This window comes from Rhododendron vialii, chromosome 2a (assembly GCF_030253575.1).
Source record: "Rhododendron vialii isolate Sample 1 chromosome 2a, ASM3025357v1".
NCBI lineage: Eukaryota > Viridiplantae > Streptophyta > Magnoliopsida > Ericales > Ericaceae > Rhododendron > Rhododendron vialii.
In genome coordinates, this window is record NC_080558.1 from 28,460,988 (window position 1) to 28,533,076 (window position 72,089).

Here is a 72,089-nt window from a genome sequence, read left to right on the forward strand (position 1 = left end):
GTTCACAGTCCATTCCTTACTCTTATATTGACGACTTCAGAACTTACCCATGGACTTGCTCTGACTCCTGGTTCGTCTTCCCAACAGTTCATCATGGCGACATTAACATCTTTAGGGAAAGTGACCAATGGTTCTGATTCAACTTCATCCACAATATAATCCATCGGATTAAATTCATTACTGGCTATTTCTTCTTCAGGTTCTGGGGGCTCCGGATTTTGGTGCCATGGGTCGAGTTCCACATTGCCATAGAGATTGAAATGAAAGAAGTCTGGGCGAAGTGGTCCAAGTTCTGGCCATTCATGAATGATCTCTTTCGGTTGATACCCTTCGATAGGTACGATTGGCGGGAGAAATGCATTGATGGGATCGTCTCTTGCTAGAAGCTGATATGTATCTGGGGTTCGGTCCCATTCCCATTCAGGAGCTTCTTGAGGGATCTGATAGTTCTCGTTCTGGACTTCAAACATCATGTATAGGGAAAGTCGATCGAGAATGTTAGCATGAATGTTTTGCCAATCAACCTCCCATCCTGGTTGAAACAGTGGTTCTGCATTCCTCTGAAAATTGGCTGCTTCAAACTCTTCCCAATCAGAAATGAGGTCTCCCCATTTATTTTTCCACTTTCGTAGAAAGCAAAGAGCTGTTTCCTCAGGAATTTCCACAACTGGTTTAGGTTTAGTATCAGAGGTAATGAAAAGGGTTGGATCAAAATCTTGGGTGGTTTGATTTGGGGTTAAGGTGATTTGGTTGATACGAAAGGGGGTGTTATGTTGTGGTAAAGAGTTTAAAATGGTATTTGGTTTATCTCGAGGAGGGGTGTCAATAACCTTATTGTCAATGAGGTTTTGGATCTCATGACGAAGGTGAATGCAATTGTTGGTGGTATGGCCAGGCATCTGGTGGAATTCACATTAAACACTTTGGTTTAGGTTTGGTGGAATGGTTTGTGGTGGTTAAAGAGGTTTCAACACCCCGATTTCGGTGAGCTTGTTCAGTAATGCAAATCTGTGGGTGCTGAATTTGGTGAAGGTTCGGTTTTGGGATTTTGGTTTTTCAGAAATTTGGTTAACTTCTACGAGCTTGGCGGATGAGGTTCTAGCCTGATTGGTATTCCCAGAAAGAACGTTACTGTTACCAGAATATGCTCTTTTGGACTTTGACCCCGTTTCCTTTTTCTCTAGGGCGCCGTCCCGCAAAGCTTCCTCTACAACCAATCCAGAGTCATAGAAAGTTTCAAAATTTAGGGTGGCTTGGGAAAGAACCATGTATGGGGCAAAAGAGCTTGGCAAGTTCTTTGTAATGATTCGTATTTGCTCCTTAAGGTCTGGCTTGTTTTGCATTTGGGCGGCCTTGGCCCTCTAACATTTTACAAAATCAGCGAAGCTCTCTTTCTCACTCATCTTAGTACTTTCTAGTTCTCTAGTGTTCATTTTCAGATCGACATTAAAGTCATATTGGGCTACAAAGGCTGTCCCAATGTCTTCCCAAGTCCTTTTCCTGGATGGTTCAAGAGTAAGGAACCATTGCAAGGCGGGACCGGACAGAGACTCATGAAATAGTTGCGCCATGGCTTCCTTTTCAATTCCTCGCATGGTGAGAGAGCCAACATATCCCTGAAGGTGTGCCTTTGGATCACCAGTGTCGTCAAACTTCGCAAAGTCCACACCTTTGAACTTTTCCGGCAGTTTGGCGTACGGAAATAAGCACAGTTTGTTCATATCGACCTCCCCCTTCCTAAGTTGTTTAGTTTCTTGAACAGACTCCTCTAGTTTGCTAATCTTGGCAATAAGAGTAGCCAGCTTAGGATCTGTAGCTAGTGCTTCTTCTTTGGGCTACTCATACTCGGGAGGAGGTTTGGTTTGAAGCTTATCACTGATTTCTTGCATGGTCTCCATCACCATAATCATGTCATTCTTCATGGATGCAACAAAAGCCTTGAATTGCGCATCAACATTGGCAATGGACTGTTTGAGTTGGGTATCCAAAGCAGCCATGTCTTGCCTAAACTCTTCTACCCCATTTTCTTGATCAGCCATTGGTAAGGGATTATCGGGAAGCACCTCTGCTAAGGGTTCTTGTAATGTTTCTATTGATGGTTGCTCTTCCCGTGCTATTAGAACTTCAAATAACTAAGTGCCTTCCAAGGTGTCTATGCGAACTAGTCTTTGGAGTGGACGAAACCAATTGGGTACAGCCTCTTATCATGGACGACCAATGTTTCAAGACTGGCAACAAAGCAAAAAGGGAAACTCTCAACTCACCTTGTCCTACCTTTCTTCGTGCCTCCTAGAAACTAAGCCTAGGACCTACCATGATTCGAATCTCACTTAAGGTTTTTGTACATAAGATTTTCGACAATCTGGGTAGGTGCTATCAGGCAAGTTAAATTCCGAATGCTTTGGAGCCAGAGCTAATCTCCTTACCTTGACCATCTAAGGTAGAGCAATATAACTGCCGGAATCTAGATACGCACACCCTTAAGGTTAGTCCTAGATCAAGGGAGCCGTTCGGGCACAGCAAACACCGGAGGTATCTTAAACTCCATGGATTTAGAGTCTCCAAGACTGACTGAATCCCAAGGGAGTCCTATTCTCTAGCCTGCAGGATGCAATGATGCATGAATGATATGTATGTATAGAAAATGGGTGCACATAAGCAGGATATATCACATAAGTCCTAACCACGGGTTCCTGTCTTAGTTGGGATGGTTCTATGGTTATGTACAAGTGCAAAGGCTGGTTTGGGTCTCAACAGGGTTCCCCAGACTAGAGCCAAGATGTACTTCCCATCGTCAAGTGTATTGCAAGACAATGGTCAAGCAATACGATGGCCCATCATAGTCGAGGGTTGCTAGGCATCCCGGGAGAGCTTGTCACCGATAAACCGAGCAAGATTACTGAGACACACTAGCGAGGTTTGTGCAGTGCAAAGTATACAAGATAAAAGGGTTTTATTTTCCAAAAGATATTTAAAATTCCCCTTCGAAAATGTCTTTCAAGCTTGGCTCTCAAAAATTATTCAATTCTTTGAAAAAAAAAGTTCCAAAGTTTCGAATAATAAAATTTCCCCAGCGGAGTCGCCACTGTGGGGAGCCCATCACGCCCTCAAAGAGCCGCCACCTGGATTTTTGAGTTGGAGGATCCGAGAAACCGAGAGTTTGTTTTGAATAGAAAGGCTTTTGGTCTAGCGAAAAACGTTGAGATTTTAGGTTCGGGAGCCACGTTACAAACGGGGAAGGTTTTGTTAGAAAGAGAACAAAAGCACCCTGCTCACCCGGCAAAGCCGATCTCTATTAAACATTTTCAAAGGGGAAAGATTTCGTATATCTTTCGGAGAATAAAACTCTTTAATAAACAAGCAAAGGGGGAAGGGTCATGGGAGAATATATCACATTGGCGTGCACGTGGTGTTGCTTGTACAGAAATGATAGGAATATGATGTTATGAGACAAAATAACTATCCAACAAACTGTCTAGATCAGAACCATCCACACACGACTTACCATAATACCGCGCACGGTCTTATGGTATGCCGTGCGATCTACCTATTTTGCTGTTAGACTATCATCAATACCCCAGAACAGCGCGCGACGGGTTATATATTTCGTGCGTTATTCCCTAAAGATATCAGGAGAGGCACAACCACTGATCCGTCTTGAAACAGTACCATCTCTTCAGGCCATGAACATAAAAATGATTTTCAGTGTATTTGATCCCGTGGGATGATCAAGAAAACCTCTTTTGGACATAAAACATGGCTTGTAGATATGGTCTAATTCCAAACAGGCTTGATGAAGGACAGCGATGATCTAGACTGTTTAAACAAACAAACAACAACTAATAAAAGATCGTGCACCTGAACATACTACATCGTGCGATGCATCGGAATGCCGTACGGCGTGGTATGTCCAGCACAGTGACTATTTTTGTTTTTGAAAATAGTTTTTTTAAGTCATTCTTTAACCAAAAAGGGTTAAACCTGACTACAAGAAAGTTCCCTCGGGGATCAGGACAGGGCCTATCCCAAGGAAAATTGGTTTTTACCTTTGGTCTTGAGTTTGAATGAGGGCGGATGATGATGGATGAATGTGGACAAGATCGGATGAGAAAAGATGAGTGTGGGTATGAATGGTTGTTGGGTGTTTTGGTAGGTAAGATCTCAAAGTGAGCAAATGAAGAGACCCAAAAATTTCGTTAATTACTGAAATGTTTGTAAAAAGGGCAAATTTGGAAAGTATGGTTTATTGGGTGGATATTTGATTTGAGGACCAAAGTGAAAGAAGTGAGATTTGAGGGTGAGTTGATGTAATATAAAGATATAGGGGTATAAATATGTGGGTGTGTGTGTAGAGAATCATTTTCATTCCCTCATTTCTCTCTCTCCCTCACATCTCTCTCGCTCTCTCTCTCCACCGTTCTCTCTCTCTCTCTTGCTCCTTCACTCAATCACTCAAGAAATCCAAGAATCAACCTCCCTCCAGCCTTGCAATCTCGTTCCTAAGCTTGAAAATCCTTGGGTTTCGCTGGTAAGGCTCGAATCAAAGTTTTTAGGTTCGAAGAAGCTAGGGCTTGCTCAAATCTTGTAGATCTTGGTTATCGTCGCGAGGTAGGGATTTCTTTACCTCTTTTATGTGTTTATATGTTAATTTGATGCAAGAATCGATCATTGATTGTCTCCCTTAGTTCATTTGAAAGCTGTCAGAAATTTGTAGAAAATCGCCCAAATCGCGTAGGGATCGATCCCTAAACTTGGGGGATCGATCCCCCTTTTCATTTCTGGTCCAGCAAGCCCAGGGATCGATCCCTAGTGATGGGGGGATTGATCCCTCCCCTCTCTGGAGTTTTTGCTCGTCTTTGGAGTTTCTGCTCGTCTTTCGGGTTTCAGCCCAACTTCAAACGGCCATAACTTCTTCGTCCGATGTCTGTTTCATGCAAACTTTATATCAATTCGAAGGTCTTGAAGTTAGTTTTTCATTTCAACCAAAATCACCTAAATAATCTAAGTACACAAAAAGTTATGACTGTTAGAGTGAGGGTGTGTCGGTCTCCCAACGTCCATTGGCTACTCCTATGATCCTTGTTTTGTCATTATGACTTTCTATGATTAGTAGATGTTATTTTTGACTCGTTGGCCTTCCCTTAGCAAGGAATGAATAATAGTTTACTTGGTTAAAATGTCAATAAGATGCAACTTGCGAATGAGTGATTGTTTGTGAACGTTTGTGGCATATTGTGATATTGTTGGCATGTCGTGACATATGTCATGAATGAATGTGGACTTTGAAAAGCTTTAACTTGTATGTTGAGTGAGGAAATAGTTGTTTGGGCCGGTGATCGATTTAGGAAGTCTCGTAACACAGGCGGTGGTAATACGAAGACTTAGATGGTCTCGTAACACATGGGGTGGTAATACGGAGATCCTAGATGTTGGTGCACACCGTAACACTAAGGGTGGTAATACGGTGACTCTTGTAGTGCTATACGGTAATGCAAGGGGTGGAAATACCGATGGTGGAGATTAGTGATAGAGAGTCGTGTCGAACCATAGAGTTGCTCGAGTCTTATGAACAATGTGGTTAATTGGTGATAATGGCTAGTCTTAAAATGGTTGTTATGAATGATTGGCATCCCTTTGAAATGATTCCTATCTATCGATTGAGTTATACCTTTATGTCTTCATCTCTCTGCACTCGTCTTCATGTTTGCACATAGAATTGGTAAAGATTTTCCTACTGGGCTTGTAGCTCAACCTAATCTTTCTTTTCAGGTTCAAATACTGGTTAATAGCTCCCATACATTGTATGCTTGGAAGTGAAAGACTTTTTGGAAGCTATTTGTATTGAGTTACTTAATCATCTTTGTAATTGACTTTCTTTTGATAAAGATGGGTTCGTCACTATTCATTCAAGAATTTCCTTTGACTAAACAGTTTATAACTTAACAACTTGTTCGTACTTGTTTTAAGCTTATTTGGGCCGGAGTGCCAATGTTGTATTTCCTTAGAATTGGGGACTTGTTTGTAAAATTAAACAGGTGGGGACTCTTTTGGGATATTACTAATGATATGCGATGACCTTTTATTGAAACGGAATATTTATTTACGTTGAAAATCGAGGGCGTGACAAATTGGTATCAGAACATCTAGGTTTGAATACTTTGAGACCATGGAGAGACTTCTAGTCTCATGGGTTCAAAATGTCACGCCTTTTACATAACATATTTGTGCTTGTGTGCATTGACATTACTTGGCTTATGTGGCATTGCATTTCAATATAGTAGAGTGGCGTGGAGTTGTTTGACCCGTGTTGGGATAGTAGGAGATTTCGACCTTATGAGATAATGTTGTTGTTAATGAACCTTTTCTTTCTTATAACTTGTAGTAATATGCCACCGAGAACGCGTGCTAGAGCAGGTGAGGTCGAAAGTCAGGGTGGCCGTGACCGTGGTCGTGGTCGAGGGGCGCTGGTTGAGGATGAGGTTAGCCATCATGGGGAAAATCCGAATGGGAATCCGGGGGAAAGAGCCGGACGTGATCAAGGTGAGGAAATACCGGCCGTTCAGAATCCGTTCACTAGGGATTTCGTTGCGGCTCTTGCGGCTGCAAATCTTTTGAACCCAACTCCTAGAGAAAGTGTAGATAGTCATGCAATGTTAGCAATAAGGGAGTTTAGTCGTAGAAACCCACCAACTTTCGATGGGTTGAGCAGTGACCCTGTTCTGGCCGATCATTGGCTAGCCCAAATTCGGAAACTCTTCAGGGCTCTTCAGACTACGGAGGATGACTTACGAGTCAATATTGTAGCTGTTCAGCTCACCGGGGAAGCGAATTAATGCTAGGAGTCTGTGTTGGAACCGAGAAAGGACGCGAGGAGAGCGGCAAGGACCGCGGCTCAAGCAAATGAGCCAGATGCCGAGAACGTAACTTGGGCCGAATTTGAGGTGCTCTTCGAGGAGCAGTATTTTTCGGAAATGAGTCATGACCAATTGAGAGAGGAGTTTGGGAAGTTAGAGCAATGGAATATGACTGTGTCGGAGTACACTTTGAAGTTCCAATCTTTATCCCGTTTCGCGCCGGAGTTGGTCGCTATCGAGGAAAGGAAGTGTAGGCGGTTTGAAAGAGGCTTGCATGACACCGTGAAGAAGTTTGTTATGGCACAATGCAAAGGAAAGTTTTTCGAAGTCGTTGAGTGTGCAAGGAGCATCGAGACACCGAAGGAGGCACCCAAAAATCCTAAGGTTTGGGAACCAAGACAACCAATGAGGGGTATGAGTTCCTCGTCGGGAAGTTTTGGTAGTCAAGGGAGGAAGAGACAAAGAGATCAAATGTCGACTTCGCAGGGTCCGTCAAATTTTAGACCCCCACCTTCTTCTTCGTTTGGAACTCAGGGAGTTTCTAATAGACCTTCGATCTTGTGTCATGAGTGTGGTCAAGTGGGACACATTCGCGCCTAGTGTCCGTGACTTTTGAACAAATGCTTCACTTGTGGAAAGGGTGGCCATTTTGCAAGGAATTGTCCACGTGGGGACGGGGCTCGTAGTGAATCCGGTTTGGTGCAGCAGCTAAGGGGTGGTCAGAGTTCTAGTCGGCAATCGTTTCGAGGTATTCAGAGGCAGTAGCAGTCTCACTTCCGTCAGACCACTTCAGCACAGGGATCTCAAGCTGAGAGAGGAGCTAGGTCGTCTACACCTACTCAGGGTTCTGGCCATCGTGGTGGACATGTTTAGAGTCAGATGACTCAGCGTAGGGCTTTCGCTATCACTTCGGCTATTCCACCTCCACCACCTCCTGTTACTTCTCAGGCCCCGGAGACTTCGGTTGTGAGGGGTACATTTCTCTTGTTTAACTCCTTTGCTAAAGTACTTTTTGATTCTGGAGCTTCTCATTCATTTATTGCTGCATCATTTACTTGTTCATTGGAATTGGAAGTCGAAAGTATCAGTCCTCCGTTGTTTGTTGACACACCTATAGGAGGTAGGTCGCTGTTAGATCGCATTTGCCGGGATTGTGAACTTTTTATCCGAGATTGTTGTTTTACCTTTGACTTCATTGTTTTGAATATGTCTGGGTTCGATCTTATATTGGGAATGGATTGGTTGTCCATGTTTCACGCTACCATAGATTGCTTCAAACGTCGGGTCCATATTTGTCCGCCTGGGGGTGCTTGTTTTGAATTCTTCGGGGACCGTTGGGAACCAATAGAACCGTATTTGTGTGAGTCTAGGGAACAAGAGTCGATGTATGCCTTATTAGTGAGCTTGGCCTTAGATGAAGACGTATCCACGCGTGAGGAGCTACCTCTTGTCGTTTGTGATTTTTCGGATGTGTTTCCAAAGGAGTTACCTGGTTTACCACCCGAAAGAGAAATCGAATTTTCTATTGATTTACTTCCTAGTACCGCTCCTATTTCCATACCTCTTTACCGCTTCGCGCCCGCCGAGTTGAAAGAGTTGAAGACTCAATTACAAGAATTAGAGAATTTGGGGTTTATCCGTCTGAGTACGTCACCGTGGGGAGCACCAGCCTTGTTTGCTCAAAAGAAGGATGAGTCGCTTCGTCTATGTATCGATTATCGTAAGTTGAACCGTGTCACCATTAAGAATAAGTATCCTTAGTATCCTATGCCGAGAATCGATGACTTGTTTGACCAACTTCGAGGCGCAACTTGTTTCTCCAAAATTGATTTAAGGTCTGGTTACCACCAGCTGAGAGTTCGGAGAGAAGACATTCCTAAGACCGCTTTTCATACTCGATATGGCCACTATGAATTTGTTGTTATGCTCTTCGGATTGACGAATGCACCAGCGACCTTCATGGATTTGATGAACCGTATCTTTCGTGCTTATCTTGATCGTTTCGTGGTTGTATTCGTGGATGATATCCTTATCTACTCGCCTTCGGAGGAGGAGCACCAATCTCACCTTTCTATTGTTCTTGAACTCTTGAGAGAACACCAATTGTATGCTATAAGCTTGGCAAATGCAAGTTTTGGTTATCCGAAGTTAAGTTTTTGGGTCACGTTGTGTCGAAGGATGGGGTGTCTGTTGATCCGAGAAAGATAGAGTCCGTAATGAGTTGGCAGCGACCGAAAAATGTATTCAAGATTCGTAGTTTCTTGGGCTTGGCCGGGTACTATCGTCGTTTTGTACTTGATTTCTCTCGCATAGCGACTCCAATGACTAGATTGACTAGTAAGGGGACTCGTTTTGTATGGAATGACGCGTGTGAGAAGGCCTTTGAGGAATTGAAAAGGAGATTGACTACCGCACCAGTTTTGGTTGTGCTTGAACGAGGAGTCGGTTACTCCGTATATTGTGATGCTTCAAAAGAGGGGTTGGGGTACGTTTTGATGTAGTTGGGACGAGTGGTGGCATATGGATCGCGGCAATTGAAAACTCACGAGCGAAACTACCCTACCCATGACTTAGAACTTGCGGCCGTCGATTTTGTTTTGAAGAGTTGGCGTGATTACCTTTACGGTGAGAGGTTCGAAGTCTTTTCTTATCACAAGAGTCTAAAGTACTTGTTTTCACAAAAAGAACTCAATCTACGTCAACGCCGCTGGATGGAACATTTAGAAGATTATGATTTTGAGTTGCAATATCATCCAGGGAAAGCGAATGTGGTAGCGGATGCATTGAGTAGAAAATCGACACACCTAGCGAGTTTAGCTATTCACGATTGGAAAGCGATGAACGACTTAGGTTCGTATTCGTTGCATTTTGAGGAGGTCCAAGATGGAGTCACCTTGTGTAACTTAACCGTTCAATCGACCTTATCGACTCGAGTGATTGAGGCCCAACAACAGGATGAAGAAGTGGGAGAATTTCGCATCAAGTTTCTTAGCGAAAATGCTCGAGAGGGGTGGATGATTCATGTTGATCAAGGTTTGCGATACCAAGGAAAATTGTTCATACCCATTTCGTGTCAGGAGGAAATATTGAGAGAATTTCACCAGTCACCGCTAGCCGTGCATCCGGGGGGAATGAAGATGTATCATGACCTGCGTAGACAGTTTTGGTGGCCGGGGATGAAGAGAGATGCTATTATTTTCGTGTCCAAATGCCTTACGTGCCAACAAGTCAAAGCCGAACATCAACGACCCGCGGGGGAGTTGCAACCGTTGCCAGTGGCCGAATGGAAGTGGAAAAACGTGACTATGGATTTTGTTACCGATTTACTGAGTTCGCCGAGGGGGCATGATGCCATTTGGGTGATAGTGGATCGATTGACCAAGTCAGCTCACTTCTTACCTATTCAGGTTACGGATTCGATTGATACGCTTAGTCGCTTATACATCCGCAAGATTATCCGTCTTCATGGAATAACCGTTTCTATCATGTCGGATCGAGATCCAAGGTTTACCGCGCATTTTTGGCAGAGTTTGCAAGCCGCTCTTGGCACCAACCTCTTATTTAGTACTGCGTATCACCCTCAAACGGATGGGCAATCCGAGAGAACGATCCAAATTTTAGAAGATATGCTTCGAGCTTGCGTTATGGATTTTCGGGGTAGTTGGGAGGACCATCTACCGTTAGTCGAATTCGCGTACAACAATAGCTATCAATCTAGTATCGAGATGGTGCCATATGAAGCTTTGTATGGGAAACTGTGTCGATCACCCGTTTGTTGGACCGAGTTGGGCGAGGCTGCGTTGATTGGACCGGAATTGATCCAAGAAACCTCCGAGAGTATGAAAGCAATTCGTCAACGTCTTCTTGAAGCACAAAGGAGAACCACCGAGCAAGTCAAAGTGATTCGTCAACGATTGTTAACCGCTCAAAGTAGGCAAAAGAGTTATGCCGACCGTCGTCGCCGACCGTTATCGTTTGAAGTAGGGGATCACGTGTTTCTTAAGGTATCGCCGCGTCGGGGATTATCTCATTTTGGGCAAAAGGGTAAGCTTTCACCGCATTCTATCGGGCCGTTTGATATTATCGAGAAGATCGGGGAAGTGGCATATCGATTGGCTTTACCACCAAGGCTATCGGGCATTCATGATGTATTCCATGTTTCGATGTTGCAAAAGTATGAACTGGATCCGTCACACGTTTTAGAGTGGTCCGAACTTGAGTTGGAAGTCGATGCATCCTATGGGGAGGAGCCGATACATATCCTAGATTCGTGCGAGCAAGTTTTGAGGGGTAAAACCATTTCGTTAGTGTGAGTTCTTTGGAGTACTCTCGGAAAGGAAGAGTCGAAGTGGGAAAGGGAAGACGAAGTAAGGGAGAAGTATCCTCAATTGTTTCTGAATTAACCAATGTGAGTTCTAAGTTTTAACTTTATGATTATTAGCTTGTTATTTGATTATATGAGTTATCGTATGAGCACGATTATTTGATGCACCATCTTGATTGGCTTGAGTTGTAAATTTCGGGATGAAATTTCTTTAAGGAGGATAGACTGTAGAGATCCGAAAATTTTGTTAATTATTGAAATATTTGTAAAAAGGGCAAATTTGGAAAGTATGGTTTATTGGGTGGATATTTGATTTGAGGACCAAAGTGAAAGAAGTGAGATTTGAGGATGTGCTGATGTAATATAAAGATATAGGGGTATAAATATGTGGGTGTGTGTGTAGAGAATCATTTTCATTCCCTCATTTCTCTCTCTCCCTCACGTCTCTCTCTCTCTCTCTCTCCCTCACGTCTCTCTCTCTCTCTCCACCAATCTCTCTTGCTCTCTTGCTCCTTGTAGTGGGCCGAAATATCCACAATTTTGGAACGTCCAGGGGGGTCGCTGACCAATTCACTTTTTGCTATGGACACGTCACTCTGTGGAACCATTCGCATTTGAAGCTGCAGGAAGCACCGGGTTCAGAGGCAACCTCCCCAGGCTCGGCAACCAAGCTCGTTGGCAGCCTCCCCGAGCTCGGTGGCTAGGCTCGGCAAGCTCCTCTCCATGGCTCGGCAAGCTCGGTGGAGACCTCCCCAAGCTCGATGGCAACCTCTTCGGGCTCGGTAGAACCCTTCCCTAGCGTTCGGCGACGTTTTCCTAACGTTCGGAGGTCATTTGCCTAACGTTCGGATGTCTTTTCCCTATCGTTCGGAGGTCATTTCCCTAACGTTCCTAACGTTCGGAGGTCATTTCCCTAACGTTCCTAACACTCTGCTGACATTTCCCTAGCGTTCGGATGTCTTTTCCCTAATGTTCCTAACCTTCGGAGGTCATTTCCCTAATGTTCTTAACGTTCAGAGGTCATTTCCCTAACGTTCGGAAGTCATTTCCCTAACGTTAGGCGATCATTTCCCTAACGTTCGGCTCAATTCTGCTCCCTAAAGATCTAACAAATATCCAAAGGTCGGTTTAGAAGCTTCTGGAAGCTTCTGTGAACAGGTGGAGGACAGGTGTGATAAAGCAAAACTCTTGACATGTGATGTCATCCGAACAGTACAATACACGTGGGTGTACCGCCTACCGGTTCAGCACTCCAAGCCTTACCTATAAATACAAGACCACCCCCTCATGTGAAAGGGTCTGAAAAAATAGAGGAGGAACACGCTTCTCTCTCTCTCTCTCTCTCTCTCTCTCTCTCTCTCTCTCTCTCCATACTTTCTTACTAAACTTCTCCTTTCTCCACTTACTGACTAGTTCGTCGGAGCTTCTTCCCGGAGGAACACCCCCCTCCGGTTTGCAGGTACCAGGTTCGGTGGCCAAGCTTGGCAGTCACCTCTCTAAGCTCAGCAAGCACCTCCTCAAGCTCGGTGGCAACCTTCCTAAGCTCAGTGGCAACCTTCCTAAGCTCGGCGGCCACCTCCCTAAGCTCGGTGGGAACTTCCCTGGGCTCGATAGAAACCTTTCCAGATTCGGCAAGCACCCTCACCAGTCAACAAGGGGAAGAAGGGTCAATGGTGAAAATCAGCCCCCCACACTCCTTCACTTAAAACTTCACTCAATCACTCAAGAAATCCAAGAATCAACCTCCCTCCAGCCTTGCAATCTCGTTCCTAAGCTTGAAAATCCTTGGGTTTCACTGGGTAAGGCTCAAATCGAAGTTTTGAGGTTCGAAGAAGCTAGGGCTTTCTCAAATCTTGTAGATCTTGGTTATCGTCGCGAGGTAGGGATTTCTTTACCTCTTTTATGTGTTTATATGTTGATTTGATGCAAGAATCGATCATTGATTGTCTCCCTTGGTTCATTCTAAAGCTGTCAGAAATGTGTAGAAAATTGCCCAAATCGCGTAGGGATCGATCCCTAAACTTGGGGGATCAATCCCCCCTTTCATTTCTGGTCCAGCAAGCCCAGGGATCGATCCCTGGTGATGGGGGGATCGATCCCTCCCCTCTTTGGAGTTTCTGCTCGTCTTTCAGGTTTCATCCCAACTTCAAATGGCCATAACTTCTTCATCCGATGTCCGTTTCATGCAAAATTTATATCAATTCGAAGGTCTTGAAGTTAGCTTTTCATTGCCACAAAAATTACCTAAAGACTCAAGTACACAAAAAATTATGACTGTTAGAATGAGGGTGTGTCGGTCTCCCAACGTCCATTGGCTACTCCTATGATCCTTGTTTTGTCATTATGACTTTCTATGATTAGTAAATGTTATTTTTGACTTTTTGGCCTTCCGTTAGTAAGGAATGAATAATAGTTTACTTGGTTAAAATGTCAATAAGATGTAACTTGCGAATGAATGATTGTTTGTGAACGTTTGTGGCATATTGTGATATTGTTGGCATGTCGTCACATACGTCATGAATGAATGTGGATTTTGAAAAGCTTTAACTTGTATGTTGAGTGAGGAAATAGTTGTTTGGGTCGGTGATCGATTTAGTAAATCTCGTAACACAATGGGTGGTAATACGAAGACTTAGATGGTCTCGTAACGCATGGGGTGGTAATACGGAGATCCTAGATGTTGGTGCACACCGTAATGCTAGGGGTGGTAATACAGTGACTCTTGTAGTGCTATACGGTAACGCAAGGGGTGGAAATACCGATGGTGGAGATTAGTGATAGAGAGTCGTGTCGAACCGTAGAGTTGCTCGAGTCTTATGAACAATGTGGTTAATTGGTGATAGTGGCTAGTCTTAAAATGGTTGTTATGAATGATTAGCATCCCTTTGAAATGATTCCTATCTATCGATTGAGTTATACCTTTATGTTTTCATCTCTCTGCACTCGTCTTCATGTTTGCACATAGAATTGGTAAAGATTTTCCTACTGGGCTTGTAGCTCAACTTAATCTTTCTTTTCAGGTTCAAATACTGGTTAATAGCTCGCATGCATTGTATGCTTGGAAGTGAAAGACTTTTTGGAAGCTATTTGTATTGAGTTACTTAATCATCTTTGTAATTGACTTTCTTTTGATAAAGATGGGTTCGTCACTATTCATTCAAGAATTTCCTTTGACTAAACAGTTTATAACTTAACAACTTGTTCAAACTTGTTTTAAGCTTATTTGGGCCAGAGTGCAAATGTTGTATTTCCTTAGAATTGGGGACTTGTTTGTAAAATTAAACAGGTGGGGACTCTTTTGGGATATTACTAATGATATGCGATGACCTTTTATTGAAACGGAATATTTATTTATGTTGAAAATCAAGGGCGTGATAGTAAAAGACTCACTTTATTGGTGAGGAGAAAAATAGGGCATTTTGAGAAAGAAAGTGCCTAGAGAATGTCTTTAGAGCAACTTTCTTAAGACTTGGAAGTAAGGAATGGCTGTAAAAGCATGATGAGAGAGAAAGAAAATATGGGAGCGCGGGGGAAGACCCCTTTCTCTTGAGTGGAGCAGTGTATTTATAGGCAAAAGGCCATGGATTTTGAATTCAAATGAGGGAGTTATTTTCTGGGTGGGCTAGAAGTGCTTTTTCAGCTAAGCCATTTTGCAGCTATGGCTCAATACAGGCGTGGCCGACAGCTTACTAAGCCAGTCAGATCTTTTCCACAAAATGCCGTGCGGTTAACTTCAAGACTGCGTGCGGCGTTATAAGTTTTATTACGCCGGTCGGTGTAGAAGTGTTCCATGTGGTATTCTAGGTTCAGTCCAGGGCTTCTTGGGCTTATCTGGGTTTTTAGGCTAAGGAAGTCATTTATTCAAGCTCTCAAAGGTATTGTTTTCTTTATTTCATCATCGGGATGTTCAAAGAACCTCCGAGGTCCGGATTGGAGTGTCTACAGAATGTACAGCTTACAAGGGGCATACCCCTGGAGGAAAAGAAAAGGAAAAAATAGAAGATTGAAAAAAATGAGATAACCCATGCACAACCCGCATGGAGAGTAGGGTAGAGTAAGTAAAATAACAAAAGTGGCCTGTGTGTAGAGATCATAACCCCATTGCACTATCCATCTAAGAGGAAGGATAGTACCACGGGGTATGATATTTAGTGATACAAGCAGTAGAAACATGAAAGTGAACTACTGCCTGGCACATCCCACCAGGCTAGGAAATAAAATCAATAGTCGCAGTCCGAAATGACCAAATGATAACCATCACTGAGGACTAGCAGCAACAAAGCAATTTGGCAACAAGAAAGGCTGAGCAGCTACTACAGAGGAACAAGGCATGAAGAAGAGTCTCGAACCAGAGATGACGGCATCCGACAAAGGGCCCCACCTTGCACACCATGTCCATTCCATCTAGCCTAACACTCCTTCATCCAAGCCCAAGGCTCACCAAAACAAACCACTCTCAGCCAACTACCAACGACCACATACTCCAGAGATGGGATAAGCAATCCAAGACACAATTACTCCAACCAAACCCAGAAAACCAGCATAATACCCACTTCTAAAGAACAACTACTACAAAGGGAAAGGCACCGAGAAGAGGCTCGAACCAGAGATGACAACATCCGACAAGGCTACCCTCCCAAGCACCCTGAACACCACGCTCATTCCATCCGGAAACCTACACCCTAAACCTAATCCCCTAGGCTCGCTAAAACAAGAAGCGGAACAGCTCAAGGACCAAAATCAGCGCATAACCACCGAAAAGGCCACTCGAACCACAAATGAGACCAAGCTGCGCTTTTCAATCAAGCAATACCCCAATCTAATCATTGACAGCTCGCCAAGCAGCCCCTTTCAACCAGAGCATTACCCCAATCTAATCAATGACAACTCGCGAAATAACCTCTTTTAATCAGCGCTTAACCACCAATCTAGTCGAAGATTACCTCAGACCCGCCATACTACACTAAAGAACTAGGCTAGCGAAGCATAGAAACTTGGAATATGAACAAGCCAGCATAGAAACTTGGAATATGAACAAGCCAGCATAGATGCTAAAGCCTTAGTCCTAAAAATGGACAATGCCAACCTACTATCATTCGAATTGTGCCCCAAAAATGGGCAACTAATATGCTGAGTCAACTGCCCAAAGCCAGCATTAGGATTTGTAAAACCACCACTCAAAAATTCAATAGAGTACACTTGAATACAGAGGAAATTTTACCGAATGCGGAGGTAATTCCTGCTCTGTAGTCATCTACCAATTCCTATCCTATTTCTATTTCACCCGATCGGTATGCATGATGGGCTAGTGATTCTTCGATCTGTCGCCATCAAGCTTTCAAGCAGCGGGCTCTTTAACTTTCAGTCAAATGAGTTCGATCTTGGAGGGAATGAACTCGTCGGTCTGAGAAATCCACTAATGGAGGTCTCCGGTACTGGTTCACCTCCGACGTCGGGCGATCTCCTATGGTGTTCCTACCGCCGTTCAGCTCACCGCTCATCTCTACGGCTGAGGGCAGTGGAGATGTCAAATATGGAATTACAGAGCTCCAGTTTCTGCATCTCTCAACTGGGTTTCGTTACCCATCATCAAAATACCCAATCTGGGCTGTCGATGAGGAGGTGGGTTGCCGCTCAATCTTACTCCATAACCACCATTGGAGTCAAAGCCCAAATGGTTCTCAACCATGGGTATTAAAGCTCCGCTAATTTCAACACCTAATCTCGGTATGATGCAACAGTGGCACGGCGGTGGGATTCGCTCATGGGCAGATTTCTGCTCCTCACTTTGGTTCGGCATGAGTAAGGTATTCCAAAGAGGGTTATTGTTCTTGCAGTATTCGATCAAATTTCTGCACTGTTTACTTTCGGATTGAGTAAGTTGGATTTGAGAATGGGCAATTTGATAATCAGATTTGGGAGAAACCATATCTATTGTTGTTGGGTTAAGATAATAGAATTGGTACCATAATTGGGAATTTCAAGCAACTTGCAATTAGGCATTGGAAGTCCTATTTGAGGTTTTCCAGATGTTTTAGTTCTATTTTAATGTATTTTAGTAGTATGTAATACTATCCTTTTGTCATTTGTTTCGTACCCCTCTGTTAGATGAGTAGGAAACATATGTTCCATTTTCACCTAGTCCTTTATAGCCATTTGGTGTAGGCTATCTTTGTTTTTGTTTTATTTTCTTTCTTTTCCTCCTGAGATATGCCCCTTGTAGGCTGTATATTCGGTTAGCTTCTCTATTTTTTAATTTCAAGCTGATTTACCCCAAAAAAAGCTGATGGATAGGTATGTAAAATACATTAATTGTGACTCAATGGTCTTCATTAATTTTTCTCTATCTGATGATGCTTTTTGTTTACAATGTCTGAAAAAAGCTCCTTAGTATTGCTAACAAGAGACATAGGAAGGAGAAAAACAATCGTCGTACAACTGGATCGAAAACTTATGCACAACATGCCCATGAACTGGTACTTCGTATTAATTGCTTATACGATTTTTTTGCACTTCCTTAATTGTTTGGATGATATGGTCAATGAAATGGTTGTAATATAGGAGAAAAAAAATGAAGTTGGAGTTAGTAGAACAATGTTGTATGAGCCAACTCACACAAAGAAAGATAGAAAGACCCCTGTGAGTGATAAGGCAGCTGAAAATATGGTATGATAGCTTAATTTTTGCATTCAAACTGCATTACAATGTAGAGAAGTATGTATTTACAGCCAAATGGTACTTGTAAAAGCATGAGTGTTGTTATATTTATATGAATTGCAGAGAAAAATGAAGGATTTGATGGCGTCGCAACAAAGTACCCCTAAAGAGAACACGAAGGGGAAAATAAACTGGTCAAAGAATGACATGTACTCTCAAGTGATAGACGAGAACAAGCATAGTGGTCGTTTTCGAGGTTTGAGATTTGGGTACACTTCTAAAACTTGTGGCTCAACTTCCAATAGTGATGCAAGGTTGAGAGTGGCTTCAAACGAAGAAAGAATGAGAGAGAAAGATAATTATATAGTGGTGTTAGAAGATAAGTTGCTGCTTTTCTGACCCCTATGAGCTGTAATGGATCTTTGCATAAATGTTCAATTCAGGTTCTGCTGGTATGCTATTAAAGGATGCAGATTCTGTGGGGCTGCTGTATTTGGCTCCAAAGCTTAATTCTCCGTGCTGCTCCCATTGAGCATTTGAAATGTTTTACTACTGCTATTGCTGCTGTTGTAGTGTATCTCGCTGCTATTGGAAGCTGGCAGCTTGTTGTTCCCGTTATTGTTGCTGCTCCTTGAGGCTTGTTTTGCTGTTTTTTTTGGGTTGTTAATTTATAACAGGTCTCAATTGATGGATTGGTACTGCTGCTGTCCTTGACTTCGTTTTCTACTGCTGTTGGTACTCAGAAGTTGCCCAGGACAGCAATAGTATGTAGTCCTATTTATAGTTCAGTTGTTTTGTTGTGATGTAGACCTTTTTTCATTTAGTATTGGCCTATCCTTGGGGGGTTGTCCCTTGGAATGTTTAGGCTTTTCTAGGGGGCTGTCCCTAGCTGTCCTTTGTGGCAGACTGTCATTTGTTTTGTTCCTTCGGCTACTATTTTATGGTGTTATGCATGCTGCTGCTGTTTGGTGATCAACAGTCAAGAAGCTGTTGTTTTGCTGCTGTTCTATACGCTGCTAATGGTTAGGGTGGTTGGGCAACTCCTTGAGGTTGGCTCTTGGCCCTTCAAGATCATTCCATCATTTTCCTGTGGACTTCACTTTGAGGCATTCAAAAGCCCAACTTGTTGGTTAATTAGTTCCCATGTTCTAGCATATTATGGTTGTCATCCTAGTATGTAAGATATTCTCATATTGTCTCTTTCTTAGTAGTTAGGATACATTAAGTGTATTCCTTTTGCCATCTGTTTCATATCCCTCTTTTAGATGGATGGGAAACAGATGTTCCATTTTTTTCATATAGTCCTATGTAGCCGTTTGGCGTAGGCATTCTCTATTTTCTCTATTTTCTTTTCTTTTTCCTCTTGGGGTATGCCCCTTGTAGGCTGTATATTCGGTTAGCCTCTTTTTAATTTCAAGCTGATTTACCAAAAAAAAAAAACACTGTAAAATCAGTTGTTGACTTCTAGGCTAGGCAGTCTGGTTTTTAGGTTTTGACTATAACTTTATGTCTACTTGTGATGTAAAGATAAGTTTAATTTATATGTGCTTGAATTGTTTATGTCTCATATCAATTCTTTCTTCAATGACTTAGGTTCAAGATATTGCTAGTGGATTCTTAAATCAAGTTTCTCCTCGAGCAAATCAAGGGTCATATTTTGCAAGTCATGAAATAGAAGCTTCTTTAGGTAACAACCTCCTCCTCCTCCTCCTCCTCCTCCTCCTCTCTCTCTCTCTCTCTCTCTCTCTCTCTCTCTCTCTCTCTCTCAGTATATATGGATTGCATAGAGATTTTAGCTGTTATAGGAAGAATTGCATAGAGATTTCATGTACTTGAACGTTTAATTATTTACGATCAAAAATGATATGTTTGGAGATGATGTTAGGATATTTGCTCATAAGACAGCTTAGATGAACTGAAACATATATATCGATAGCTTCATCTCATAGCCCTCCAAGATGTAGGAGTTGACAGAGATACGGTAGTAAGCAAAGAGAGTAGTAGAAACAGTCCCCAAACAAAAAACATAACTTTGTTGAGAAGATAGGACACCACACACAACAGTCAACAACCACAACCCTTAGCCCTCCAAAAAAATTTGAGTTGAAAAGTGAAAAAACAAAAAATGAAGCTCTTACCTAGCTTGTAGTTCAACCCATGTAAGAGGGACTGACCAACACAACATAGCACAAAACACTGCTAATGATATATGAAATGATATGTCATTCTAAAGAAAAAATCGAATATATTATTTATCTCTTGTCAATAACTTAGGACTTGCTTTTCTTTAATTGTTTTTTCTAGTAGTGAGACTGTCAAGAAGTTAATTCCAGTGATTTGTAGTTGTGGTGTATGAGAAAAGTGATGGCTAGGTTGGTAGAGAATCTCCAGATATAGTGCGGACATGTAGATGTGTGCTTTGTTTATGCTTGTCTTCTCAAGGCGTAGTTGGTGTTATGTGACACTGATGGCTAGAAGGAAATAAATGCCTTCATTTTTGCTGAAAAATGCCTTCATTTTTCATTTTCCAAATGGACCACATTGACTGCAAGTGAGATAGCATCCTTAATCAACTTTTCCTATTTTTGAGCTGATTAGTGCATTCAGCCCTCTTTGCATCCAGAACTTCCATCTCATACAGTTTGCTTACTACCTCATCTTCATTTCCATCAACATCCTAGACCCATTAACTTGTTACAATCCAGACTTTTTGTATAATCTTGCCTGAAATTGACTGTGCAGTCTGCTCTCATCTATTTCTCTTTGGTTGCACGTACCATTTCTTCCGTTTTATGCTCATAGTTGGATCTAACTCCTATGATATTTCAAGTTTCCTTGTTTGGCATGTTTGTTTACTTATGATTCTTATGGGAGACTTTAGTGTACATTCACTTGAAGTCTGCAATTTGTTGAAGGTTAAAGATTATATTTAATTTGTTCTATTGCCATTTTTATTACAAGTAATTGGACTATCTAGACACATTTTTGTGTTGTATATATATTTTCATGGAGGTTTTGTAAAGATGACAGCCTATGATATTTTTGTGATTTTTGTTGGACAAGTTTAGGCGATGATTTTTGTGGATTATTTTGTTATGTGTTATGGGAGATTTGCTAAAGTACAAACAATGTTGATGGATTTTTTTTGAACAAGTTTTATTTTTGGGTAAATCAGCTTGAAATAAAAAAGAGGCTAACCAAATATACAGCCTACAAGGACATACCTTAGGAGGAAAACAAAACAAAACAAAGATTGAGAAAATTGGAGACCTAAGCCAAGTGGCTACATGAAGGACAATAATAATGAGATGAAGACAAAACAAATAACATCCCGAGATACATTTGTTTGCAAGCCATCTACAATGAGATAGAACATCAATCCAAAACTGAAATGAGATTTGGATCACCAATGGGAGCAGCCCAAAGATTTAACAGCATCCATTGGACTAAGTGAGGTAAATGAGGATGGAGGAACCACCGACTCCTGGAACATCAACAAAACAACAGTAGTAGAGTAATAAAATAGCAGCAGCAAACAACAAGGCAAAATAGCCACTGGACAATAGCAAGGGCTGAGTTGAACAGCAGCTGGACAGTAGCTAGACAGTAGCGGCTTACACAATTGGGAATCGAAGCGAAATAGCAGCAGCTTATATGGACTGGCATCCACAACAGTAGGAACAAAATAGTAGCCGAAAGGACCAGCAGAATAGCAGCAGTAGCTTGTTGCTTTATCACAGGTAGCATGGTTTGCCAGAAGCAGCAACAGCAAAAGGTACTAAACAAGTAGCCAAGGATTGGCATCTACACAGCTAGGGACAAGCCCCCTAGCAAAAGCATAAACTCTCTAATGGACAACCCCCCAAGGATAGGTAAATAGCAGCAAAAGCAATAGTTTGATTTTAATGGAAAGAATCTTGCCTTCAAATTTAGTGTTATGTTAGCTTGGAGCGGGGTCGCATACAACTTTGACGAGTATGTGTACATAGAAATTTGACGAGTATGTGTACATATATATATATATATATGTGTGTGTGTGTGTGTGTGTGTGTGTGTGTGTGTATATATATATATATATATGTGTGTGTGTGTGTGTGTGTGTGTGTGTGTGTATATACGTGTGTGTGTATATATGTGTGTGTGTGTGTATATATATTAGCGACAATGGAAGTGTTACTAAAAAAATGGGCTATGGCGACGGTTATGCCAACATATAGTGACGTTTCATTAGGCAATCAAAAATTACCCTCTCCCAATGGTTATAGGTGTCGCTAAACCAACCGTCACTAAAAAAAAAAAGTACCAACGCTCGACGAAACCGTTGCTATACCTCTACAGTGACAGATATATTGCAACGGTTTGGCTGACGGTTCTCCAACCGTTGGTATAGCCTAAACGATTATACCTAAACGGGGTCTATATCGACGGTTTTTGGGTTCTTTGGCTACGCTTTCGACCGTTGCTATAGAACGATTTTCTTGTAGTGGCCTAACTAGTTAGAGAACCAAAAGGAAGTACTAAGAACACTCTTGATGAGGATTTTGGAGCCTTGAAAACGGAGGTCACCACTTTGAGCATGCTTCCCCAAGTGGTGGAGGGTTTGTGATGGTGTGATCTCACAGCTCCATATGTGTTACCAAGAACAGATGCCCACAAAGGCTTTTTGGGGTTGGTGTATCTCTAATTGAGGTTGGCCATCGCGACTTGATTGACGTGAAAGTTACGCCAGGTGCCAAGTTCCCCTAGATTCTTCGGTTTGGTCACTTTGTCCCAATTGACAGCATAAGGTTTTCTATGTCCCTGGTCGAGCTCTAAAGAAAGTCACGGTTATTTTTGTCAAGGAGTTTGGTGACACTTGGGGGAAGGAAGTTGCAGTGCATAACGTGACTAGGAATTGAGGCATTGACACAAGGGTGGTACCGGACACAAAGGAACGGTCTTTACCTTTAGAACCCGCGAGTTTGTTATGCATTGTATCAATGACAAGTTGGTAAGAATGCAAGTTGGGTCTGCCGTGGTGAGTTGGACAACCCACGTAGGTCCCAAGAGATAATATTTTGGGAATATTGATGTGGTGGGCCGAACCGAAATTGGGCCTACGGTTGGCCTACGAAAGGGAAGTGGGCGGAGCCAGAGTTTAGGCTCTCCTGGTTGGCCCTGCACAAGTAGCCTGGGCTGAGACCTAGCATGGCAAATAGCACAGCCAAGCGGATGTGGGCCAGATCGAAGGGTCCGACTCACTGGTTTACAGTCTGATTTGCTGGTCCAACGTTCGAGTCTTTGGGTTAGGTCTATTGGCCGGGTTGGTCGGTCGACTCGGTTTGACCCATGTAGAGGCCACGTGGAGGTTCCTCTTGTTGTTTCCGGAGAAGCCTGGAATGTCTAAGAAAGAAGGCAGTTACCTGTGACGTCACGGGCATGTGTCGTGCGTCACGGTTGTTCCTTGCTTGGAGAGCAAGTACAATGGCCTATATAAGTGGAGGGATAAACCCTAAAGAAGGTACGCACCCCTGCATCACTCTAAAGTACTCTCTCTCTCTCTCTCTCTCTCTCTCTCTCTCTCTCTCTCTCTCTCCTGTATTCTAACTTGCTCGTCAAAGGGGCGAGAGGTGACCAACCACCTCACGCCTTGGTGCAGGTTCGCAACGGAGCAGAGGAGGGGTGATCCGGAGAAGGTTTGAAGAGAATCCAACACCCACAATTGGTGCCGTTGTCGGGGAATAATTTCCCTATACATTGGTTTCTTGCAAATTTCGGTGTTTCTTCTTTCAAAACGGTGGAAATCCACGACGGCAAGAGGCCATCTGAAGCCATGGGCGGTGGTGGCATCAAAGGACTCGATGGTGCCACCCTCTAGGCCCAAATCTAGGCGTCTAGTAGAACGTGACTATAGTTCTGGGGCTACTCTCTCGGATGAGATTCCAGTGGTCTTGAGAAGTGACCCTTAAGTCCGAGAATATCTTCTCCAACTTAACAACTGAATGTCCAAGAAGGACCGGATGATCAACGCTTTGCGGAAGGATGTTCAAATGGCGGCCATGGTAATCTGTCTCCATTCTCCATCGCCGAGTCGGGACCGTTATCGGTCGCCTTCTCTGCGACAGGCTGAGGGGAGGAATGGTCAGGTGAAGGATCGCCTTGGCAAGCGGGTGGCCCCGTATGATGAGAAGATCCCGAATATCTCTCCGGACCGATCCCAGCCGCGAGGAGACTTCTGAGATCGCCTTGCCCGGCCTAATGAAAATTGCCAACACGAGGTCCCGGAGGAGAGCTCTAGCTCGTTCTACAACTTGGCCTATACATCAAGTCACAAAACTGCTGTCGACCGGCAGCGCGAATGATGGGATCGCGTACAAGAGGAGTGCGCGTGGCGTCATGACCAAGATCGATATTACAGTCACGAGCGATCTCCTTCCCGTGGTCATCGAAAACATTGCCACCAGGAGGACGTTTATGAGAGGCGCCCCGCTTGGGCTGCAATCCTCTGGTAGTGGTTCCTACAAAGGTTCCCCCGACTATATTGGAAATGGTGTTAGAGCAGCTGGTTTTGTACCTGTTCATCGACGCGATCAAAAACGCTTGTTCGCCAAAAAAATTTACGGCACCAAAGTTTAATCAATACGACCCGAAGACAGAGGACGCGGTTGGCCATCTGATTCATTATCAACAGATGATGTCTCTCCACCATGTCGACAACCCGTTAATGTGCAAGACGTTTTTTTTTTTTTTTGGTAAAATAGTTTGAAATTGAAAAAGAGGCTAACCAAATATACAGCCTACAAGGGGCATACCCAGGAGGAAAAAGAAAAAAGAAAACAAAACAAGAGTAAATAAAATTGTCTACGCCAAATGGCTACATGGGCTAAATGATATGCGATGTTTCCAATCCATCTAATAAGAGGGAAGGAAAACAATGCCATAGTGACTATAACAAAATAGGATAGAGTGAACTTGGAAGACCAAAAGGTCCAAGGTACAATCCCCCATGGATTTCTGGATCTGCACCTCACGAAACAAGGTCTAAACCCAGATAGCTGTGAGAAACCACGGCTTAAACTCTCTTTGACAGTAGCCTTGTATTCTGCTATATAACGCAACCTGCTAGGCAGCAATCTGCTGGACTGCACACAAGCTGCAACAGTGAAACAGTAGCAACAAAAGAACAACCACAACACTTGGAGCTATCTGGGTTTAGAAACTGAATAGAACAACAGCACACAAAACAATCTGCTGTAGTTGGGCTGACAAAACAGTAGTAGTCCTTGGTACCTCAAAGATTAAGCCAAATCTTTTGTATCCAACAGTCCTTAGTTCTATATGACCATCTCCAGTTATGGGTATCTGTAAACTCATCCACATGATGAACCTAACAAATTAGGCTCCTAAAGATCAGCTCACGCCAGGTGCATCTACAAGCCGAAGAGTAAAGTAGGGAATGAAGAGTAATCCAGGGGCAAGCTCCCTAGTAAGGCTTAAACATCTCAAGGGACAACCCCCTTAGGTAACTGCTCCACTCAACCAATGCATTACCACTCATCCAATAAGAACAGACACAGTCACTCATGCCACACAAAGAAACAAACGGGACTTAGAGCAACAAGATCTCTTGGGTTGTGAAGATGCAGTGCAACAAGTTGCTCAGCAGTGAGCCCTTAAGGCTTGAGTGCCCAGTAACTAAACTAGGCCAGAGGTGATGTCGAAGCCCATTTAGCCCAAATGATCTTGAAATGAATTGGGCTGACGCACAGAAACTTGAGTTCGGCCCAAATAAGCATTTTATATTTTTCAGCCTAATACATGTGTTGTTTTTGTTTTTCTAGGTGCATGCTTGCTAGCATTGGTTTCGATCCCCACGTGCTGCATATAGGAGTCCCCCATGTGCTGCATCAGGATGCCCATAATATTTTCCCAAAAAAGGATAAAGAAGCTTTCACACTTTTTTGGTAATGAACATTAATAAAACCCAACTTTTAATTCCTTAAGACATATGAGCCAGCCACATGCTCTTTAATTTTCCATGCAAAGCCCACTAAGGACCACACATCAATATATTAGTAATTGAAAATCCCAACAGCACCGTAAAATGATAAATGATATAGCTGACTATGGCCCCGTTCCGGAACTAAAAATAAGTATTTATTTTATAAAAAAGCAATTTCAAGCTAAGAAATAATGTATTTACGCAAATAATTTTCTTAGCAATATGGATCTTGTTTGATAAATTTCATCGAGATCTTTTATACGGTGCAAAAATAATAATAAAAATAATTTTTTATTTAAATTACTTTTAAGTTTGAAAATGTAAAATAAATACTTATTTTTTAAGAAGGTGTTCTGAAACGGAACCTAAGCTCATACACACTTATCCCAATGCCATATTCTCCCATGGGTCATAAACCACTGGTTTGGCAGCCATGGTTTTCAAAAACCGGCTTTGAGATGCCCAGGCTCACACAATACGTGAGCTACTCTCTGTTCTTCCCCAAACGAGAGATGGAACCAAAACCAACCACCAGTTTGAGTAGTCCATGGTATACATAGTCGGTTTTGAGATGCCTAGTCTCAACAAGAGTGTGATATCCAGTGCAAATCCGACGGATTGAAGAACTCAAAACCCATAGAACACACCAGTAAATCTTCCCTTTGTCGTGCCTAGTCAAGGCTGGAATAGTAGCGGACGCCACCATTTCCGGCGAGCTAGGATATATCAGCGCCGACGTGGTCCTCCGCCGTGTAAATTGCCCACAACCAGGTAAGCTCTGGAGCAACCTGCTAATCCCTCTACTGGCCGAGCACAATTCCGGCGAACAGATCGAACACGTAGAACTCTTGAGCTCCGTCCAGAAAACCCCTAAATAGGGCTGATTAAAACCTAAACCCCAAAACAGAGGGGTCCAAACACTGCAGATCAATAGGAATGGAAACCCACCTAGCAATTTCCCCTTTGCTTGTTGCCATCCGACCCTTCGGCAAGATGTGGTGGCTAATATGAGACCCTTGATTTGCTGATATTCTCTCTGTAAATTCGTGGATCTGCTCCTAGCGGAGAAAGTATGGTGTATTGTTCAAATGATGAACAAATAGCAAGTAGTGATCTGATTAGAGCTTGAAAATTACCTCTAAATCAGATTGAACGATAGAGATTTGCTGGGGGAGTGCATTCTCTCTCTAGGGTGTAGAGAGAGAAGCTCTCGACCCTCTTGACAAAGTACAATTTTGCATTGAGAATCCTGCAATTTGTTCCCTTAGGAAAGGATATCCCATATATATGCGAAGTATTACAGTACATGAATAAACTAAGGGCTTAAGTCATCGAGCAAAAACTCAGGTGAGAGTCGGCTCCTGCAATCAAATTTTGGGAGTTATTCATACGTATAAACTGAAACAGTATGGGTGATGCCCACTGACCACTCGGAACCGACGGACTCGTTCATTCATTAGCAGTTGTAGCCAGCACTTGTATGCTTGCAAGAAATAGTAGAATCTGGGCCAAAGGTATAAGCATATGTAAAAAGATCTCTTGAAAGAGCTTTACTCTTCAAACAGATTCCTTAAAATATGGCAATTCGATGGAGATAAATAAATAAATCATGGGAGGACTTATTTTATGGTTGGATTACCAACTCCACCGCCGAAGACAATTTTTAATAAAGGAACGCCCATGTTTGGCTCTGAATTACCGTGACAATATGCGCACCTTGCTTGCTTCGGTGATCTTTTTGGGGATTTGGCATGAGTTCTTCTCGAAGTTTGCACCCACAATTTAGGTCCCTGAATTCACTCGTGGGAGCCAATGCAGCCGAACAAAATCACCAGAGGTCATGGTTTGTGCTTTTTGTCGAGCACATTGAGTGCGAGTTTTCTAATGCTTCAATTCTCATGTTTGACATTAGGAGCAATTTAAATAAATTTGCAGTTATTTCTTTCTTAGAATCAGTTATTACAATAACTAAATCATATGAGATATGTGTCAAAAACATTTATCAAAAGAAGCTTATGATCGCTACTGGCCATTAGGCAACGCAGTCTAGCTAGTCGCATAAAATTTGGATCCTCCGAAATCTTGGTGGGCATAATTATTCTTCTTCTTATAGTAATCCACAAGATTATGTGACTAATTCCAACGTGGGACATGCTTGCAACAAGCGGTAATTAATTAAAATAAAGAGGTAAACGAGGAACAAGACTTATCTTGTAGTAGGATAATTTTCGTTACCAACTCCACTGTTGTTCAAGCGCGAGAAAAGTCGATGCTCGGGCTTGAAAGGCGACATGCGTGCTTGAAATTTAATCCACTCCGAACTTATATTCGGGAATCATGGTAATGGAACAAAATTGTCGAGAGCCGTGGCTCTCTTCTTCTTTTTTCTTCTTTTGTTGAACAGGCGGCTTTCCGTTGACAAACTGAAATAAAATGGGGTCGGCCATTGGCCGCACCACACACTGACAGAGATTCCATTCATCTTAAACTAGCAAGTCCACCATTAGTATGTATACGCGTGAATGGGCTTTGTAAAGCATCAATGTGCTTAATTTGTTTTATGAGAGCAAAGCATATCGAGGTGGTTGAAACGTATTTCTAGGGAGTTGAGACTTGTCTTTTTGGCAGGCTTGTCCATTGCATCTGTGTTGATGAATGCATAAGAACTTCTTCGTTCTAGATCAACTTCGAATCATTCAGTCCGTGTGCATGCCGATTCGTATGGGATCTTGCTGGAAACCATCTAGTTTGGAGAAGATCATTGAGAGAACAAATCGTTCCCACAGACGGCGCCAACTGATGAAGTTGTTTTGGATCACCTCCAGAGGTGGGGTTCCTCAACCGTCCATCTGACCCTCCAATTGATGAAGTGGCTTTCGGCGAGCTCGATCAGCGACCTGCAAAACAAAACAAAACAAAAAGCTATGGGCACCGACGTGGCTGTCGCCATCACCCCTTCGATGCCTAAGTCAATCGATCTGTTTTAGAAAAGAGTATGGACTGAGTATGAGTTTTTTTTTTTGGGTAAATTAGCTTGAAATTAAAAGAGGTTAACCGAATGTGCAGTCTACAAGGGGCATACCCTAGGAGGAAAATAAAAGGAAAAAAAAGAAAAATGAAGAAAGTGCGATAAACCATGCACAACCCGCATGGAGAGTAAGGTAGATTAAAGTAAATAACAAAGTGCAATGTAATTTGTTATCATACTCCATTGTACTATCCATACTGAGTATGAATTGTGTAGTATTGCATACCTTTCTCTCTCTTATCGAGGTGGTGTCTTTATATAGGCATCTTGGAGGAGTCTCATTAGGACTGGGACCTTTAGGTCTAATCCGTTTATGACGGACTTGGATGAGCTTAGGAGTGTCCTCTCTAGCTTAGGACTCTTTGATTCTTATCTAGACCAAGAGTCCTTATGACATATGGGTTCTTCAAGATTATCCCTTGGGATCTGTAGGCCTTATTCCTTCGTGTGGGATAAGGCATTGGTTGTTTTGGGAGCCCTTTTGACTGTATGAGTTTCCCCCGTAGAGTAATTCATAATAATTGGTTTCGGGTAGTTAGTTTGTCATTCCCTTGGTGATCCAGCCCTTAGGCTGAGCTGGTTGTCACGTTTGCTGAGCTCACCTCATGGGTTGAGCTCGATGTTCATATGAGCTGCGCTCATGAGCTTACCTCTCCCTTGGGCCAATTAGTTGACGCTAACCCTTATGGGCTACCAATAGGATATGGGGAGAATTGTTGGGTTGAGGATGGAGGCTGCAGCACTAGTATCAAAGAAGGCGATAACTGGTATGGGTTTTTCATATTTCCCAAGTAAGATTTTGACCTTGGCTAGGGGTTGAGCCATCATGATGTTTGAGAATTCAAATGTTTGGATTTCATAGGGGAATGAGTCAGAATCATCAGAAGAATCATTTGATTCTGACGAATCATCTGAATCATCAAAGGTAAATGCTAGGACTGCTTAAGCTATTGCTTCATCATCAATAGAAAATAGGGATTCAACATCAGCATCTTCAAGATCATCGTTAATGAGAGCCAAAGAACTCACCATTTTGTCTCTTGCTGCTTTATTTGGACACTGTTTGGCATAGTGCCCATTCTTTCTGCATATGTAGCAGTGATCAAACTTTCGTTGCCCTCTGAACTTTTTCTTGAAAAATTTCCATTTTTTCTGGCGTGAAAACATGCCAGATTTAGAAAACTTTGGAAACTTGCCAGGAGATTAGAACTTCCATTTCTGAAAGTGTTTGGATTTTCGATATGAAGGATTGCAAGTGCACTTCTTGTCTTTGCACTTTATAGATAAGTCTGGCCGGTCACATGCTTTGCCAAGAAGTTTTCCCTGTTCTTCAAGAGTTCTGAGGAATTTTTGGTGATTGCACAGCTTTTCCAAGGCAATCAAAGAGTGCTGGTAAATGCTACCAAGAGATGTTGCATTCAACATCAATCCTTTTGTTTGAAGTAACCTTGTTGTCTCATTTTCCAATGGTTCAAGAAGGGAATTGAGAAAGGCTTGCTTGAGGTTGACATCATCCATTCCGTTAAGAAGATAAAATCTCTAAGACATACGGTCATAATGGATCTCCAAATCTTTTCTTTTGAATGAACAACACTTCATGCTAAGATATTCCTCTCGAACAAACTCCTTTGTGTTGTTATGATCTCCAAGAAACTCAGTATGTAAGCTTGAGATGAATTGATCAAGTGTTGGCAGTTGTTTAAACTGTAGTTGTCGGTACTCACCAAGAGCCATGTACCATTGACGAAGACGGCCAATGAATTTTGCTGTACACTTAGTAATGACATACTTAGTGTAGCGTTTGGGGAGAGCATAACAGCAGTGCAACAAGCATGAATTTCATAAAGCTTATCCAACCATTTTGATGGGGAAATATTATCAAAAGAGAAACCTTGGGTAGGAATATTAGAATGTAAAAAGGAATCAAAGGTTGAAATTTCAGGAGGTGTGTCAAACTCAGGGCCTTCTTCAATGATTGGATCTTCGACATGTTCCTCGGGAGAAAATTTTCTCGGTTTTCTGGGTTCATCATGAAAACAAAATTGGCATAGAATCAGTGGATTTAGTATCCGAATTGAACTCAATTGTTGGTTCAGGAGATGGGGTTTTAGGTATAGTGGCTAAGGTATGTAGGAGCGTGGAGAGATTTTTGAAAGGGCTAGAAGTTAGCTGAACCGTTAACTGGGGTGACTTTGAATTCGAATCAGATGGTTTAGAAGGAGTAGAGGTAGTTGGAATAGAAGTAGAGGTAGATGGTGGAGAAGCAAATGTTGGAGGTCGGATAGGTTTTATCTGGGGCTTTGGGAATGGAAGCTTTGGTGGAGATGGTCTTTTTGGTGGAGGGAGGAAAGTTGATGAGCTTCCAAAGATATTGGAGCTTGACTCACCAAATTATGAGGTAGGGTTTATGGGTAAGGGTTGAGACATTTGAGGATACCCAAAAAAACTTTGTTGGGTGTAAGATGCGAACATGTCAAATAGGCTTTTTTGCTGAGAATACTGCTGAGCTTGACATGATTGAAGTTGGTTCTTTAGATGCTTCATTTCAGCATCCTTTTGGTAAAAGGCTGCTGAAAATGCTTGGTTGGCATATGCCATTTGGAGAAGTTCTTAGTGAACATTTTGAATCTTCTGCTGCAAATCTCTGATAAGAAGTTCCAAAGATGATAACTTCTTATGGACGACATTCTCCAAATTTTGTTGAGAGTAAGCAATTTGGAGAATTTTGTTTTGAGCCAGAGAATTAGCTGACTGCCAATTTATTACTGCTTCTACTGCTGACATTGCTTTGGTGCTACCATCAGGGAGAATGGCAGTAGAATCTAGAATTTTATGATGGTGAGTCGTCCTTTCTTGAGAATTATGGAATTCCAAAGGGGGAAAATCTACTTCAGTCCAAGAAGAAAATGGGGTGAACATAAAACACCCACTGGATTGAGTTAAAGGACCATCATTAGAAGGAGGTTGAGGAGGAGGTGGAGATTTACAAGGAGTGAGAGGTAAAGGAGAGAATAGTGGACATTGATCTTTAGAATCTTCCTCATCTTCTAGAAGACTGTCTTCTAGACACTCATCACTGTCACAGGCATCAAAATAACAATGGCCTGTTTCTGGATTTTTGAAATAGAAAACTGGAAGGCCACTGGGTCCAAAATATTTAATTGGAAGGCCAGATCCAGAGCCATCTACAAACATATCAATCCTTGAGGGAAAAATGACAGGATGGGGGGAGGATGAGGTAGAGGCTTCTTCTGGGAATGAAATCTTTACTGTACCATCAAGTTTTGGGATGAAAAGTGGATTTGAAGATTGAAGAGGTATGGGCTTTTGTTGGTTTTTCTCATAAGCTGTAACCCAAGATTCTAGGAGAAGCTTGAGAAGCTCAGATCGAGAAATTTGTCGTGGAAAATGGGCACAGGAAGCTTGGTGAGGTGCGTTGACAGTTAGGAAAAGTGCTTCATCTGTGGAGGAAGGTAATGACATGTCTAAGGCATGGTTTTGAAGGCGATAGGCCATTTGGTAGTGGCGGGTTGTTGCGTATGTAGTGGAAATTTGGGAGGCACCACCAATTTGAACTTACACCTTTAAAGCTGTTAGTAAAGGGTTGAGAACTTCTCTCTCTAGGAATAGAGAGAATGCACTCCCCTGTGTTATTCATCTGATTTTGCACAAATCATCCCCAAATCTGATATAGAGGTAATGTAAGCTCGGATCGGAACTTCTCAACTTCTGGATTTTGTTCTTCAACAACCAATTTCCACGCCAGGTGAATGGAAATCATCACTCTAATCCAACAATCTAGCCGTGGGTCTATGCAATCTCAAAACGGAGAGATCTAGAGCTAACATCCGATTTCTTCACCTGGAGTAATCACTCTATCAAGCTAGAGCATGGGTTTTCAACCCTAATCTCCCTGATTTCTTCTTAAGAACAAGCACTGGCTAATCATGATGGGAACCACTCGTACAGATCTGATCCAGCTCCATCAGGCGTCTTTTTCTCACCTGTTCAAGCTCAACTCGCAATCAAATGGGCGGTCATCATTTCCAAGTCGGAGCTACCGAGGGTCAACCATGACCATAGCTTTGAGTTCGGATCCTCATGGGTAGGAGCTTAATGGGTTCGTTTCTGTTCTACCGGGCCTCGTCGGAGATGATGGTTCCTACTACCTCATATGTGCTCGAACAAAGGCACAGCAGTAAGGCCAAATCTCCAATGAATTCTGGTTGTACAGAGATCCCAGAAGGGCTAAACCTCCAACAGCGAAGTATGATCTGTTGGTATGAATTTGTGCATTGGGTAGTTAAAGTTGACTGCAAATCCTATTAAAAAGACCTCAATGGAGTTTGTGTTGCACATTGAATCTAGGTCTTTAATTTGGGTTCACTGGTTGCACTAAATTCTTACTTATTTGCTTTGGCCAACCTATCTAGTCACTGCTTCTGCACTAATTTCGTGCAATTCTACAAAGATTGATGCTTGCATGAGCTTTCTATACTTGTTGGGTATCAATTTCATTACATAGCGCTAGTGGCGCGCATTGGTTGTAGAAGTTGGATTTGTTGCTGGACTTTTGGGCCAGTGGTCTGTTAGTATTTATAGTTCGACCTAGGTGCTGCAAACACCTCAACATTGTGATTCATGCTTAGTTTAGTTACTAGGCTGATTGCCCAATTGGGGCTCAACAGCCTGGTTTAGTTACTAGGCTCATTGCCCAATTCTGGGCTCAAATGCCAACATGTTGTGGAGCTCTATTAAATTCCATGATTCTTTGATTCTCTAGCCTGGTGCTTTAGCGTAGCGTGGTGCGACTGGGTCTGTCTTCGACTAGATTGGTGGACGTGCTTTGATCGAAAGAGCTAGCCTTGCGGGCTATCATTGATTAGATTGGTGGTGGTGCACTAATTGAAAAGGGCATATCTTGTGGTTCCTCTTTCTGTCCCTCTTTTAGATTATGGCGAGCCTTGGTGATTAGGTTGAGGGTGTAGTAGTCTGGATGGAATAGGTGTAGCGTGCAGGGTACTTGGGCAGGTAGCCTTGCCGGATGCCGTCATCTCCAGTTCGAGCCTCTCCTCGGTACCTAGTTCATCTGTAGTAGCAGTTCTTTTAAAAGTGGGCATTATGCTCGTCGCTCGGATTTCGGTTGGAGTATTAGTATTGTGGTTTGCTTATCCCTTCTCTAATGGCTGTGGTGATTGGTAGTTGGCTGAGGGCGGGTTGTTTTCTGGTGAGCCTTTGGGCTTGGATGAGGGAGTATTAGGCTGGATGGAATGGGCATGGTGTGCAGGGTGGGGCCCCCTATCAGATGCTGACATTTCTAGTTCGAATCTCTTCTTGGTGCCTTGTTCCTCTGTAGTAGCTATTCAGCTTTCCCTTGGTGCCGATTTGCTTTGCGACTGCTTCTCCTCAGTGATGGTTATCATTTGCTCATATCTTACAGTAACTATTTATTTTATTTCCTAGCCTGGCAAGATGTGCCAGGTAGTATTAGCTCTCATGATAGTCTACTCGTATCATTTCTTATCATACCTCGTTGTACTATCCTTCTGCTTAGATGGATAGTGCAACGGGGGTATGATCTCAACACACATAGTACTTTTGTTATCTTACGTAATCTACTTTACTCACCATGCTGGTTGTGCATGAGTTATCGTACTTTTTTCAATCTTCTTTTTTCCTTTTCTTTTCCTCCTGGGTATGCTTCTTGTAGGCTGTACATTCGGTTAACCTTTTTTTTTTAAATTTCAAGCTAATTTACCAAAAAAAAAAAGCTGTTAGTAGATGAGGATCTGCTAGTGGCATGTTGAAATTAGGATAAAAGGTAAAGACTACAGTTCCAGCATTTAGAGTGGTTTGAACTGTAGCAATACATGCATGCTGGTACTGTATAAATATGGTATCTACCAGAGCAAGTCTGGAAGTAATAGGTATACCTTTTCTGCCATGGAAAGTAATAGCCAATCTGATTGCTCCAAAGTGAAGATGAGTAAATCCTTGTTGTTGCCAGATGCGAGGCAAATCAATTGGGATTTCCAAGGGTAAAAGTTGTTCAGCCTCTATAGCTGGTATGAAACACTGATCAAACTTGGAGGCTTGGACATACTCTTTTACAGAAGTTGGTCATTTTGTGGAGAAGAGTTGGGTGACGGTCTTTTTACAGAGGTTTGTGGTCTAACAAAGGCATTATAAGGATTTAGAAAAGGGAGATCAGTAAGGGGAACATTACTATCATCAGGAAGATATTTAATTTCGTACAAGTACTCAAGATTAGAAGAAGAAACAGAGGAATTTCTGTTGGAGGACGATCTTAAGGGAACAAGAGATGGTGTGGCAGAAGAATGGGTAGAAAACAAATAATTCATTCTTTAGGTAAAAATCTGGGTTCATCGTTTCCTCATATAGCAAATCTTTTTCTTTCAATGTGAGATCTTTAACTAATTTTGATCAATGAAATTTTGTATACTAGGGTAGATAAACCGAGACACACTGGTTACACAAAGGCCAAAGTCTTAAGATACTTTTAACCCACTGATACAAAATTCTTTAACCAAAATAGTTAATGAAGTTTCTAATGTGGAAGATCCTTAGAAGGCAACCACAGAGCATACGCTTCAATTTTCTTTTAGAAAAAGATTTGGAGTAGTTTTGAAAAAGAAGTTCCCAGAAGGGGTTTAAGCTAGAATGGACAACATGGCTCTGATACCAAATTGAGCAGACACAAAGTGGGTACAAACACAAAGTAGGTTAGGATCAAGGGAGAGAGAGAACAATAGAGAGAACACAACACAAGGAATATCTTATTGAAAACACACTGACGGTGGGGAATACTCACATGATGAGTTACTATTCTTAGTCACATACCTACTACACACTTACGACAACATACCTTACCTTTACCACCACTCAGGAAGGTTCCCAGAATGTGACTTACAATTACACTTATGACATACCAATAAACATAATTTTTAGTTGGGTCAAATCCATGTGGGCTAGATTTCATGTTTATTGGGCTTTTTAGCTTGAGCCCTTCGGCTTGTGCTGGGCTCCTAGTGCTGACCTTAGGAGGTTATTCTATCCCTATCAGACCTGGATATATCTCAAAGCCTCGCTTTGCACGAATAGTCATTCCAAATGAACCAATGCGTGGAGATTGAGATTTGAATCCATCATGTTGACAAAATTCTTCGTATCGGAGTTTGAATAATTCAGAACATCACCTCTGAAATCTTTTATTTTTTGGATAAATCAGCTTGAAATAGAAAAAGAGGCTAACCGAATATACAACCTACAAGGGGCATACCCCAGGAGGAAAAGAAAAGAAAAGAAACAAAAATTTGAAAACATAGGCCAAGTGGCTACAAGTTGCTAGAAGGGAGCACTATCGAATGTTAACCTCCCATCTTCGAAGAGGGAAGAGAAACAAATGGCAAAATGACATAAATCGGAATACATTGGACCAAAACATAGCAACCTCCGCTTATACAATTCTGTCTTGATTTAATTGGGGACTTGAATGACCTGATTCTCCTTGATATTGGATTAAACAACATCATAATGCAGCCCATAGATGCACTCAAGTGATATGATGCACAAATAGCATGATCAAGAGCAGCTTCCAAGTGATATGATCATGAATACAGTTGATGAAGTTTGTAAGGGCTAACCATGTGATTGTTCCCTCTAGATGCATGTAAAGCCCATGGAGATCCCTCCCATGGAGAGGCAATAAAGTTAAAAAGAGAGTAAAATTTAGTTCAATGGAAAGCACTAACAATAACAAAAATCGTAGACAACCCCATACGGTTAGGCTTACAAAACACAATAGCTCATAAATTTCACCATCCGTATATACCACATGAAACATCAGCAGAAACATGAAAAAGAGCACACTTCCTGCTATTATGGAACATGTTAACTTGTGAACCAATGAAGCCGTATGCAGGTCCTATCATGTATAGCTGTGAAAGGCATAATACATCACAAGAGCTGAACAAACAATCAGATACATATGGGGTGTTTGAGAGTCTACTTTTTGGCTTTTGGGATTATGATTAGAATGTATTTTGTATTTGGTAGAGTGTTTGGATGATATGTGCAGAATGCATTTTGCAGCAGGAGTTGTGTTTGGGAGATATGGAATGAAAATGAATTATGGATTGATTTTTTACTATGTTGCCCCTGGTTATTAATAATGGTGTATAATGTATATAAATAATATTTTAATCAAATTTTTTAAAATTTTCTTTCGAAATTGCTTATCAGTGTCACACTATTTTTTTAATTATATTTTTATTATTCAATTATTCTTTGCTCTTACTTTTCCACCAATAATGTTTTTATGTTTTAAATTAAAATAATAATTAAGTTTAAACCAAAGTAATCAAAAAACCAAACACTCAACATTACAGAAATTGAGAATCTAAACATTACAGAAATTCGGATTAAAAAAAATTACAAAAATTGAACAAACATATTACAACACCCAAGAACTCATCTAACGGATACGGTGAGCAACAATCCAATCCCGAATTGAAGTCCTTACATTTTCCATGTCCTGATCATCACCAACGAACACGTTTCCATGTTGACCATTAGGTGCCATAGTTTCCAAACTAGCATCTGAAGGCAAGAAATTAGGTCGCCGATCATAAAAGCCAAAAGGAATATCGGGCATGTTACTCCTTATGAAATTGTGGATGGCCATTGTTGTAGTTATAAGATCTCTCTGCGTTTCCATGGAGTACCCAACGGGAATGTCGCATACCAAGGGCCGAAACGCTTTCCATACTCCAAAGGACCTTTCTATGGTGCACCTAAGGGATGAGTGAATTTTGTTAAATTTTTCATATGCATTCCTTGGTACGGCTCCATTACGCCATTTAGGAGTATGATATCTACAACCCTTGTCTGTTCTAGAAAACCTCGAGTATTTGGATACCCGGCACTCATTGTCGATTTTATTAAAACCAAAGTGTACAAGGTGGTCCTTCTCAGGAGAGCCACACTTCTATTACTTCTATTTATCAGGTATATATCTTATTCTTTGGTGGACTTTCTTCGAGCCTTGTGTGATCCCAATCTTTATAGTGTGATTCCTTGTGAGGTGAGTGCTAGTGCCTCATCCAATCTTTAAGAGAGGATATAATAAGTAGTGGGGGCATATTGTGAGATCTAAGGAGGGAGTTGGTGGAGCCCTGTCCTAAAACATGAGTGAAAACAAGAGTGGGAGCTATGAGATTTTTGAGGGAGTTGGAAGTGAGGCCATAGTGTAAAGGACAATATTCATGTTCTTGATCTTGTGCTTGAATTTACTTACCTACTTTATCATATGAGGTGTCCTTGTGTTTAGGACATTCTGCATTTGTTCTATGAATTTACTTGTCAATGTTGCTGGGAGTTGTAGGCATTGGAAAGTACATATGTGAATTGTTCTTCCTCATTATTGTTGGCCATGAGTAATTGTAGATCTGGATAGGTTTTTCCCTATCTTGTGATGGATCTTGCTTTAGTCGAATATGTGAGGTGTCCTTGTTCCCAAGGCATTTTGTATTTGATCTTCTGATTCTGAATGTCAATGCTGTTGGGCATTTGTATGCTTTGGATTATGCTTATGTGATGTCCGAGATTTGGCTAATTTGAGTAGTCCAATTTTTTTTTTTTTTTTGGTAAATGGAGTAGTGGTCCATTGTATCCTTACTCTAAGCAATGGTAGGCTCAACTAGTGTTGTGTTTCCCTTACAGTTGGGTTGGCTTTTGTTCCTACCCTAGGGGGGTTGTCCCTTGGGCTATTTAAGCCTTTCTAGGGGGCTTGTCCCTAGCCTTCTTTGATTTCTCTTGGTCCGTTTTGGGCCTGTTTTGAAGGCATTGGCTGCACATGTTGCTGCCTTTAAATCTCATTGTGCTGCTGTGTACAAGACTCTTGTATTATGCAACTTCTGCTATGTTGTGTCATGCATAGTTGCTGCTATAGTTGCTGTTCAATTTAGGGGGATCAAGCTCAGCTCTTGCTGCTATAACTGGTGTCCAAAGCTGCTGCCGTTTGGGAGAAGTTCATGCCACAACTGGCTGCTGTTCAAATTTGGTTGATGCTGGCCAGATTTCTGTTGTACCGAGCTGCAGTTCAATTTTGATATGTAGCCCGGTTTATGGGTTCTGCCCCAGGTGGAGGGCTGCCCAAGTTCCGCTCGTTTTGCTTGGGGGAGAGTCTATTCTCCCCACATCCCGTTCATATCTTGTGTTAATTTGTATTGTCTTATCGTGTCTGCTTTCCTTCCCTATTGTAAGATGGTCTGAAAACAACGTGTCTCATTTTCCCTATGTAGCCATTTGGCGTAGGCAAATTTTTTGTTATTCTATTTTATTTTCTTTTTCCTTTCCTCCTGGGGTATGCCCCTTGTAGGCTGTATATTCGGTTAGCCTCTTTTTCAATTCAAGTTGTTTTACCCCAATAAAAAAGTATGGAAATAAATTTAAAAAACTTATACAGGATGCAATAATTGGTGGACTAACCTCCTCGTGGGGCCAAAAAATTGAACTCTGGGTTCCTTAAGCAATCATTGAATATCCTTGTATCGTGTGCACTTCCCTTCCATCCCATTAATGCAAAAGTGAAACACATATCAAAATCGCATGCCGCCATAATATTTTTTGTTGGATATCCCTTCCGACCAATCCATCGCAATAGCTGCTCTGAATCAGGATAGGCCTTTATGTGAGTGCCATCAATTGCTCCAATGCAATTCTACAACATACATGCATGTATTAATGCAAAAGATTAGGACGGAAATTAGGCAGATTACATTAAAAAAAGTGGACAAGGGGAAAATTTAGGCAGAAAATTACCGCAAAATGTGAATAGTATCTGCTGTTCCCTAGTATTTTCGAATGCACCTCTTCGCGAGGCCATGGCCAAGGTTTAATCCACTCGATAGCCATGGTGTTAAAGGAATGTAGTACATTATGGAAACGCCTAGATATGGTCTCCCCTGAATGTTGGAAACGCTCTTGGGCATTTCTATTATTTGCCCGTTGGCCCACAATTCATAAAAAGATAGCCACCTGCTCTTGCACTGAAATTCTTTCCCCCTCTTCCAACCCATACCACCTCTCCAACAAGTCACAAAGTGCGAAAAAATTGGTTTTGCTTATACGAAATGATTGATACATACGCTTAGGGTGACCCACGTTCAACTCAGCAACCCATGCTGCACCAGTCAATGCAGATGTACGACAAGGTTCTTTGCCCTTGTACGCATCATTATGAAAGTTTATAATGCCTTGTGCAGCATCTATTCTCCTCTGTTGCCTTGATCGAGTTTTGGGGATGGGAACACTTGATCCTTCTTCAGTAAAGTATGGATCCCAATTGTATTCATCCACATAGTATGGTTCTTCATCAGCATACATATCTTCATCATATATATCATAGTCGTATTCTTTGTCTCCATCCATTTGAGTAAAATCAGGAAAATAGAGGATGAAATTGGGGTGATAAATAAAGGATGGATTGGTTTCAGGTATGCTATCTCTTTTTGGCTAATCCTATACTGCATATATAGAGGCCTAAACAAAAAGGTAAAGTGATATGGGACAGTGAAGATGTGGATGTGGTAATACAATCCAAAACAAGCAATAGCTCCCCGTGAACAATGCTGGGAATAGATTCACTGTGAAAGGAAGAAAACAAAAATGAATACATCAAAAGTTGACAGCAAATCACAAGTGGTGAAGATGTGGATGTGATCATACAATCCAAAAAAAGCAATAGGTCCCCGTGAACATTCAACAAAATAGCAGAGCCTGTTGTAGGAAGAAATCAAAAATAGACATCAAAATTGACAGCAAGTCACAAGTGGTGTATATAAAAACCAAATATGCAAAACAGGAAAAATAAAGTGATCACTTGATTGCATTACATTCACCATAGTACGAGAGCACACCCCTCCCCGAGGGGTGCACTCCCGCTATCCCGTCTCTTTCCTCTTTGGGTCGTTCACTCACTTCCTTGTATGCTGATGTCCCCTCACGCTTTATGTGCTTCCGAGGACATCGCTATTAGTCCATTCACTCCCTCCTTTCAATAAGCCATCTGTTCCGCTACTCTCGGGCTTAACGACTATTTAGTCCCTTCGCTCGCTATAGAAAAAGAACGAGAGCCAATACTTCTATTGGGCCTATAGGAGATACTCTAGTTGTTGTCCTGGCCCTCGCCCTCCTGGGGACCACTTGTTATTCTGATCCGCCTTCGGGCGGTCTTCTCAAACGGCGAAGCACCAAAGTGATCTCTGTTGCACCCCTATTCAAGTAGAATCTTAACAATTCCCACTTTGAAATTCAGGACCAATACAGTTCAAACTACTAAAAGGCCCTTCAGTCAAGGCATCCTTGTTGAACACCAAATCAAGTAGAATCTAACTGTTATACCACTTGCAAAATCAAAAGCCCCTATATGCTAAACCACTAAAAAACCCAATTAGTTAGAGGATTCCTGTTAAACTCACATTCAACCAGATTCTAACCACCACAGGAAAGATCAGAAGCCAACCCAGGTCAAACTACTAAACACAACCTAGAAAACAAATCAATAAACGAAAGCAATTTCAGATGTGTCTCATAAATCAGTACGGTAGACACGAGCAAAGCTACAACAACATAGTTCAAAATAACATAAACATACCAGCCAAACCAACTTCTAGACTCAAAGAACATAAACTTAAATAAACATTCAACATTATTCCAACACCACAGGCAAACAAACTCGGCAAGCGGTTTGACCATACTTGTTAAACCATCACGGGGCAGGTGCAAACCAAGTTTTGGCAAGGTTAGCTGTTATGCCCTATTTAATTCTTGTGTGATCAAGTGGTACATCCTAAGATCGTTGGGGCACGACATGAACATAGCTTGGATTTTACTATCCTTGAAAAGGTTAAAGCCTTGTGCCCATAACTCAGCATTGGTGTTGAACTCATGAAGCTCTGATAACTTGTTTGCGCATTCTTTCATGGTAGGAATCTCGGCAGCAGCACGCTGAACAAATGGAGAACTACAATTGCAATGACGAAACTGACACTCATAACAAAGGTGGCCAAGCTAACCGACAAAGTTTTATCCCAAAAGTAGAACTCGAATGAGGGACGAGAAGCATTCATCAACATTAATAGCATATGTGTCAAAAGGATACTTCATCATAAGAATCCAAATAGCACCAAGAAAATACTAGGAAAGGTAGAGTGATAGTTAACTCGAACGTCAAAAACCATAACAAGTCAATGGTACAACATACTTCACAGAAAGCATATTACGACACAATTCCAACAAGATTTAGCTAGGCCAGTGAACTAGATGTAATAAAAGAAACAACTCTCACAGAAACTCATTTTGAATTTCACCAACCATCATAGGTATGACTAATCTCTTTCCAAAACCAGTTTCAAATCTCGTTGTACACAGAACAAAAGATCAACGACTACACGGTAATTAGGAATGATTAAATCACAGCCTCTGTACGCACAACCTTGGGGTATTACTCAACAAACCAAGTAGACTATGATCGTCTGTTTTAGATTTTAAATCACAAACAAAGACATCGCTATGAATGAACGAAGTGCTCCCAAGTCAAAAGAACTAACGCAAAGAAATTTAACAACAAGGTAAGGAAAATACCCCACACAACTGATGTCTCTGAAGGCTAGAAAGTGGTAGGATGTGAGGAATTAGCCACGGTAATTGTAAAGGCTCTCTGCCCACCACGTAACCCTCGACCGGAGGTAGCCTGATGGAACTGTGTTGTTGTTGTTTTGGTGTACGTTTATGCTGCTGCACTGAGCCCGACTCACCATGCACTCCCGGTCCTAGAGGACAGTTTCTCGCGATATGACCAGGTTCGCCACAAGTATAACAAGACCTATTAAGCAATGGAACTCCCTTATGCCCAGACGAAGTAGGTGGCCTAAAATTTGACTGGTTCTGCAAAGGCTGATTCGGTTCTCTTTGTCTTTTCCTCCCATATCTCCCAAAATTCCCCTATGTCATATTCACGTTAATGGTTAGTTGCCTTGGTTCCCAAATCTTCGTCTTCCTTTGTGCTTCCTTTGGTATCTCAATGCTCCTTGCGCACTCAACGATCTCTGAAAACTTCACTTTGCATTGGGCCATTACCAATCTTTTCACTGTCGAATGTAAACCCTTCTCGAACCGCCTACACTTCCTTTCTTCTGTTGCTACTAGTTCTGGTGCATAACGAGACAAAGCTTGAAATTTCCATGCATACTCTGAAATGGTCATATTCCCTTGCTCTAATTTCTCAAATTGGTCTCTTAACTGCTCACGACATGTTTCCGGAAAGTACTGACTCTTAAAGAGCTCCTTGAACTCAACCCACGTTAGGTTTTCCTCATCTGGCTCATTCCCTTGGTTCATCGCCGTAGTCGCCCTCCTAGCATCTCTCGTAGCTCCTAAAATCGATTCCCACCACTCATTCGCCTCACCGACAAGCTGACAAGCTACTATACGGACCCTCAAGCATCCTCTGTGATCATTAGTGCATTGAAAATTTTGCGGATCTCAACAAGCTAGTAGTTGGCCTTTAGGAAGTCATCACCCTCCCCGTCGAATTGCGGCGGTTTATGACGACAAAACTCTCTCATTGCTTCCATGGCACGGTCATTTTTGTTAGCCCTAAGTGCAGGATTCAGAAGGTTCGACGCTGCCAATGCCGCTACAATTTCCCTAGCAAGATGATTATGTCCGACCCCCATTCCTGGATTTCCATGCGGAGCTTCCCCATGCTGACTCACCTCATCCTCTAATGGCGTACCCCAACCAAGCCCACGCCCTTGGCGATCATGGTTTCTGATCCTATCCCGTCTATTCTCTTGTCTTGGAGGCATCGTGCTACAAAAATTTAAAATACAAAACAATCAACGACAACAACTACAACTTCACCGTGAGATCAAGTCTCCAACTCCCCCAACACGGGTCAACAATGCGACAATACTCTACGATAATACGGGTCAACAATGCGACAATACTCTACGTTCTCGTAAATGCAATGTCACATAGTCGAATGAATGTTGCTCACACAAGCACACACATGCAATGATTTTTTTTTTTTTTTAAGATTTTGAACCCATGAGACTAAAGTCTTCCCACGGTCTCAAGATATTCTAAACCTATGCTCTGATACAAAGTTGTCACGCCCTCGATTTTTAACATAAATATTAAAGGTTTTCCATAAATAAAAATCCTAACAATAATACAAATATTACCCAAAAGCCACTTCTATTTCCCTTGTTCGCAAATCATTTCCAAACTTACATCCTTGGCCCAATGGCCTAAAACCACTAGATCACGTTAAAAAAAAGTTAAGAGTTTACATGAATCCTTCATTTAATAAAATAATAATAATAATAATAAGATTACAATTCCTTCATCCGAAGATAAAGTTTATAAGAGATGCAAGATTAACTCTCTGAAGTCGCTTTCAAAATGTGGGATCACATGCAAGCACAGCAACCCATGTCACAGCCTCTGATTTGTACCTGAAAAATGATAGGTTGAGCTATACTAGCCCAGTAGAAAAATCTATGCTAACTTTATGTATATATGAGAAGACAAGTGCGAAAAGAAGGAGATCACGTCGATAGACAATAGCAATTAGAGCCAAATATGAATGTCAAGACTTCTAAGAACTCAAGGAATTTCTCGCATTAACCCTTTTTTTTTTCTCGTGTCACATCTCATCATTTAACACATCCTTACAATTAGATTCTGTTTATAGCCTAACATGCGAATGCCTATGCCGGTATTCCTCAACGTGTCACACTACGGTAGGTCATCTATGCCTCTTTGGCAAACACTCTACCAGATGAAAAATTGAACGACAGATAATAATAATAATAGCGTAGTTAAAATCCCACACGAAACCTGTTACTACAAGTCACCATACACTACAATGATATCCCAAATTCTTAGTTCAATACAACCAACATCGCCCTTAGAGTCACCACGGCTTTTCCCGGGTCTTTTCCCTAAGTCGGACTGGAAGAGAGTCACTGTGGCTTTACCCAAGTCTATTCTCAAATCCGCAGAGCAGTTGGGTCACCACGGCTTTACCCGGGTCTATTCCTGCATTCACAAGGCAGTTGGGTCACCAGGTAAAGGCAATTGGGTCACCACGGCTTTACCCAGGTCTATTCCTATATTCAACGTATACTGTAACACCCCCAATTTCAGGGTACGTTAATAAGGCATTTATTACACAAATAAAGAGAGTCTGGTTCATTATTACATCATAACCTCCATGAGAGTACTTTCATTACAAAAGGGAGGGAAACTAGGGTTCCTAACTACAGCTCTGCCTGCTCCTCCATCCTAGCCAGCTCTTCTGCTCCAAAAGCCTCTAAGGTGCACAGCTCACCTTGATCATCTACAAAGTCTGACACATTATACCAGCATCGCCACTAGTATAGTATGTCAGGGTCACCTAAGGTAGCACCATGAGCTACGAGAGCTCAATAGAATAATCCATACCCACTAACCCTTAACTTACAAGCCGTAGATCATAATACTAATTCCACATAATACATGCGTATTTAACAAAACAATTCACAATGACACATCCACATTCGCTAATCAACTATCGTTTGTGTCCATGGTTTTCTGAGTTTCTCCTATGCGACTCGTCGTGGACCGTGTCACCATTTTTCCATTTTTCTCCAAATCATCATTTTCAAAATCGTTTTTACACACCCAACCTCGGTTCCGCCGCTCCGAGTTCCCGAGTATCCACACAATGGTTCTGCCTCTCCGGGTTCCCATTGGCACACAAAATTTGCATTGGCTCCTCTCCACGGATAACCAAGCCATACCTCGGTTCCGCCGCTCCGGGTTCCCGAGGATCCTCACCTTGGTTCCGCCGCTCTGGGTTCCCATGGGAACGCACACAACCTCACAATGGTTCTGCTGCTCCGGGTTTCCATTGGCATACACACACACACACACCACATAATGGCTACCATGTCCGGCCATTATGTAGTTTCAAAAATATTTTATCCAAGTCAAAAACACAGCTTTTCGCTAACCACACCCTAGGTGTCATGTTTCTACTTTCTCGGTTTTCGTGTCTCGTTTTCATGCATGGACTCCGCGGTAGGACTTTTCACATAAGTACACATAAATCATTCATTTGGAATCTTGAAACTAAACTAACAAGATCATCCAACTCTATATTACTCAATCATGCTCATAACCATCATAAGATCAAACTACGAATACTCCTTAATCAAGTTAATATTTTCAAAATCCGTTCTTTCCTCCTTTGTGGGAAGTTCAACACACATATGTTTGATGAACTGAAAGTCATTTATTCAATATAATAATACTACATTTAGCAAAATAAGCTTACTAACTATCATGCAATTCAAGCGTACAAACAACATACATATTTCTATTTATACTAAGGGAAAGTAGATAGGGATATTCTACTTTCTAACATACGGTTCTTATACGTAGAGTTAGGGGACAAGGGGTTCTACGTATACTTAGAGATAGGGAATAAGATGATTCTACATATACTTAGGTTTAGTGGACAAGAGACTCTACAAGATCGTAATTTCATTTCAAGATTTTAGTAAAACGAACTTGCTAATTATTTCTAATACTTTAACTTGCCGTATCATAAGCAAAAATAGCTAAAGTTATACTAGGGAGAATGAGTAGAGATTAATCTACCTTGATCCGAAACTAGTCGGGGCCGAATAAGCTAGTTGGAAAATTCTACGGGTGGTGAAACTCGCAAATTTGGACCAAACTTTGGATGGCAGTAACTCGGTCAATCTTTAGCCGAATATGATCGTTCTTGGGTCGAAATCGAAGCTCTAGAAGCGCTCTACAACTTTTGTGAAGGAAGTTGATCCTAGAAACTATTTTAGATAGGAGAAAAATGGTGATAAAGGAAGAGACAGTATGCTGTCTGGAACTGGAAATCCGAGATTTTTACTGAACTTCGGATGTCAGTATCTTTGTCATTTCTTGACCGATTAGGGTGGTTCTTGGGTCTAACTTGAAGGTCTTGAAGTGATCTACAACTTTCCCGAAGGGAGTTGGTTCTAAGAACTACTTTAAGCAGGAGAAAAATGAGGATTTGCGAAGGGCAGTAGGCTGTCTGGAAAACGAAAATGGTTTTTAGAGAGAAGTTGGAGCAAGGAGTGAAGGTGTGAGTTTTAAGCTTGGAATGGCTTGGTATTTATAGGCCAAGGCTCCTTCCTCTCTCTCTCCCATCCGAATCTCTCTCTCTCTCTCCTATCTTTGATTTCTTTCACTTGTCAAGCTTGATTGAAAGCTTGATAGGTTAGGTTATGGGTTGCTTGTACAACTCCTACCTAGTTCTTAGGCATGCAAGGCTAGATTTGGTACTTTGGATTGGATTATGGAAAGATTGGTGGAGAAAGTAGGATGGTACAAGGTTTTATGTTGGTAGATATACAAATAAGGACAATGTGAAGGGATTTTGCTTGAAGAAGTATACAACCCAAGATTGAAAGGATGTAAGAAGATTATGGTGAGTACAATCCCATCTTTCTTCCTTTTCCTCTCTCTTTCTCCCTCCCTTTCTCTCTCTCTCTAGGCCAACTCTCTCTCTCTCTCTCTCTCTCTCTCTCTCTCTCTCTCTCTCTCTCTCTCTCTCTCTCTCTTGTACAACATATATGAGTATGTATATAAATATGACTAAGTATATAAAAGTACACAAGTACTACATTTCCAAATCAAGATCTCTTATTAAAATAATCCAATTTGGCACATGTTCCATTAAACTAATAAATTATGTACTTTAGGAAATCTAGGCTTTTATATAATATGATATATCGGGGCGGTTCCGGGGACACCCAAAAAAACACCTAAAAAAACACCTTATAGTTTTCGATCAAATTTTGATGATCCGAGCCGCTCAATGTGATCAGAACGTGATTTTAAGGGTACCCGTGAGAAATCAACAAAAAAATGATCGGGAAGGGCTTGATCTGAACAGTTTCGAACAGTTTTTTATTGAACAGTTCAAGTAAAAACTGCTCAAATGAAGCATTTTTCGGTCATTTTTTTTGCTAGTTTTTCTTGGGCACCCTTAAAATCACATTCTGCACACATTGAACGGTTCGGATCATCAAAATTTGATCGAAAACTATGAGATTGAGATTTGTGGTGTTTTTTTTGGTGTCTCTTGAACCGTCCCAATGATATATATATGTACCCATGTAATCTAGGTAGATTTCCAATATCCAATAAAAAATTATAAGATCTAAATTCTCTATTAAAATAGTCCTATTAGGCACATGCTCCATTAAAATATTAGATTATGTACCTAGAATATCTTAGGGTAATATATTATATAGTACATACATATATATATACATAAGTATATCATCCCACGGGAAATCTAGGAAATGATTTAATTAAATAACCCTTGTACTTGTTGGCAAGACTAATGCTATTATCCAACAGATAATAATTTCCCTAGCGGTTAATGACCAATGGATAAAAGGGTGAAGTAATATCTACTTAAATAATACTTATATGACATTTTAGGCATGTGTATATATAACTATATCTTTGTACTTAACAATCTAACATAGATATCTTTTTAATGGAAAGTCTATTGTCCAATGAATAAAAGTTTCCCTAACTTTTATCGTCCAATGGGTAAAGATCCAAGATGACAAGCATGACTTGATTATATATATATATATATATATATATATATATATGTATATATATATATATGTATGTATGTATGTGTATATAACAATAACCTAGGTCCAAAAGGTTTCATTAGGGTTTGAAAGGTTCAAAAGGTTCAAGGAGGTTCAAAAGGCTCATCTAGGGTTAGGAGGAAGTAACTAGATGAATTGGTAGTTTGGTCTCTCTAACTAATTGGTTAAAATCTAACTATACTGGCCAAGTAGAATCTCTAGCCAAGAAATATAATTTTAAAAGATTAAAATCTAATTATGACGGATTATTAGAAATACAAAAGGAATTTTTGGACGCGAATCCAAGTATAAAAATAAAATTTAAATTTTTAACGAAATTTTTACTTACCAAAAATCAGGGTTCTTACATATACTCACGATGCAAACCTATCGATACGACTTCATAACAGGGTCTATTGTATTACAATCATTAAGAGGGCAACACCCACATTCCAACGAGTATAACAATTACGCCCATCTCGCATTAACATAACTCATATCAATAATAAGTCATCACGTCACCATTTCTAACGTTAGTTTACCGATTAACCATTTCACCTCGCTTTTTCCATGATCGTCAACATTTCACAATTATTGTTCATGTGTCCTCGTACCACATTTCAATCAACACTCATCCTAAATTCATAACTCAACCTTTGTGCAATATTTTAGGTCTATCGAACTCATTCCTAAGTTGTGACAACTAACCACCCTCCACTTCTATAGTCCTAACTTTTTGCATACTTAACATGTCAATGTAATTTCGGTGGTAATTAAAAGATGACTTCAAAACCTCGAAATCGATATATCATACGCTCGAATTGGACATCGGACGAGGAAGTTATGGCCATTCGAAGTTGGGCAAAAACCCAGAAAATGACAGGGACAGCAGAAAACGAGGCAGCTGACACACCTTCACTCCTATGATCATAACTTTCTGTGTACTTAAAGTTTTAAGGCGATTTTGGTGGCCCTGGAAATCTGACTTCAAGATCTCGAATTCGATATATAATTTGCGCGTTTTTGATATCGGACGAGGAAGTTATGACTGTTCGAAGTTGGGAAAAATCTCAGAAAAACGGGACAGCAAGAAGATTTTGGGGATTTCAAAGGAATTCAACAACAAATCTCAATACAATGATCAATAGCAAGTCTTAAACACTATATCAACTCATAAACACAAAAAATTAGTTAGATTTTCCTACCTCAAGTATCAAAGCCGAGATCAAACAAAGCCCTGGCCTCCAAAACTTCAAAATCAGCCGGTTCCTCCTTCCCCAAGCTTGACCCACGAAATTAAGGCTCAATAATGCGTATAGAGGGTAAAATGTAGATGGGTTTGTGTAGGTTTCATGTTGTTTTGATGGGTTCTTGAGTGAGAGTGGAGGAGAGCCGAGAGAGAGAGAGATATGTGAGAGTTAGAGTAAATGTGAGAGAGGTGTACGTGTGAGTGTGTGGTGTGAGAAGTAGGGTATATCCTTTCACGAACACGGCGCACCGTAAATCCACACCGTCTATCTCGACAAGTTGTACGTTTACAAAGAAAAAAAAATGGTCTAAAAAATACGGGTCTCTACAGCTCTGTTGATTCGAGCTTGAATACCGGAATCCGTTGATTTGTGCCCAAATACCGGAACCGTTGATTCGTGCCCAAATACCGGAACCGTTGATTCGCTCAGGAATACCGGAGGATTTTTCTTAAAAATTCTTTTTCCAAAACTAAATTTCTTTCTTTTCAAAACTTTGATAGCATCAATCATTTATTTCCTTTTTCAACAGTTATAAACCCAAGCAATAAACCGTCCAAACATCAACATGGACTTCTATAATCAATCATAACTTCATTTATCAAGCGAGACATTCAACTGTATTACTACGCCTTGCGTTACAGTGAATTCTCTCCACCTGGGTTTCCGCATTACCACACATTACGTTGCGAGCCCTCTAGAGTCTCCGCATTACCACACCTTGCATTGCAGGACCCTCAATTCAAAATTTACAACTCACACAAATACACATGCATTATCAATCTGTATACAAGATGACAGCACTTCACAAGGTCACATCCTTTCATTCATCATCACTCAAAGTATTTTGAACTTCTAAACAAGTCCCTTTTTTTTTTTGGGTAAACACTTCCCATTGTACATTGATAAATACCTTAAGTTCACATTATTCCTCAAAATCTATTACAACGCCCTATGTCACGTACCGAACCCACAACGACTCCACTACATACCACCCGCTTGATTCTAACCGAGAATGTTATAGAACAAGTGCCAAAGGAACCTAAGGAGGTCAACAAAATGAAGCACGAGGATACAAGTTCCCTATTCTCATTCGAACTACTAGACAGGTCCACGTCAACCAACGATACCAACCGCCCCCCCCCCCCCCCCCCCCCCCCCCCCCCCTCGATATACTGTTTATAGCCTACGATATTCGATAAAAACTCTGCAATACATTTTCTAGTCACTATTACACTAGGATTACATTTTTCAAATGTCAGGGGAAAAGGACAATCAACGAGTCATTTGGAGGCGAACAATTGCGTTGGAAGGTAATTTAAAAGTGATCCAGGTGTTTTGGAAATGATCGGAGATCAAACGAATACAAAGGGATCATCACGAGGCAAAACTGTCCAAAACAAGGGAGGGTATCGACACCCCGAGATTTTTTAGCAGATTTTAGACATCCATAGGCAAACCCAATGGCAAACAACTAATAAGGCATGATTTAAGTACATAAACACATAACAAGAGTAAGAAATCCCTACCAAAATGGGTTTTGAGCAAAACCCTAAGTACACACCAAGCAAAGGTCCGTCAAAAACAAGTTTTTCCAAAGCAATACACAAAGATCTACAACCTAGATTATCCAAAAATATGATCAATGAATGGATCCCAGCTAGGGTTTGAGAAGAAAGAGAAAAAGAGATACATAAATCACGAACCTTACCTCCATTTGGCGTAGCCAATTTTCTTTTCTTTTGTTTTCTTTTTCCTCCTCGGGTATGCCCCTTGTAGGCTGTATATTCGGTTGCCTCTTTTTAATTTCAAGCTGGTTTATCCACACAAAAAAACTCGAAACCTGGTTGATAATTGAAGGATTAACACATAGATCTTGAAGATTTGTTGGTGTTTAGGGTGCAAATCCAAGGATTTGGGTGAGAGGTTGAAGAGAGAAGGAGAGGCGATTTTAGGGCTTGGTTCGAGGTCTTGGAGTGAGAAAATAACATAAGGGGTCTATTTATAGTGTCTGAATCGCGTGCTAAATTTTCAGAAATTTCTTAACAGGTACCGGTACTAAGCGATTTCCAATACAGATACTGGCACCCCAAGATGCCAAAATAATATGACTTCTGGACACTGGGTACCGGTACTGCCTGGGGAAAATTTAAATTTTATAAGCGGTCATCAAATCGAACCTCGTTCGCTACCAACACTTCCAAACATCATTCTAACACCGAAACTCAAAGTTTAACCATCTACCGAATGTCCCATACAATATGACATGCCGACCCGTTTGATCACATCAATTAAACAACCAAAGTAAATCAAAGCACAATTTTACTAAAAATGAAATTATTGCACGTGTCTTCACAGGCCAACAACTGATAAAAAAGGAACCAGCGTGCGCGGGTAAACCACTGCAGCATGCAGGTTTGAGCCCCCTGACCAGTACTTGGTTTTACATTTTCTTGGTTTTGAGACATGTTTAGAAAAACCCCAGGGGTACTCCATTGCAGCATATATGAGTAATGAAATACAGCAAGCAGTTTTATCAAAGGAAAGCAATAAAACTAGCTTTTCACATGCTCACAGTGATGTATAAATATATAAAAGCATAAAATAACTAGACACCAGTTCCCATTCAAGATTTGTGTGCGCAGCCAAGGGTTGGCGTGCGTGCTTATGAACGGCGCATGCTGGTTTTAGTCAGAATGGTTTTTGAAACCCTGCTACTTTTAGGGTTGGATTGGTATTGATTACCAGCCTTGACCCTTCTAGCCCCCCTCAGGGATCAGAATAGAAAGTAGTACAAAGGTGTTATACCTTTGGTTTTTGGGTTTGAAAGTAGTTTGTGTATGGATGGGTGGTGTATTGCTTGCTAATGTCTTCCTTTGGTAAGGAAGAGATGAACAAGAGATTAGGGTTAGGATTTTGTAACCTTGTAATTTGATGAACCAACCTCTTGTATGGAGTATGTAGGGGGTATTTATAGAAGGATATGAAGTGTGAGAGGGGGTGTAACCAGCCATGAGATGGCTGGTTGGCTTGTAGTGAAAGTCTCCCTCTTATTAAATGAGAGGGGAAAGGTGATGGGAAGTGTGTGAGAGAGGGGGAATATCCCCCTATCCGAGGATCTCCTTCAAACGAATAAACAGGGTCATGGGGTGCCCTAAAAGTCCTGTGATCATGACTGAATAAAGGTGATGGGACGGGGTTTGACCAACGTGCGCAGGTAGTTGACTTGCGTGCCGGGTCCAAACTACCCTGCCCTGGTCAACGGTCAAAACTGACCAATGACTGACACATGGCAAATGCGATGCGCACGTTGGTTTTGGACTGGCGTGTGCAGGTATGGTTTTGGCGGAGGCTTTTAGGGTTAGGTTTAAAGGGGTTTAAACGCTTGAAACTCAAACACACTATTATTCCCAGGGTGTTCTTGATCTTTTCATCATCGGTGAATCAAATACCGTAAGTAAACTAATCTGGGAAGCCCTAGCCTCGTTGAACTTCAAAATCAAAGAAAGCTATCCTCCAAGCTTGACCCAAGTGTTAATGTAATTGGCAATTTTCGGATGCGACAAACCGTTGGAGTCTGTATTTATTCTTTTTCCATTTTGGGTTTGGGAGGTGATTTTATTTTGTCTAGATTAGATACTCCGCCCATTGGTTCAAGAGTTGATCACGAAGGCCGTGCCGTGCATTTTGCTTGGAAAGGTATATGCATCTCATGTGCAATATATTCATTAAAGCTATTCAATGTCTTAATCTTTTATGAAATATCATTTATGCACTAACCTTATATTATTGGCCTTGTTTTATTTGAAGGAAAACTTTGTCTAAGGCCTTTTAAGTGCTTGCTCCTTAGCAATGCCTTACCAGACTAAGGCCCTGCACGCGTGTTAAGAGAGTCTTAGTAGTGCCTTAGCCGAGTAAGGCCCTTGTGTCCATGCTAAAAGCGCCTTTGTAGGGCTCTCTAGGATTTTTCATGCTCGGTCATATATAAACTTGTTTTTCATTATTCTAGGGTATACATGAGATATAATAGCCCCCTTTAGGGAGAGAAAGCATTATCTCCTTTGCTCATGTGCCTTCATTTGCATTTGGATGAGTTGAATCTAGCATTCAATCATCTTTGTTCAATCTAGAAAAATACTTTGATGATCCATGTATTCTCTCTAGATTGATTCTTTTGCGTAAAAACTTTGATTTTACAAAATCCATACTACTTGGCCGGATGATACCAGAGCCGTGGTGAACGAAGATCAAGGCATTGGACTCGTGGTGGCTATGGGATCAAGAAGGAGTTCGGGTAGCTACATCAAAGTGGTAGAATTAGGATAAGCTTTTGGGGTAAAGTTGTTATTCTTCTCTTAGCACTTTGTAAACCTTTTGATCTATAGAAATTTTGGTAGTTAGGTCGTGGTTTTATGCTTAGGGTGTGATTGACCCTAAGTAGTTTCCACATATATCTCTGTGTTTTGCGTTCTTTAAATTAATTGCTCTTAACTTATATTATCAATTTGGATAGCATTGGCATGGAGTTTGGATAGTAGCTTGAATTGTTGGTTGCTTTAAATTTAAATAGGTCGTTCTATTCACACATCCCCCCCCCCCCAGGACTTTATAGCGCATTAGGTTATTTCAATTGGTATTAGAGCCAGGTTGCTCTTTGTTGGTATAATTACCTGAGTTTGATTCTGTGTTTGCGCTATGGATCGTGATAATCATATGGAGGGTGCTTCTAATTCCCGACCTCCTTATTTTGACAGTAGTGACTACCCTCTTTGGAAAACAAAAATGAAAAATTATTTAATATCCCTTGGCATTAAGGTTTGGAGATCCGTTTTGTATGGCTACGAAGAACCTACTATTGATGATGCTACCACTAAGGAGATTAGAGTGAAAAAGGAGGCCGAGTGGGGTTCCTGTGACATTACGAATTGTGAAACTAATGCCCGTGCTTTAGGAGCCATCTTTGGTGCTATGTCTAGAAATGAAGTCATACATATATCCTCTTGTGTTACGGCCAAAGAGGCTTGGGACATTCTTCGTACATCTCATGAGGGAATAGAGACCGTTAGGGTGTCTAAGCTTCAAATGTGCACCACACGATTAGAACAACTTAAAATGCATGACGAGGAACACTTTGATGGATTTATCTCTAGGTGAGCCTCTTTCCGATCTTAAAGTGTGTCGCAAAATCCTTAGGTCACTTCCCGAGAGGTTTAGAGTGAAGGTCACTGCTATAGAAGAACGTACGGATGTCGATAAGTTGACCTTTGCTAAGCTTGTAGGAAAACTCCAAATCTTTGAGATCAACCACCTCTCCGATTTCAAACCCTCAAAGACTACCTCCAAATCTAATACCAATATAGGGTTTAAGTCCGCTCGTGAGGAAACCTTTGAAACTTGTGAGGATGAAGATGATATAAGTGACGAAGAGGTTGCCATGTTTGCTAAGAAATTTCAGAAGTTCTTTAAGAAAGGAAACAATCTAGGTAAGCCTTCTAAGCCATCATCTAGCTCGAAGAAAAATGTCTTTGGAAATAATGATAAGCAATTGTCTATTGAAAAATCTAGAAAGCCACAAGGAATTCAATGTCATGAGTGTCATGGGTTTGGACACATTCAATCCGAGTGCGCTAATACTCTTAAGAAGAAAATGAAGAAAGGTCTTAAAGTTACTTGGGATGATGATATTGATGAGGATGGTAGTGATAGTGGTGGTCAAGAAAATGGTGAAGGGAATTCTCGTGTATCTGTGCTTGTTGCCTCTCTTGAATCCACGGAGTCATCTAAACTTCCTACATTACCTATTACGTCTAGTGTTAAGTCTTCAACAACTAGTGAGGAGGAAAAAGAAGGTGATAAGGATATAGGCTCAATTCATGAAGCGTATGATGAGATGTATCATGAGTGTCTCACCCTTAAGAAAAAGAAGAAGGAGTTAGAAATTGAGCTTAAGAGGATAGAGAAAGAAAGGGTGTTGCTTAGGATTGAGTTAGATGACCTTAAGAAACACAATGCAAATCTAGTTGAAAATTTTGACACCGCGGAGAAGGAAAGAGTAAAAGGTTTAAGAGACGTTGAGAAGGCAAGATCTAGGATTTGTGAGTTAGAAAGAGACCTAAGTGAGGCTATTGAAGCTATTAAAAGAAATGATTGTGGAGCCACTAGGATTGCAGAGATGACACGCACTTTTAGAGATAAGAGTGGTCTAGGTTTCATAGATCCACCTTCCCTAAAAATGGAGTCTAGTGACCCTAAGAAGAAAATCATGTTTGTAAGTGCTAAAACCATAGTGAATCCCTTCTCCTTTAGCAATGCTAACTCTAGTGAGAATGAGACACTTGTGAGTGCTAAGCCCGTAGCAAATTTACCTTCAACTAGCATCTCAAAACCTATAGTGAATGTGTTACTTGAGAAGAGAGTCCTCACCTGTCATCATTGTGGAAATGAGGGTCACATTTGACCGAAGTGCTATCGCTTGAGGAGAGAGCTTCAAAAGAAAGGTCAAACTCAAAGACCTCAAAAGCGATTCGTTTCTCGGGGGCATTGTCCTTGGTCAATCCACTATGGAGAGACCTCGTAACACTTCTCCTAAGCCTTCTAAAACTCAAGACAATGACTTCTTTGCTCAATTGAATGATCTTGCGACTCAAACTTCTCATATTGTGAAAGAAATTAACAAATTGAGTGTATTTGCTAAGATTTTTTATGTGAATGCTCTTGCTCGTGATAGAAACTTAAATGGTAATTCGCATACTCATGCTCGTTCTAACAAAATATGGAAAAAGGTTGAAAATGTTTGTCATGTTGCACACATCGCATATAGAGCTCATAATGCTTGCATTTGGTATCTTGATAGTGGTTGTTCTAGGCACATGACCAGGGATAGAAGTATGTTTACCATGCTTGAAAACTATGATGGTGGTCTTGTGACACTTGGTGATGGTAAAAAGGGAAAAGTGGTAGGTAAAGGCACCATTTCAACCCCCGGTCTCCCTACTTTGCATGATGTTTTATTTGTTGATGATTTGAAAGCTAATCTCTTGAGTATAGGACAATTTTGTGATAATGAGCATAATGTGCAATTTTCGAAAGATACTTGTTCCGTACTTAATTCTAAGGGAGAATGTGTTGTTAAAGGAATTAGGTCTTCGGATAATTGCTATTGTGTTGAACCTCATCCTTCTAATGTATGTCATCGTGTTCTTCTTGATGAAGTTGAATTGTGGCATCAATGCTTGGGTCATGTTAATTTTCTAGAATTGTACAAAATTACTAAGTACGAGGTTGTGAGAGGTGTGCCCAAGCTTGCCAATGGGAAGGGTCTTGTGTTTGGTGGTTGTATGAAAGGAAAACAAATTAAGTCTCAAGATAAGAAAATAAGCATAATTGGTACCACTAGGCCTCTTGAGTTGGTTCATATAGTTCTCATGGGTCCTTCTAGAACCGAGAGCTTGGGAGGTAAAAAATACATTCTTATTATGGTCGATGATTACTCTTGCTATTCTTGGGTTGGATATCTTAGGGAAAAATCCAACGCTTGTTCTTCTTTTAAAATTTTGTGTATACGCCTTCAAAACGAGAAAGGGTATTCATTAATTCGTGTGAGAAGCGATCAAGGTAAAGAATTTAAAAATCTTGGGCTTGACACGTATTGTGATGAAAATGGTATCAAACATGAGTTCTCCGCTCCTCGCACCCCCCAACAAAATGGGGTTGTTGAGAGGAAAAATCGAACATTTCAAGAAATGGCTCGCGTTATGTTGCATGCCAAGTGTGTTCCTCGTAATCTTTGGGCCGAAGCTATTAATACTGCATGCTACACTATTAATCGTGTTTATGTGAGGCTGGGAACTTCCCAAACCCCTTATGAAATTTGGAATGGGCGAAAACCTTCGGTTAAATACTTTAGGGTTTTCGGTAGTAAGTGCTACATTTTAAGAGAAGGGGATTCCTTGGGTAAGTTTGATTCTAGGAGCGATGAGGGAATTTTTCTTGGATATTCCATTAATAGTCATGCTTATAGGGTTTATAACCTTAGAACCTCTACTCTTGTGGAGTCGGCAAATGTTATTGTGGATGATACTGCTTTAGGAGAATCAACCCCTAGAAGTGATAATGATTTAGATCCTATTTGGGATATATTTGAGGGGGAGGTTGACTCAGACGACGTTGTAGAAGGAGACTCACATGAGGAGAGTGATGATGATCCTATGAAAGTTGTAGGAAATAGAGATGATGGAGTAGAAGATGATAGTGAGTCAGAGGGTAGTGAAACTATAGACGATAATGAACTTGGTCAACATGATCTTGTCCCTTTGTCTACCAAAGAACCTTCAGCTAGAGTCAAACTTCATCACCCTATAACCCAAGTCATAGGCGATCCAAGTGATAAGATGAAAACTAGGAGTGAAATTAAGAATGAAGTCACCTTTGTGTGCTACACATCATCCTTAGAGCCCAAGAAAGTGGAAGAAGCCTTAGGTGATGAAAGTTGGGTAGAGGCCATGCAAGAAGAACTCCAACAATTTACTTGGAACGATGTTTGGTAGTTAGTCCCTATGTCACGCCCTCGATTTTCAACATAAATATAAAGGATTTTCATAAAGAAAACCTCACATTAATCTGTACGACAGCCCAAAATAATTTAACCTTTCCGTTTCCAAGAGATTACCTTTTTGGCTCCGAGGCCCAAATCAACATAATTTCCGAATGTCAAAAGAGAGTTAAGAACTTACAATATTCCTTAATAAAAAAAAATTACAAATAGTGTTATAAAGACATCTTCCAAAAATAGATTTATAAAGATGGCTAAGTAACCCTTCAATGTTAGCTTTCAAAAGAATGTCCACATCCATGCACTCCAAACATGAAGCTAGTGCCTTGGGTTAGTACCTGAAAAATAATGTAAGGTTTGAGCTACACTAACCCAATAGAAAGCTCTAATCTAACAATATATGCAGATGGAATGCAGGAACGGTCACAGGATGAAAGATGGCAACCAAAACTTATGGAAAGGGCAACAATAGTATTCCAATTCCAACCTTTCATTTTCAAACCCAATCGTGTGTCTTACTGAACAAACTCTGAAAAACACCATATGTCAAGACGTGTCTCGTACATGTGTCATGAGCCGAAGCTCCAACTGGGCCAATTAAAGGACCCCAATGTCCTCTGCTAGGCATTTTATGTAGAGACCCGTAATTTATTTAATTACTGAAAATGATTAATTAATGTCGTAATGAGAAAAGGTGGTTTATTAGGTGATTATTTGATTTGGATTGAAGTGAATGAATTGAAGTTTGAAGGAGTTTTGGTGTAATAAAAAGATATATGGGTATATAAGGAGTGTGTGTGTGGTAGAGGATGATATTTCATCCCCTAACTCTCTCTCTCATCCGTTTCTCTCCCTCTCTCCATCAGCTATCTCTCTTTCCTCTCCTCTCACTCAAAACTCCACCTCATCTCCCAAAATCTTCAAGAAACAACCTCCCTCCGGCCTTGCAATCACATTCTCGCGCTTGAAATTCCTTGGGTCGAGCTTGAATCGAAGTTTCGGAGTTCGAGAGGTTAGGGCTCGTTCAAAAATGTTTGAATTTTGGCCATTGTTGCTAGGTAAGGACTTCTTTACCTCTTTTATATGTTTATATGTTGATTTGGTGTAGATTTGTACCTTGGATTGTTAGATTTTGGTTGTTGTTCATGTCTTGAAAATCTGCTGAAATCGCTACCCGAAGCCCCGTGGTATCGACACGATAAGCTTATCTTTTTGGACAATGAATATTGTATCGATACAGATTTTGAGCGTATCGATACCAGGAGCTTAACTCCAATTTTGCTCCTGCTGCTCTCCCATCGATTGTTTTGACCCCCAATCACTTCTAAATCCTTTTGGACACCTCCTAACCTATCTTAAGCTTGTCTAATTGACTTCCTTTGACTATTCGATGCTATTCTCGTTCCGTTGGTCTTCCGTTAGCGAGAACCAAATAAGAAATGACTTGGTTAAGACATTGTTGAAGTGCATTCTCTATATATTCTTGGTATTTGTGATCGTTCATGGTGCATTTATGATGACGTAGGCATAATGTATGATGTTTTACCTACGAATGGATCATGGGAGAGTCTTAGCTTGCGTATTGTATGAGAAAATAGTTGACTGGGTTAGAAATTGGTTTAGGGAGTCCCATAACGCAAGGGGTGGTAATACGGAGACTTAGAGGGGTTTCGTAACGCAAGGGGTGATAATATGGTAACCCGAGTCGCTAGGGATCATCGTGACGCAAGGGGTGGTAACATGGTAATCCTTGTGGAGTGATATGGTAACGCAAGGGGTGGAAATGCCGATGGTGGGAGTTTGGGTTAGCGAGTTGAGTTGGGATTGTCGGAGTCATTGTGTCATGTGACTTACGCACTTAATCTAGATAGAGGTTCATTGGCGAATTGATTGATTACTATCTGTCGAACTGCATTTCCTTATCCTCTTTCGTTTGCACTTATCAACATATTTTCATATAGAGTTGGTAAAGATTTTCCTACTAGGCTAGTGTAGCTCAACAAAATCCTTCTTTTCAGGATCTAATGCTGGGCAATAGACTGCATGCAATGGTGTGCTTGGACATGAAGATTTTTGGAAGCTAACCTCTTTTAGTTACTTATTCATTTCTGTAAAAGACTTACTTTTGGTTAAAGATGGCTTTGTAACTAATTTGCTCTTGAATTACCTTTTGACTAATGTTTGTAATATTCTAAACATGTTGTACTTGTATCTAAGCTAATTTGGGCCGTGGTGCCAAGATTGTATTTCACTAAACTTGGGGACTTATTTGTAAATGAAACAGGTGGGGAAACACTTTTGGATTATGTGTGTGACACGTGAGGTTCTTTTATTAAAAATGTATTATTTACTTATGTTGAAAATCAGGGACGTGACAAATTGGTATCAGAGCATCTAGGTTTGAATACTTTGAGACCATGGGGAGACTTCCAGTCTCATGGGTTCAAAATGTCACACCTTTTGCATAACTTATGTGTGCTTGTGCGCATTGATATGACATGACTTATGTGGCTTTATGTTTCAATATAGTAGAGTGGCGTGAAGCTGTTTTAACCCGTGTTGGGATGCTTCTGGGCTTTGACCTCATGAAATGATGTTGTCATTGATGAACCTTCTCTTTCTTATAACTTGTAGCTAGATGCCTCCGAGAACGCGTGCTAGGGCAAGTGCGGTCGAGAGTAGGGGTGGTCGTGGCCGAGAAGCGCCAGTCGAGGATGAGGTTAGCCATCATGGGGAAAATCCGAATGGGAATCCAAGGGAGGGGACCGGACACGGTCAGGGAGAGGGGGTACCAATCGTTCAAAATCCTTTTGCTAGGGATTTTGTTGCTTCTCTTGCGGCTGCAAACCTTTTAAATCCAGCTCTTAGGGAAAGTGCAGATAGTCGTGCTATGATAACAATGAGGGAGTTCAGTCGAAAAAATCCACCTACGTTTGATGGGTCGAGCAGTGACCCTCTTGTGGCCAATCATTGGCTAGCTCAAATCCAAAAACTTTTCAGGGCTCTTCAGATAACGGAGGATGACTTGCGGGTGAATATAGTGGCCGTCCAACTTACCGAAGAAGCGAATGAGTGGTGGGAATCGGTCTTAGAATCGATAAAAAACGCAAGGAGAGTGGCAAGGACTGCGGCTCAAGCAAATGAGCTAGATATTGAGAACTTAACTTGGGCGGAGTTTGAGGTGCTCTTCGAGGAGCAATACTTTCCGAAAATGAGTCGTGACCAGTTGAGGGACGAGCTTGAAAGGTTAGAGCAAGGGGATTTGACAGTGTCAGAGTACGCCTTAAAATTTCAATCCTTGTCCCGTTTTGCGCCGGAGTTAGTGGCAACCGAAGAGAGGAAGTGTAAGCGATTGGAAAAGGGGTTGCACGAGATCATAAAGAAGTTTGTTATGGCACAACGCAAAGGGAGATTTTCTGAAGTCATTGAGTGTGCGAGGAGCATTGAGACACCGAGGGAGGCACCTAAAAATACTAAGGTTTGGGAACCGAGACAACCAGTAGGGGGTATGAGTTCTTCATCGGGGAGTTTCGGTAGTCATAGAAGGAAAAGACAAAAGGATCAAATGTCGACTTCGCAGGGTCCGTCAAATTTTAGGCCTCCACTTTCTTCTTCGTTCGGGACTCGGGGAGTTTCCAATAGACCCTCAATCGTATGCCATGAGTGTGGTCAGGTGGGGCACATTCGCGCCCAGTGTCCGCAGCTTTTGGGAACATGCTTCACTTGTGGGAAAACCGGTCATTTTGCTAGGAATTGCTTGCGTGGGGATGGGGAACGTAGCGAGTCTGGTTCGGTGCAACAACCAAGGGGTGGACAGAGTTCTAATCGACAATCTTTTCGGGGTAATCAGAGGCAACAACAGCCTCATTTCCTTCAGACCACTTCGGTTCAGGGATCTCGGGTTGAGAGGGGAGCTAGTTCATCTATGCCTACTCAGGGTTCCGATCATCGGGGTGGACATGCTTAGGGTCAGACTACTCAAGCGAGGGCTTTTGTTATCACTTCTGCTTTTTCACCTCCACCACCTCCTGTCACTTCTCAGGCCCCGGAAACATCGGTTGTGAGAGGTACATTTCTCTTGTTTAACTCCTTTGCTAGAGTATTATTCGATTCTGGAGCATCACATTCTTTTATTGCTGCGTCTTTTGCTTGTGCTTTGGAATTGGAAATCAAGAGTATTAGTCCTCCATTGTTTGTTGACACACCTAGAGGAGGTAGGTCGCCATTAAATCGCATTTGCCGGGATTGTGAGCTTATTATTCAAGATCGTCGTTTTATTTTTGATTTTATTGTGCTGAATATGTCGGGGTTTGACCTTATTCTGGGAATGGATTGGCACTCGACGTTCCATGCTACTATAGATTGCTTCAAGCGTCGGGTCCGTACTTGTCCGACTGGGGGTTCTTGTTTCGAGTTCTTCGGGGAGCGTCGGGAACCGATAGAACCATATCTGTGTGAGTCTCGGGAGCGTGAGTCAATGTATGCCTTATAAGAGTAAAATTTATTAGAGTATATAAGGTTATCTATCACCTATAAGGTTTGGAATGCATGATAGTTAACAAACTTATTTTCGCTAATGGAAGTATGAGCATGTTGGAATAATCAAATTTTACTCTAATAAACATATGTTGTTTTACTCCAATAAACATACCTGTGGCGTTATGCTTTAAGTTGTGGTTTGAGCATGATGATTAATATAGAGTTGGATGATCTTGCTAGTTTAGTTTTAAGATTACAATGAATGATTTATGATTGCGTATGTGAAAAGTCCTATCGCGGAGTCGTTGCATGAAAACGAGACATAGAAATCAAGAAAGTAGAAACATGGCACCTAGGGTTTGTTAATGACAAGACATGTTTTGAAACCGCAATGTGGCCGGACTTGGTAGCCCATTGTGTGGATTTGCGGAAACCACAACGTGGCCGGACTTGGTAGCCCGTTGTGTGAATGAAAACTTGCAATGTGGCCGGACTTGGTAGCCTATTGCGTGGATTGTGAAAACCACAATGTGGCCGAACTTGTTAGCCCAAGCTGAAGATTGCCAATGGGGCCGAATGTGGTAGCCTCATTGGTAATATGGCTTGGTTATCTGCGGAGAGGAGCCAATGTAGATTTTGTGTGCCAATGGTAACCCGGTGCGGCGAGACCATTGTGAGGATTCTCGGGAGACCAGAACGGCGGAACCGAGGTTGGGTGTGTTAAAACGATTTTGGAAGTATTGATTTGGTAAATGAAAGGTGAAACTAGTGACCTGGTCTACGAAATGTTGCGTAGGAGGAACTCAGAAATCTTAGACACCAACGATAGTTGATTAGCGAATATGGATGTGTCATTGTTAACTGTTTTGTTAGATATGCATGTACTTCGTGGAAATCGTTAATATTATGATCTAATGTGTGTAAGTTAAAGGGTTAGTGGGTATGGATTATTCTATTGAGCTCTCGTAGCTCATGGTGTTACCTTTGGTGACACTGACATATTATACTGGTGGCGACGCTGGTATAATGTGTCAGACTTTGTAGATAATCAAGGTGAGCTGTACACCTTGGGGGCCTTTGGAGTTGAAGAGCTAGCTAGGATTGAGGAGAAGGCGGAACTGTAGTTAGGAACCCTAGTTCCCTCCCTTTTGTAATGAAAGTACTCTTATGGAGGTTGTGATGTAATAATGAGTCAGACTCTATTTTGAAGTTTCAATAAAATTGTCTATTTAACGTACCCAAAATTAGGGGCGTTACAACTTGGTATCAAAGCTTTAGGTTCAAAACTTCGGCCATGGGTAGAATGGGTAGAACCGTAAGATAGTTTGATCGTTGCACAAACAAGAATTGAGTTTAAGTTTACTCTCCCAAATTGGGTGGAATTTTGACACAACAATCTTCGGATTGAAGCAAGGTGTGGAAATTGGCAGTACTACCGAGCTGGGAATTTCCGAATAATTGGATGATGACTTAAATCAAAATCGAATGTGGAATTTAGAAACTCGAAGTTTTCTTAGAGTTGATAAAACCCAGTCTTAAATCATTTCTAATTGAGGTTTAAACCCTTCCTTGTAAATGAACCACCTGAACCACCTAGTCGACCTGTTAGTTGGAGCTCGCCAATTCAAGAATACCATAGAAACAATGACGACCCAACTGACTGAGGATCCCAACTACATTGCCGCTGTACTAGCAGAAATTCGAGATTTCAAAAGAGTACAGCAGAACACCCCTATTCCAGTTGAAATGGATCCCTGGTTTCCCGAAATGTTTCCTATCCGATATACCTTCCATGAAATTTTTGGTGCCCTACTCCCAATGCAAAACTTTGAGGTTGGTGATGAGGAGGAAGAAATCGGTGATAAAGGGGGGCACCAATGAGGCGACCAAGGAGGGAAACCTATTTAATAAAGAGAATCTCAAGGAGGGCAAGACCAGAAAAGCCGAGGAAGCCAATTAGGCGTACCTTAGATAAATCTAGTAACCATTCTAATCCTTCGGGTGTAGGGTGTTGGAAAATTAGAATCACCGCTGTCTGTTTAAGAATTCTCTAAGTTGTACTCCTCCTATGTTGATAATAAAGGGCTTATTTCAGTTACTACTTATTTTTATATGTTTCTTGATCACTATTCATCTACACGCTTATCTTTGTCCCTACTTGCCATTATAGTGGAACTCTATGCTTATGATTGTATTTCCCTACTTATCTATGGAAATTTTGCTTATTGAAATAGTACTGTTGCATATTACTTGACAAATTACTTTCGACTTTTGAAAGAAACACCATTTGCAAAAAGAAAAATTGTTTTAGTAGACTAAAACCCCCTTTTCGATTTCCCCCTCGTAGATGGTGAATACGCACCACGGATTAGGATACGAAAACGGAGAGTCCTCAAACGCAAACCCCGACCAAGCCCAGATCATGCAAGCGTTCATAACCGCCTTGAACGCCAACCGCCAAAACCAAAACCGTAATGACGGACCCATGACCCGAACTCAAGGAATGAACGAGTTTTGCAAATGCCAACCCCCAATCTTTCACGGGGACATCAATCCTGTCATGGCCGAGACATGGCTAAATGAGGTCAAAATGATCCTCAGAATCTTAGGGATCACCCAAGATGGAGACCGTGTGGCCTTGGCCACCTACCAACTAAAGGGAGAAGCCCGTTACTGGTGGGATCTGATGGAGGCGACCCATGACATAGCCATCATGACATTTGCCAAGTTTGAAACCCTATTCTCGACAAGTACTTTCCCATGCCTCTTCGTCTGGCTAAGGAACAAGAGTTCCTAAATCTGAAACAAGGAACGATGACCGTTACCCAATACACTGCCAAATTCGAGGAACTGTCTCGTTACGCCCAAACTGCCATTGCAACCGAGGACAAGAAGGCAAGAAGGTTTGAGTGGGGGCTAACAACTGCTAAAAGGGCTGTGGTGGCTCTGGCCTTTCCCACCTATGCTGAAGTAGTGAAGTGTGCTCTCCGGCTAGAGAGTGAGGAGCTGTACTTCAAAACCCGGTGGAAGAAGGCGAATAATAGCACCGGTGGACCAATCTGAACCCAACCCTTTAGCAACAACCGTGGACCCTATCCCACCAAACCCTCTAACCCGCCTCAAAGCAACCAACCCTGGAGGACTGATACCCTCGGACATGGTGAACCATATAGGGGCAACCGAGATTTGACGACAGTTAGGTGTTACAACTGTCAGTCTATGGGCCACTACAGTCGCCAATGCCCGCAACCTCAGAGGGAGGGGAATAGGAGCTTTAGATAGACAGGTTTTGAGAAGCAAAACCCTGGAGGCTCATCACAGCAGCAGAATGGGCAAAATAAGGGAAAACAGCCCATGGGAACCTAGCAAGGCACTGAATGGCGTATCTTCGCGCTACAGACTGAGGAACAAGAGCAGGATCCCTCTGTGATCCAAGGTACGCTGCTACAGTACCCGCGTACAAGCTTTGTTTAACTCTGGAGCATCACATTCATTTATATCTACCGCCTGCGTAACTGCTCTAGCACTAGAAATAGAACCCCTAAGTACAAATGTGAAAGTAACGTCACCATTGGGGGGGAGTATAGCTGTTAGTCTAGTGTGTAGAGGGTGCGAACTAGAAATAGTCAACTTGCGCCGAACCTGCGACATTAAAGTAATCAACAAGGTGGATTTCAACATAATCCCAGGGATGGACTGGCTATCAGCACATCGAGTGGTCATAGACTGCCATCAGAAGATGGTGACCGCATATACCCCCGAAGGGACTTATTTCCAATTTAAGGGGGATAGACAGACTGTGAGCTCGACGACGAGAAGATCCAGGTGGCAGAATCAACAGTTTGGATGGCTAGATAGCCTCCAGTTGGGAGAAGCCGATAGGATGGAAGTGGGATTACCACACATCGTGTGCGAGTACGCCGATGTTTTCCCTGAAGAACTTCATGGCTTACCACCCAAGAGAGAGAGATAGACTTCTCTATAAAACTCCAACCGGGAAATGGCACCAATCTCTATGGCGCCATACCGAATGACCCTAGCTGAGCTAAAGGAGCTCAAGACCCAATTGCAAGAGCTGTTGGACAAAGGGTTTATCAGGCTGAGTACGTCACCATGGGGAGCACCTGCACTGTTCGCGAAAAAAAAGGAAAGGATGCTTCGACTATGCATCAACTATAGGGAGCTAAATCAAGTCACCTTCAAGAACCGGTATCCATTGCCAAGGATCGATGACCTACTTGATTAATTAAGAGGAGCACGAAGGACACCTTCGAATGGTACTACAAGTACTCCGAGATAGCCAACTTTATGCCAAGGCAAGAATATGCGAGTTCTGGCTAGAAGTGGTTAAGTTCTTGAGGCACGTGGTATCCAAGGACGAAATCGAGGTGAACGAAAGTAGGGTTGAAGCAGTACTAAATTGGAAGCAGCCGTACATCTAAAATTACTGCCAGAAGTCGACGCTACCAAAGGCTTATTTTTCCATGACTGCAAGGATTCTTTCAGTGCCTTTGCTAATAATATCCGAGTTTATAGAGTATCGTAGGGATTGCTCGCTGATTTCCCCCTGAAATGAGGATGGAGTACTTATGCCTTACGATTATGAGGTTATTCTGTTCAAGTGGACCCATTGGTTCCTAGTTTTAAAAATGGGTTTAATATCGTTAGATGGGGAAGCATGCTGATTCGACACGGACGTGCTAAGGAAACGTTTGTTGAATACGGGACTGCATGATGATTTAGTTTTGCATTTGACGTTGGCATTCACAATGGAGACTTCATCAAAGGCCTACAATGAGGCAAATTGTTCGATGGCTAAAGAAACTTCAATCCCATCTTGTTAAACAAGTGATGAGGCTTAATTTGATTAGCAAAACATGCAGAGGATTGTGAGGGATACCTGAAAACGCTGTCGTCTTATTCTATGATATTCTAAAAGCAACCGGAGCCTTTAGACAGTGGCCGTGTGATGCCAAAGCGTTTTGGGACGTTTCAAGACCAGTATAGCGACTATGTCTAATCTTTAGTCACGCACCAATTTCGAGGACGAAATTATTTTAAGTGGGATAGTTTGTAACAACCCTGGTTTTTGGTAAATAAAAATTTTGTTAAATATTTGAATTTTATTTTAATTCTTTGGATTGCTTTTGAAATTCCTTTTTAATTTCTAATAATCCGTCATAATTAGATTTGAGACTTATAAAATTATATTTTTTCGCATCAAACAATCTAGTCATTTTCTAAAGACAAGTATGCTTATAGAAGCACTTGTATATTTTCCTAATGAGTAAAATAAAATCTTTAAATTTTATTTCTTGGCTAGAAAGTAGAATTAGCTTCCAACCAATTTATAACGCTCCCAAATTCTAGGTACGTTAATAAGACATTTTATTAAAAAAACAAAGTGAGTCTACCTTATTATTACATCACAAAGTCTTACAAGAGTTCTTTTCCAACAAGGGAGGGAACTAGGGTTCCTAACTACTGCTCCGCCTGCTCTTCCATCCTAGCAAGCTCCGAAGGCTCCGAAGGCCGCCAACGTATACAGCTCACCATGTTCATCTATGAGGTCTGACACATTACATCGGTGTCGCCACCAATATAATATGTCAGGGTCACCAAAAGGTAACACCATGAGCTACAACGCTCAATAGAATAACCCATACCCTCTAACCCTTAACTTACAAACATTAAACCATAAAATCAACAATTTCCACATAGTTCAAACATATTTGACAAACAATGACACATCCACATTCATTATCCGAACTAACGTTGGTGTCCATGATTTTTTGAGTTTCTTCTGCGCGACTCCTCGTAGACTGTGTCAACATTTTCCACATTTCATAACCATGTAATCATTTTCAAAATCGTTTTTAACACACCCAACCTCGGTTCCGCCGTTCCGGTCTCCCAAGTATCCTCACAATGGTTCCGCCGCACCGGTTCCCATTGGCACACTTTGCATTGGCTCCTCTCCGCGGATAACCAAGCCACACACCCAACCTCGGTTCCGCCGTTCCGGTCTCCCGAGTATCCTCACAATGGTTCTGCCGTCTCGGGTTCCCATTGGCACACAAAACACACACCACACAATGGGCTACCACGTCCGGCCATATTGCGGTTTCCAAAACATTTCACCTTTTCAAAACACACATTTTCCTTAACCACACCCTAGGTGTCATGTTTCTACTTTCTCGATTTTCGTGTCTCGTTTTCATACATCGACTCCGTGGTAGGACTTCATATGTAATCATAAATCATTCATTGAAATCTTTAAACTAACAAGATCATCTAACTCAATATTATACCACAAGTAATACAAGCAATTCATGTATGCATGCTCATAACCATCCTAAATATCAAAATACGAATACTTCTAAACAAGCGATAAGTTTCTATCTTTCAAAAATCCATTCTTTCCTCTTTTGTGGAAAGTTCAAAACAACACATGTTTATTGAAGTAAAAGTTCATTATTCAACGCGTTCATACCACCATTAGCAAAACGAGTTTGTTAACCATCATACATTCTAAACATAATAAATGATAGATAACCTTATCTACTTAAAAATACTTCAAGTTATACTTTGAACTAAAGAGTAAGAACATCCTATTTCTCAACATACGGTTCAATACGTAGAGTTAGGGGGCAAGGGTTCTACCTTACTTCTTGGCGGTTGGTCAGTTTTTGAGAGTTGGTTGTCGGTTTTGCGAATCGGCGGCGTAACGGCTCCGGTTTGCTTCGAAAGGAAGAGAGATGGATTTTCTCTTCCTAGAAACAACTTTGTTAACTAAACTAGGCTACTTTAAAGATCTAGGGGTGGTTTTTGGAGGTGGTTTGGAGGTAGCTCTCAAGAACTTCAAGAAAACTCAAGAAACTTGAACTTTGGAACTTGGAAAGCTTAGAAATTCTAGAGAGAAGTTGGAGCAAAGAGTGAAGGTGTGAGTTTAAGCTTGGAATGGCTTGCTATTTATAGGCCAAGGCTCTCTCTCTCTCCCTCTCACCCGAAATCTCTCTCTCTCTCTCTCTCTCTCTCTCTCTCTCTCTCTCTCACCATATCTCATTTTTTTATTCAACTTGTCATGCTTTCTTTGAAAGATCAAGATCTAGTTCTAGGCTTGCATGGCTAGGTTTAGTACTTTGGATTGATTTGGAAAGATTTTGGTGGAAGAAAGGAGGTTTGTACAAGGTTTTTATATAGGTAGATGTACAAATAAGGACAATGTGAATGGATTTTGCCTGAACAAGTGTCTATCCATGGATTGTATTCAAGTCAAGTACAATGTAAGAAGATCAAGGAAGATCAAGACAAGGTACACTCCAATCTCTCTCTCTCTCTCTTGTACTTTGTATAGATATGTGTGTGTGTGTATATATATATATATATATATATATAAAGTATGACCAAGTATATAAATAAAGGTACAAGGTACTAGGTGATCTTTAACTAGATTTCCAAATCAAAATTCCCTATTAAAGTATTCCAATTTGGCACATGTGTACTTTTGTAATAATATAAGTATATATATAAGTTTGTACCATGCAATCTAGGTAGATTTTCAAATATCCAATAAAAAATTATAAGATCAAAATCCTTTATTAAAATAGTCCAAATTGGCACATGATCATATTATAATATTGTATTAGTGTACCTAGGAAATCTAGGGTATTAAATCTATAAGGTACATACATATATATATATATATAAGTATATCATCGCATGGGAAATCTAAGAAATGATTTATTTAATAAACCCTAGTACTTATTGGTAAGACTAACTCTATTATCCAATAGGTAATAATTTCCCTAGTAGTTATTGACCAATGGATAAAATAGTGGGGTACTATATATACTAGAATAATACCATATGTCATTTAGGCAAGTGTATATATAATTATATATAACTATATATGGGTATTTTAACAAAATCTAGTAAATACTTTTGGTAGAAAATCTAGGTTTTCTATTGTCTAATGGATAAAGATTTTCCTAACATTTATCGTCCAATTGGTAATGGTTAAAAGGTAACTAAATGGATTGGTAGATAGGTTTCTCCAACTAATTGGTTAGAATCTAACTATCTATAGTCAATAAATATAATTTAGCAGTCTCAAATCTAATTATGATGGATTACTAAAAATTAACAAGAAAATTATAAAGCCATCCAAGAAAAATTAAAGAATTTTGAATAAACAACGAGATTTTTATTTACTAAAAATCGGAGTTGTTACACAATTGGTTAGAGAAACCTAGTTACCATTTAACCTAGTTACATTCTCCTAACCTTAGATGGACCTTTTTGACCATCTTTGAGCATTGTGAACCTTTCTAACCCTAGACTAGAAAATCATTATATCTTCCAAGTGTACTTTCATTTTATTTTATTTTTTTCTTCTCTTTCTTTACCCTTGGGTCAATAATTACTAGGAAAATTTTTATCCCTTAGGTAATAAAAGTAAGTCAATTCCCTAGATTTTCTAAGTACTTATATATATAGATATATGTACCTTATAAGGTATTTTACTAGATTTCCTAAGTACATAAATAACCTTATATATAGGTACATGTACCTTATAAAGTTATTTTTCCTAGATTTGCTAAGTACACCTATATATTTATATATAGGAATATGTACCTCATAGCCATTATTATATTTCTAAGGAATCCTAGAACATACTCCTAACCTTTGCCCGTTGGATAATAAATATTAGGGGAATTTTTACCCCATGGATAATAGAAAACCTAGACGTGCCATTGACCTCCAAAGATATTGTACTAAGATTTTTAGGTACACATATATGGTTATATATAGATATGAGTACTTCTTAGCTTATTTTATTTCTAAGAATCTTGACCATATCTTCTCTAGATTGACACTTGAAAGCCTTACTCCTTCCTAGACTAGATCACATAGTACTTAAAGTGTACTTATACGTAGATATATATATATATACACTTACCAACCCAATCTTTGAACCATCCATTCTTTCTTCCATCAAATCTTCTTAAGTACTACATGACAACCTATTCTAGACTTTTTTTTGTTCTTTCTTCCAAGCAAGCCATTCCTAGTACAAGAATAGACTAAAAACCCTTTATAATAACCTAAGTTATGGCCTAAAGTAGAAAAGACAAGTCATGGAAGGCATGACAAGCTTGGAAGGATTTATTGGACAATAATTACTAGGGAAAAATTTATCCTTTGGATAATAGAAGTA

The 72,089-nt window shown here is 41.1% G+C and overlaps 2 protein-coding genes and 1 long non-coding RNA gene across 3 annotated transcripts; 2 read left to right on the top strand and 1 right to left on the bottom strand.

The window, feature by feature from the left end:
* Positions 1-17,660: 17,660 nt before the first annotated feature.
* LOC131316469 (uncharacterized) lies at positions 17,661-27,181 on the top strand. The gene is made up of 3 exons (XR_009197131.1): positions 17,661-17,844; positions 17,959-18,884; positions 19,429-27,181. It is a non-coding gene; the product is annotated as an uncharacterized LOC131316469 (long non-coding RNA).
* A 12,167-nt stretch (positions 27,182-39,348) lies between these two features.
* On the bottom strand, positions 39,349-39,976 carry LOC131317377 (uncharacterized). The gene is made up of 2 exons (XM_058346933.1): positions 39,687-39,976; positions 39,349-39,585 (listed from the first exon to the last, which is right to left on the bottom strand). The coding sequence occupies exons 1-2, from the start codon at positions 39,777-39,779 to the stop codon at positions 39,349-39,351; spliced, it is 330 nt and encodes a 109-aa protein (XP_058202916.1). The 5' UTR covers positions 39,780-39,976.
* Positions 39,977-54,534: 14,558 nt separating this feature from the next.
* On the top strand, positions 54,535-56,296 carry LOC131317378 (uncharacterized). The gene is made up of 2 exons (XM_058346934.1): positions 54,535-54,989; positions 55,033-56,296. The coding sequence occupies exons 1-2, from the start codon at positions 54,535-54,537 to the stop codon at positions 56,294-56,296; spliced, it is 1,719 nt and encodes a 572-aa protein (XP_058202917.1).
* The last annotated feature ends 15,793 nt before the right edge of the window (positions 56,297-72,089 follow it).

What these genes read in the sequence shown, in the direction of transcription:
- LOC131317378 (XM_058346934.1), top strand. Translation starts at nt 54,535, where the DNA reads ATGGATCGTGATAATCATATGGAGGGTGCTTCTAATTCCCGACCTCCT. An exon ending in TTTGATGGATTTATCTCTAG is followed by an intron (nt 54,990 to 55,032) that starts GTGAGCCTCTTT and finishes CAAAATCCTTAG; the next exon opens with GTCACTTCCCGAGAGGTTTA.
- LOC131317377 (XM_058346933.1), bottom strand. Translation starts at nt 39,779, where the DNA reads ATGGCTATCGAGTGGATTAAACCTTGGCCATGGCCTCGCGAAGAGGTG. An exon ending in GATACTATTCACATTTTGCG is followed by an intron (nt 39,586 to 39,686) that starts GTAATTTTCTGC and finishes TGTATGTTGTAG; the next exon opens with AATTGCATTGGAGCAATTGA.